The sequence below is a fragment of the Cajanus cajan genome, chromosome 10 (assembly GCF_000230855.2).
Source record: "Cajanus cajan strain Asha chromosome 10, NIPB_CcT2T_4, whole genome shotgun sequence".
NCBI classification, from domain to species: domain Eukaryota; kingdom Viridiplantae; phylum Streptophyta; class Magnoliopsida; order Fabales; family Fabaceae; genus Cajanus; species Cajanus cajan.
This window is the reverse complement of record NC_138526.1, coordinates 41779351-41851439: the sequence shown is the minus strand read 5'-3', so window position 1 is coordinate 41851439 and position 72089 is coordinate 41779351. Positions and strand designations below refer to the sequence as shown.

Genomic DNA, 72089 nt, shown 5'->3' with positions numbered 1-72089 from the left:
TCTGATAGGATGTGACATCGGGCATAGCTAGGCTTATTTTGGGATATTATTGTTTTAAAAGCTTTAATTTTCTCTTCTTTTGTAATTTTGAACGTTCTTGAGAAAAGACCAAAATGTATATCTTTGTTATATTATTTTTATTACATGAATTGAAAGTTATAAATTAATTCCTAACTAGGAGGCACTGCCACCTTTGTTGGAATTAATCTATATTTTCTTTTATATGATTTTCTTGAATCTTAATACTTACATGTCGACTTGTTATGATTTATGAGTTACGAATGTGAATCTTCTACCTTATGATATTTGAAACAATTGTTTTATCCATGAAAGATGTTAATTATGAAAGATTTTATTTACTTTAAAGGAAAAAGAAACAATATTTTGTTTACATTTATTGTGTATTAATGTTGGGGTAGAGGGTGTCACATATATGTAACTACAAGACATTCAGACCAAACAAAACATGTATTAGAAGATAATTACTGGTACTTATTGATTGTCATCCCAAACTTATTATCATTATTTGTTTCTTGGTAAGAAAATGTTATTATATTTTTTATTTAACAATATTTTAATATTTTATGTTTTTAATAGTTGTTCTTGATTTTATTAAAATTTGTGTTGTATCGATATGTTGTTAAGTTGTTGAGAAACTCTGAAATTAAGTGATTCCTTATGAATTTTAGGTGTTTAGAGGGTTCTCTAAATAAAAGTTTGATGTGATCTTAAGGGGAGAAATATATAAGATTTTTTTTAGAAATTGAGTCGCATAAACTCATTTATCAGAAAACCTTAAAGAGATTCTATAGAAATAAATTATAAAGTACTAATTCTTCTTTTTTTTTTTTTCTTTCTACAATCCTTGAAGGTGTAGAAGATCCCTATTGATTAGTTGAGTGGCAAATGACAATCCAAAGTTGTTGAAGCTAAGGATTAGTGCCGGTGCAAATCTCATATTTCCTCTTCTTCTACCTCGATTTGGTTCGACCTCAAGGTAATGAAAGCTAGAAATTGGTCAATTGTTGATTTATGAAGTTGTATGTTGTTTGATTTCATGGAATTCATGGTTGTGTGGATGATTGAGATGAATTTGTATGTTGTTGAGTTTTGTCTTTCTTAAACATATGGAAGTGAATTTGGTGAATCTGGTTCTATGATGGTTGTAAGTTGATTTTGAGGTTGGACTTTAGTTGTGTGAAGTGTTTATTTGTGTTATCTTGTGTTGCATGTTGGAAATTATTTGGATTTTAGGTGGATTGAGCAAAAAAAAATGTAAATCTGCTAAGTGTAAAATTCATATCACGTCGGGTGCAACTTCAAAGTGTCAAGTGTTACTCATGTTAGAGACTCTCTACCTCACTTACACCAGGTGTAGGGTCTGTGGCGTCGGGTGTGAATTAGGGAGAAGTCTTTGTCTTGGTCACAATAAGTGAGGTTTTTGGTTCGATAATGTCAAGTCACTTAAATTGCTCACTTGTATTATAAGAAATCTCTTATTTGAAATATGTGACGACACATATAGTTATTGTGTTGTGTATATGATGTATTGACTGAGTTGTATTGTTCATATGCTATATTGAATTGTGATGAAATGCATTAAGGCGTTGTATGTTGTTCAAGTTGGAAAAACATGTTACAATATGTTGAAAAGTTGTAAGTTAATATTGTGTTGAAGTAAGTTGAGTTGTTTATATTGATAGTATAATTGCTTTTACTTCTATATTGATTATGTTGATTCTTTAAAGCTTAATTTATCCTTACATGTTTCCATGTGGTTGGATTAGGATGATCGTATTTGGCATGATAACAAAACAGAAATAAGTTATTTAGATGGAGTTCCTTTTGAGGTTGTTTTGGTGTTGGCAGTGGTGATCTTTCGAAGTTACTCTTGTGTAGAGATATTAGTTATTTTTAGTAAGTTTGACCAATTATCAGGATTTTTATTTGTATCTGGATTGTTGTATATCTTTATATACTTGTATAAAATTTTATGTCTCTAGTTGTTGTCAAAGTTCTTATATGTATATATTAATATCTATTTTCCATGTAGTCCTTGAATAATAATTTTTGGTATCTAGTTATGTATGTATTTTTATTACTAGTTGTGAAGTGTGGAAATCTAGTAGGTTGTTACAATTTTTCTATGTATCAATTAATAATAAGTAAACACAATTTTAATTCTCACTTGAAAACATTTTAACACTTAATTTTTATAAAATTTTACGTTGTTTTGAAATATAAGAAAATATTTCTTTTAGTAGTAAAAATTTGATTAAATTATACATCCAATCTCTTATAATATTTAAATCACAATTTTAGTTACCAAACTTTATTATATCTTTGATTTTATTTCCCTAGTTAAATATTTCTATGCTGGCTTATAAATTTATAATATTAATTATGATCCAACATTAAATGATGATATAATGGTTAATATTTAACAATATTTAAACTAAATTATACTTTTAGTTTCTATTCTTATCTTATTTTACAAATATGATAAAAATAAAATTTGAAAATAAAATTTAATAATTATCATTAAAATTATAAAATTTACCATAATATAATATTAAATAAATAATATGATAATTAATATTAAATTAAATTTTATGTTTAAGTTCCATTTTTATATAATCTAACTTAAATATTATATAATTAATGTGATATCTGGATCAACTTACAAATTTTGGATGAAGAGATGAATCTTGGATGAGAAGATGAGGATTAAAAATTGAATAAAATTGAAAGAGTAAATTAGAGAAATAAATATAAGAAAATAAAAATACGAAAAGATAGTAATAAAGTAGAAATGGTCCAAGCATTTTGGCGAAGTAGTAAAAGAATGTGACAGATTGCATGAGCAGGGTGATGATGATGTTGAAGAAAAGGGGAGAGAGAGAGAGAGAATCTAGCCTCGAGAGAAAAAAAAAAAAAAGAAAAGAAAAGAAAAGAAGTAGAAAGTAGAAAGTAGAAACCTGGAATGGCTCACTCTTAACCATTTACAGTAATAATAAATGTGGGTAAACAAAAATCACTTTCTCACACTTCGCATGTCTTCCTTCCTCAAACCTCTTCTCTTCCAACACAGATTCGATTCCTCTCACGTAACAACCGCCATTCTCTTCGTTGCTTCCCAATCTCCTAAATAAACAACGTTAAAAAAACTAAGTAAAAAAAAAAAAGAAAACACAACACACCAATGTCCAACACAACGCAGCAACAGCAACAGCAACCACCCAGTTTCGAATCCAAACGACTCGATCCAGCCTCCAACGTCGCCGCCGCCGCCGCTTCCCGCCCCGGCCACCGGAGATCGGTCTCCGCCGGAGCTCCGTTAATCTACTCCGGCGGCGCCACCTTGCTCCCGAGCGGCAACATTTGCCCGTCCGGGAAGATCCTCAAACCGGTTCTGCCCTCGCGGGGACCGAACCGGACCGACGTGCTGGGCTCCGGCACCGTAAACTACGGCCGCGGCAGCATAATGCGCGGCGGAGGCGGCAATCCGGTGGCCGCGGGCGCATCGCCGCTTACGGTGAGGCGCGCGCTGAGCGGCTCCGATCCCGAGGAGGCGCGGAGATTGGGGAACGAGCTGTACAGAAGCGGCAGCTTCGCGGAGGCGCTGGCGCTGTACGATCGCGCCGTCGCCATCTCGCCGGGGAACGCCGCGTGCCGGAGCAACCGCGCGGCGGCGCTCACGGCTGTCGGGAGACTCGGCGAGGCCGCGAGGGAGTGCCTTGAGGCTGTGAAGTTGGAGCCTGCTTTTGCCAGAGCGCATAAGAGACTTGCTTCACTTTATCTTAGGTAACGCTGTCACATGAAAATTTGAATTTGGATTTGAGTTTGTTGACATTGGGATTTTGAATTTGGTGTAGGTTTGGACAGGTTGAAAATTCGCGGCGGCACTTGTGTCTCTCTGGGATTCAAGAGGATCAATCTGAGGAGCAGAAGCTGTTGTTGTTGGAGAAGCATTTGAACCGCTGTGCTGATGCAAGAAAATTTGGTGATTGGAAGAGGGCGCTTAGGGAATCAGAAGCAGCCATTGCTGTTGGAGCAGATTTTTCGCCTCAGGTACTTTTCGAATTTCTCGTTTTAACATTGTTTATGTTAGACATGTAATGTAGAATATAAAATTGTTCACGTGTCTTCAGTTGGTAGCCTAAAATTTTAGGATTTTTAGGATTGTTGAGGTGTGATTGATTTGTTTCCAAAAGCTGTTTGGAGTTTTCAAAATGCAACTAAACAAGGTTGCTGAGAAAGCTGGTGGAGGGTGTGGTGCAAGGGATAGAGCGGAGCGTGAAACTCAAGACAAAAACAGAGGAAGAAGATGAGAAGAATCGATATTTTTGGTTTTTGGTTTTTTAGTTGTTTTGGACGAGAAAATGATTGGTATGTAATGTGAAATTATTTTAGAATCAAAACGTGAGAAGAGAATCAAACAGGTTCTTAGTTTGTGGTATGGTATTAGAGCCTCTAAAATAATTCGTTGTCGCGTCTTTACTTGATAGTTTAAGCTTTTAGTGATGATTTCTGTTGGGCTAACTTGTTGGATTGCTACTTACAGATTGTTGCTTGCAAGGCCGAAGCTTATTTAAAACTGCATCAACTTGAGGATGCTGAATCCAGTCTCTTGAACATTCCGAAGTTGGAAGGCTGTCCTCCAGCATGTTCTCAAACCAAGTTCTTTGGTATGGTCGGTGAAGCCTATGTTCCTTTTGTGTCCGCGCAGGTTGAGATGGCCATGGGAAGGTAAGCAATAAACACTTTAGACCCAAAGTTCATAACTAAATAAAACTCGAGTGAGGAACAAGTGATGGATACTTGCAGGTTTGAGAATGCTGTTGCGGTGGCAGAAAAGGCTAGCCTGTTGGATTATAGTAACATTGAAATTAGTAGGATTGTAAATGTTGTGAAAATGGTGGCAAGAACTCGTTTGAGAGGCAATGATCTTTTCAGTTCTGGCAAGTTTTCTGAAGCTTGTTCTGCTTATGGAGAGGGCCTCAAGTATGACAACTCCAATTATATTCTATATTGCAATAGGGCTATTTGTTGGTCTAAACTTGGCCTGTGGGAACAATCTGTTCAAGACTGCAACCAAGCCCTTAGCATTCAACCAAATTACACCAAGGCCCTTTTCCGCAGGGCTGCGTCAAATGCAAAGGTAAATCCACTTGTACTGTGCATGTTGGGTTTGTGTGTGTGTTAATTGTTATTTTGTTCGCCGAAGTTGATTCATCGTAGTTTTTTAAGATGCATGATCTTGTTGCAGCTTGAAAGATGGGCAGAAGTTGTTAAAGATTACCAGGTCTTAAAGCACGAACTCCCTAATAACAATGAAGTTGCTGAGTCTCTTCGTCAGGCTCAACTTGCATTGGAAAAATCTCGGCTAGTGGTATATGGTACTAAGTTTGGAGTTGAAGTTGAAGAAATCTCTGCATTAGATAAATTTAAAGCCGCGATTGCTTCCGCTGGTAATGATCTAAAAGTTTTGACTGTTGACTCGCCATTTTTCTTCCTTCAGTCATGCATTTTTAATGAAAATCTGAAATTTCAGGTGTTTCGGTAGTTTATTTCAAAGAGGCATCAAACGAACTATGTGAGGAATTATCTCCATTCATAAATACGTTGTGTGTTAGATACCCCTCTGTTAAATTTATCAAGGTACACAAATAAGTGACTTGTTTGTACTTTCTAACATAATTGTTAATCCTACCTAACTTTCTCTGAAATTTAATTGCAGGTGGACGTGGAGGAGTGTCTAGTAATAGCAAAAGCTGAAAGCATAAGAAGTGTTCCAACTTTCAAAATTTATAAAAAAGGAGAGAAGGTGAAGGAGATGATCCGGCCAAACCATCAATTATTAGAGGACTCAGTAAGGAAAAGTAGTAGTGTCTAGATACTAGAATTCATCATACTCATTTATTTGCATTCACATGCAACTAAAAATCATAGCAATATTGAAGAAGGTGCTCCAAGAATGCACCAAGCCCTGTTTAGTTAAATTAGGAATTTCAGATTTGCCTGTGATACACACACATGGATACCAAATTTCCGCCGTGGTTTTAGGCAGGAAAACCTCAGAGATAGGTTTTAGATAGCATTTTGAAAGCATATATGTATATCTTTTGGCCCAGCATCTAATGTGCTTGCTATTTCCTTCTATATATCAAGCCCTAAAGTGTTGTACTTCTTCCCTCCATATCTTTCATTTTGTTGCACAAGGCTTAGTAACAATGCTGCAGTAACACATCATTGTATTAGATTTAGATCACCTTAAAAAAAAAAAAAAAAAAACTGTCCATGTTGATTTTGCCAGAGGAAAAATTTGATGCTGGCTTTAAACACTTGCACTTAAAAAACAAACTGTAGTCCTGAACAATGCATGAAAACTATATATACAAAAAGCAACTCACAGTGCAAAACGCTTACACACGCAAATTCAACAAAATTTGTTGAATTTTAGTGTGTGAAACACACATTAAATGGTGGTCCATGCAGACTTTAGAATATATAGTCGAAATAACTCGAATTTTCAGTTGGATCGACGCGACTATATTTAGGGTGTTTGGTTACGATTAAATAACGCACGTCTACTGCATTAATACCATATCCAACTCACGTTATTCTCTGTATGTAACTTCTCGATTTCACGAATTGTACTCACGTTTCAGATACTCATAAAAACATTCTCACCCAAAAAAAAAAGATACTCATAAACACGTACGAAATCAAAGACGCCCTGAATACTTGAGTACTATACTGTGCTTCAAATTATTGAACTGAACCCCGTAGTTCAGCAATAAAGGTTAATTCATGCTTAAGTAAGGTCAGGAGTTTGAATCCTGTCTTGTGTATGCAGTCGCGTTAAATCTTGGGGTCAGCTATCCCACTTTTTGAGGTGTTTCTAACTGGCGGTGGATACTTCAATGACAAAAAAAAAAATAAGATTATTGGACTGTCTTCTGTAAAAAATAATACTTGTATAAGATAAAAATAAAAATACTATTATGATCCATCTAACTATAAGGGACCATTTGATCTATAATAATTAAAATGTATTAGCACACCTCTGTTTTTTCTTGAATTTGTGAGACGTCAATAGTTCTCGAAATTAGAAAATATCAACTAAAATTTTCAAATTGAAATTGTTATTTATGTTAGTCCTTACGTACGATTCATTAATTCCGTTAGAAATCATAATGATTGTAATTATAGAATTTAAAGACTATAATAATAATAAGCTGTAGATTTCAGACTAAAAGTGTGTTTGTTTGTTTGTTGAGGGAGAACTTTTTGGAAGAATGCGTGTCTTGATAAATCAAAACCAGACATGTATTAACACGACAGTAATTTCAATTTTAGATATTTATTTGATGTTTTTTTTATAAATTCAGTAAATATATTTATTTTTTTTACAATTATTTTAATTTAAATTTTAAAATATTCTTAAAAATATTTAAATCTAACCAAACTTATTTTAAAATGTAATTCCTTCTGTTGGGGCAACTCGAAGACGAACGAGTCGAAATATTTGCAAGATTCCTCGAAAGAGATTATAAAGGCACGCGTCTACCAATGAACGAATGGGTAATTGTTTGAAATGGGACATTCGATGTGCTCGAAAAATAGTAACATGGTGCAAAGTACTTACGGTCATACAAGGAGAGTTAACGACTGGGTCGAGAAGTTAATTTACGTGAGATAAACGGTTATGATTAAAACCACGTGGTGAGCATAGTGGGCAGCGGTTATCCCCTAATGATGTACGTGCATGAAATTAACTGCCCCTAATTAATTCTATAAATACAAGTACTACGCACCTTAACAAAGGTCGGAAAACTCATACTTTAAACAAATTCTAAAGCATTCTCTGCCTGCACATATGGCTTCCATGCGAGGAATCATCTTTGGGTATGATCATTTCTTGGCCACTTTCCTTTTCTCTTTTTAGGAATAGAGTTAGAGTTAGTGTAATCTTTTCCTTTTTCTATTTTCTCCTTTTAATTCCGCATTTATAGACTGTAAACCTTGTAATGCTTGGACATTATCTGAAATGAATCATGATTTGCATTGCTGATGTTCGTATTGTTCATTCTGTACGTTTAAGTATTTACATGTACGAACATTATTGCTTGATAATACTTAACGAATATCTAGAGACAAGTAATCATTAAAGCTGTATATTGTCTTTCATAAAATCACAAGATATAAAGCACCTGAATTGAAACATTAACTGTTCTAGTCCGAGTAAAAAGAACCCATAAAACGAATTCCACCATAAACAAATTGGCACGCTCGGTGGGACACGTTTAATTCAGAACATAATTGGACTAGTTTAGGTGTGTGAATTGCATGAGATTAAGGAGTGGGAGAACTATGTCTACGTCTAATAATCCGAATGCAAGCCATGATAATGTAAATGTAGAACAGCCTAACCCCAATCCTGATAGTGCTACTAATGTGACCGGGGGGCAAGGTCTTCTCCTGTGTTACTCGAAAACACAGCAAGGCCAAATAATGCAACTCAGGAACTGGTAGATGTCACGAGGGAGTATCCTTGGGGTATGCCACCTAATTGGCGAAGTACCCAACCTATACATGCTGATATGCCAGTACCCTTGATAGGGCTTAATCCCCAAATGCATATATCCCCACAGGGATATAATCCTGGACCAAACGACATGGGGTTTGTTATGCAATACCCCTATCAGCATATAGGAACGAGTCAGGAATGTTCGTTAATTTGACAAGGCAGTTACGTACCCACTGGAATTAGTAATCAGGCTATGATGGCTCTTAGACAGCAAATGGACCATAGTAATCATGACATGATCAATTTGTTGTCGACCCAAATGCATAACATTATGACTCCCCTGTATGAATTGATAAACAAAATAAGGGATAAACTAGGTGAGGGAACACCTTCGAGAGCCATGAGTGCGAACTTGAATGACAGAGAAAACCTTGGGGGGCATGGAAATTTTCAGAATGTAATTCGACCTAATGGGAATCCCAATGATCATTTAGACCAGATGGTGGAAAGAATATTAAATAGGCATGGATTCGATGTAGGTCGAAACGAACGCCCATATTTCGTGTCAGCCTTTCCTGATTATATTACCCAAGCAGAACTACCCCGAGGAGTAAAAGTACCCAAGTTCTCAAAATTTGCAGGAGAATTGACTGAGTCAACAGTCGAACACATAGCTAGGTATGGGGTCGAATGTGGGGATTTAGCAAATAATGAATATTTAAAAATGAAATATTTCCCTAGTTCATTGACTAAACATGCTTTTACTTGGTTCACTACCTTACCTCCTAATTCGATACGCACCTGGGTACAGTTAGAGGGTAATTTCCATGAACACTTCTTTAGAGAAGAAACGAAAGTTAGTATAGTCGATCTGATGAATATTAAAAGACAAAATAACGAAACGTTGGATGACTATTTGAATAGATTCAGGCAATTAAAATCTCGATGCTATACCAATATACCTGAGCATGAATTAGTTAGGATTGCGGCGACAGGGTTAGATTTCTCGATACGCAAGAAATTAGTAAACGAACAATTGAGGGATATGGCTCAACTGGCCGAAAAAGTGAGGAGGATCGAACAGATTAAGATTGAGAAGGAAAGATTAAGAAAATTTGATAAGTTTGTTCGAAAAGAAAGGGTTGCTTATCTAGAAAATCCCGAATCGAGTGAAAATCCTAACGGTGAGGCTTCGAATGAAGATTTTGAGATTAACTTAGCAGAACTACGTCCTGGCCCTACTTATCAATGTCAAATGTTAAAACCAGGAGAGAATGTAGACGGAACCTCAACTAAGAAGTATAGTTTCGACGTAACTAAAGCAGAAAAGATATTTGATATCTTACTAAAAGATAAACAAATTATACTTCCAGAAAACCATAAAATTCCACCATTCGAGCAAAGGAAAGGGAAAATTTTTTGTAAGTATCATAACATGTATGGGCATTGGACTAACAGTTGTGTGCGTTTCAGGGATTTCATCGAGAAGGCGATTACTGATGGTCGCCTGGCTTTTGAAGAGAAGGAAATGAAAGTGGATATTGATCCATTCGCTGCCCATACTGGATATGTGGAACCTGTGACAATGGGGATCAATATGGTAGACGTTACTGTTGAAGAAGAGGAGAACATCGAGCCCATTTCTGATGAGAAGCTCGAAGAACTGATGAAGGATTTTGCCAAAGAGCAAGAACCCATCTATCCTAAAGAGGGGGACAGCTTGGTTGACTTTCTGTCGAAAAAGAAGGAGACTGATAGGGAGGTAATGTTGTGCCCCCGATGTAGTGCCGTCTTCGACAGAGCTGCCGCCAAAGCCTTCGAAGAATCAGATATGATGAGAAGTTATAAGGCAGGAAGTCTTCGAGAGAAACCTAAGTTTAATGCTGGATCAAACACTGGGGTGATGATGAGGCAGGTCCATATGCCTCAGTACAATGCTCCCGTAGGGAAAATGGAGATGTACAACTCTGCAAAGTTTGGCAATACTTTTGTGCCAAATGCAAATGTTCCGATTGGAAAGTGGAATGCACCTCCGAGGTCCATGGTTGGTGGAATGGGTCGAGGGAAACAGATAGTAACTCACCCTAAGAACCCAATGCAGGGAAATGCTGGGAGATTCTCAAATCTGTCCCCAGGACCTGGCAAAGTTTCGACTGGAGGATATGGACGGGGTTTTCGACAACCATTTAATAATTTAACTAAGACCCAGTGGAGGAGACAACAGAGGATGCGAAAGGCTACTTTCGAAGGTGTTGGGGGAAATCGTTTTTCAGTCCAAGTACCTCAAAGAGGAGAATCATCCCAAAAATATATCGAGGATGATGAGGACATGATTACTGATTGCTTTGAGAGCGGGTTCGAGGATTCTCTGGAAGACATTTGTGGGGTAGTTTCCATTTTGCCTTCCGAGTATGCTGGGGCTATGGAATCCGTCAATGAACAAGAGGACATTCATCGAGAAGATTATTTTGATGATCCTAACTATGAGTCGAAAGTTATATGGGTGAATCAAATCTCAAGGGTTCTCCCCAAGTTCAACTCGGCGGTGTTCGACTCTCCCACAGAAGAAATGAAGGGGCACCTTAAACCTCTCTTGCTGACCTTGATGATCGAAGGACAAGAGGTGAACAAGGTGCTGATCGACGGAGGCGCAGCTGTGAATATCTTGCCTAAGACAATGCTAAAAAGGTTTGGGAAATCCTTGGCTGATTTGAAACCCCACAACATCATGATCTCCGACTATGCAGGCAAGTCTTCACATCCTGAGGGTATGATTCTGCTCGATGTACAGATCGGAAGTGTGAAGAGGACTACCATGTTTATAGTGACGCCTTCCAAGGCAAACTTCAACGTGTTGCTAGGTCGAGAGTGGATCCATGGTGTAGGTGTTGTTCCTTCGACCGTACACCAGAAGGTTTTCTTCTGGAACAATGATGAAGGGTTAGAGGTCCTCGAAGCTGATCAGAAGACTTATGAAGTTGGCATGTATTTTGCTGATCAACAACTGACAGCATTTGCCAAGACCAAACCATTCGACGCCTACAATTCTGGGGTGATGGATGAAGAGGAAGGTGTCAAGAAAACCTTTTGTTGGGACGTAAAGAGAGGATTCGTGATTCGAGCCGAAAAGAATTCGGCTCCACTGGATGCATGAAGGACGAAGATCCTTACTCGAGCTTCTTAGCTCGAATATCGGCCTACGTGGCCGATCAAACGGCCAACTTGGCCGAGAAAGATCAATTTGACAATGAGGTTAGCACGGCCATTTTGGCCGAAGAAAAACAAAAAAAGAAAGAAGAGATGGATTTCGAGTCAATAAAGAAAAAAGAAAAACAAAAGAGAAAAGAAAAGGACTTAGAAATCGAAAAGAAGAATGAAGAAAAACAAAAAACAGAAAATCAAAGGGTCCAAGGAGTCTCAGATAAAAATGAAAAGCAAAAGGAAAAAACAGACCTAGAGATCGAAAGGACAAAAGAAGGTAAAGAGCAAGAGCTAGAACTCAAACTGGACTGCATTTTCGATGATTCACCTTTGGGGTTCGAGAGGGCCACTAATGAAGAATATTAGTTAGAATCCCAAGATCCGCTCAAAGAGGTTAATCTGGGAACTATCGAAAATAAGCGAATCACTTACATTAGCAAGTTCTTGCAAGGGGAGCTGAAAGAGGAGATAATTCAAGTTTTGCATGAATACAAAGATTGCTTCGCATGGGATTATGATGAAATGCCAGGTCTAGATCGAGAATTGGTGGAACATAGGCTACCAATGATCCCATGAAGGAAACCCGTGAAACAAAGTCCTCGAAGATTTGCTCCTGAAGTGATCGAGAAAATCAAGGGGGAAATTGAGAGATTGCTGAAGGCAAAGTTCATCAGGACTTCGAGATACCCTGACTGGATCTCGAATATAGTGCCGGTTATAAAGAAAAATGGGAAACTCAGAGTTTGCATTGACTTTCGAGATCTCAACATGACAACTCCCAATGATGAGTACCCTATGCCCATTGCTGAAAATATGATAGATGTCGCTGCAGGTAATGAAATTATGAGTTTGTTGGATGGTTATTCTGGATATAATCAAATTTATATTGCAGCTAATGACGTGTCAAAAACTGCCTTTCGATGCCCAGGTGCCTTAGGCGTCTACGAATGGGTGATGATGCCATTTGGACTTAAAAACGCTGGTGCGACTTATCAAAGAGAAATGAACTTAATCTTTCATGATTTGATTGGTAAGTTCGTGCAAGTTTATATTGATGACATAATTGTTGGCTCAAAACAAAAGAAAGACCATTTATATCATTTGAAACTAGCCTTCGAGAGAATGAGGAAATATGGTTTGAAAATGAATCCACTGAAATGTGCTTTTGGTGTCATAGCAGGTGAATTTCTGGGATTTATTATACACCAGAAGGGGATCGAGGTGGATAAGAACAAAACCAAGGCTATCATGGAGACCAGGCCTCCATCGAACAAGAAAGAGTTTCAATCTCTCTTAGGTAAGGTAAACTTTCTGAGGAGATTTATTTCGAATTTGTCTGGTAAAACTAAAGTGTTCTCTCCTTTGTTGCGTTTAAGAAAGGAGCAAGAATTTCGATGGAATGAAGAGCACCAGAGAGCATTCGAGGAAATTAAAGCTTACTTGGCTCATCCTCCAGTACTTGCACCAATCTCTAAAGAGAAGCAACTCAAGTTGTATATCTCAGCTAGCGATTCGACTATTGCGGGCATGCTGGCGCAAGATGATGATAATGGCATTGAGAGGGTCATCTATTATCTAAGTCGAATGTTAGTAGGAGCAGAAATCCGATATTCTTCTTTAGAGAAATTATGCTTAAGTTTATATGCTGCTTGTACAGAGTTGAAGTACTATATTAGGACTCGTGATGTTGTAATATTTTGTCAAAGTAATGTGATTAAGTATATGTTGTGTAAACCTGTTTTACATTCTCGAGTTGGTAAATGGGCACTTGCATTAACTGAATATTCGCTCACTTTCGAACCACTAAAAGCAATTAAAGGTCAGATACTTGCGGATTTTCTTGCTGATCACTCGAAAGAAACAAAAGATAATTTATACTTAACCATAAAACCTTGGCAGCTATATTTTGATGGGTCCAAGCATGAGTCAGGTGCTGGAATAGGTCTTCTAATCATAAACCCCCAAGGATTCCCAACTAAGGTGTCACTTGAAATGGACAAAAGGTACTCGAACAATGAAACTGAGTATCAAGCGTTGATAACTGGACTCGAAATATTAATGGATTTGGGCGCTCGAAATATATTGATCCGAGGTGATTCACAATTAGTCATCAAACAATTAACACAGGAATATAAGTGCCTAAATGAAAGGTTAATTGAATTAAAAAATCGAGTTGAACGATTACTTAACACTTTTGACGAAGTCGAATTACAACATATTTCTCGAGACTCGAATACTATTGCCAACAAGTTAGCTCAAATCGCTTCAGGATATAGGGTAAGTAAGAAGTGTTTGGAGAAACTATCACACGTACAAAGTGTATGGGCAGATCATCGAGAAACATTGAATGTGGGTTCTTCGTCTTCGAGTCAACCAGATTGGAGGAACAAGTTGATTGAGTATTTACAGAATCCCAATATAAAAGTTGAAAGAAAAATTAAATTCCAAGCCCTCAATTATGTGCTGCTAGATAACAAATTATATAGAAGAGGTTTTGATGGAATTCTGTTTAAGTGTCTTGGAAGTCATGAGAGTTATATAGCTATGGCAGAGATACATGAAGGTATATGTGGAGCACATTAGGCTGGGAAGAAAATGAAATGGGTTTTATCGAGAAAAGGTTTATATTGGCCAACCATGATTAAGGATTGTATCGAATTCGCAAAAAGCTGTGAAGAATGCCAGAAACATGGACCCATACAAAAAGCACCAGCGAGTGAGTTGCATTCGATCATCAAACCTTGGCCATTTCGAGGATGGGCAATAGATTTAATTGGACAAATACACCCACCTTCTTCAAAAAATCACAAATATATATTGGTGGCCATAGATTACTTTACAAAATGGGTTGAAGCTATTCCTTTAAAAGAAGTCGAGCAAAAAGACATAATTGATTTTATCGAGGATCATATTATTACAAGGTTTGGGATTCCTCAAATAATCACTACTGATCAAGGCATAGTTTTTACGGGTCGAAACATTGCTCGATATGCAAAGTCGAGGGGGATTAAGTTAATAACTTCAACACCATATTATGCTCAAGCAAACGGTCAAGTCGAGGCTGCTAATAAAGTTGTGATTAATTTAATCAAAAGACATATATCAAACAGACCTCGAAGTTGGCACGAGACTCTTGTTCAAGTACTATGGGCTTATAGGAATTCACCTCGAGATGCCACGAAAACTACTCCATATAAATTAGTATATGGCCATGAAGCTATTCTTCCTATTGATATTAACTTACAATCAATTCACATACAGAAACAAAATGAATTACCTGTTGAGGATTATTGGGATTTAATGTATGATGAGTTGATTTCTTTAGAGGAAGAAAGGTTAATTGCGTTGCAAAATCTTGTGCAACAAAAAGAAAAAGTCGAGAAAACATATAATAAGAAGGTTAAAGCCCAACGTTTCCAAGTTGGAGATCTGGTATTAAAAGTCATCCTTCCTATAGATCAAAAATCTCGATACTTGGGAAAATGGTCATATAATTGGGAAGGCCCCTTTGTAGTCAAGCAAGCATATTCAAAGAATGCATACGTAATTAAAGGGATAAATGATTCGAGTACAAGCAAAGTCATAAATGGGAAATACTTAAAACATTTTCATAAGAGGGTAGAATGATAATTATTCAATGCAGGACGAACATAAATTAAAGAGTGAAAAAAAAATGCTAATTATTACAAAATTGTTTTTTGAAGTTCTCGAAAGCTTTGTAAGTTTCGTCCAAATTCTTCTTGCGAGACGCACATTGAGCTTCTAAATACTTCTTCTGCTCCAAAGTCTTTGCTAGCCGAGAAGAAATGGCTTTGCCCTCTTCCTTAAGCCCTGTTTGATGTTGCTTGATCTCTTGACTCTTAACCTTCACCCCATCCTTCTTCGAGCGAGTTCTATCAAGCTCGTGTTTTAAAGCTTCGATAGCATGTTCGATATCAGCCTCCTCCTTTTACAATGCCTGCAAAGCAGAAATCATTTCTTCCGTTGATTTCTTGATAGAAACCAACTCGTCTCGGAGTTTCTCGAGCTTAGCACGGTCTCCTTCAGTTTCGACTTCAATTTGGGTCACCTCTTGATATGCAGTAGACCACTGAGTTCGAAGTTCCCAGGCGCGGCTAAAGGGCTTGATAAATGCTTGAAGCTCTAAAGAAATATCAGAAGGAAGGTCGGAATAACTGAGCAAGTCATCAATCATTTGTTGCACTTCCGTTTTGAACTCAGGAACGAGGAAGGCCTGATCAAGATCTTCAACGTATGCCTTCGAGCGAAAATAGTCGAGCAGGGGTTGGTAAGAAGGTGTTTCAGAAGCTGGCTCAACAACCTTCAATTTTTCTTTCTCTGACCCAGAGGGACCACTCGTCCAGTTGTCCAAAACCTCAAAGATAGTATTGATGTCTTCGTCCTCATCATTAAAGAAACTCATCAAATCCAAATCTGGAGAAGGAATTGAGGAGAGGCCTTGGACAGAAGAAGTAGCACCGCCCTGGGTTGAAGGAGAAGTGGTAAAAGGTCTAGGGGATTCAGTTGAACCTGCACAAAAGTAGATACATAAGAAACTTCCATTAACAAGTTATCATATCAAAGAGTAAAGTCGAAAGAAATATACCCTTGTTCGGACTCAAGGGAGGTTGTAACTCGAAAGAGGGTTCACCTTGAGCGGAGTCTTGCCGCATCTCCGTATTAGCCAAAGGTTCGGGTTGGAGAATCTTACCCTCTTCGACAGGAAGGGGAACTTCTATCGAAGCCATAGCAGAGGCAAGCGTCGCAACATCCACTTGAGGGGTAGACAACTGATGAAATGAAGAAGTCAGGCTAAACATCAAGAGAAAATTTGAGTTACAAGGTATGATAAGATGGAACATGTTGGGTTACCTCAGTGGCAAAGGGTACGCTTTTTTGCACCTCTCGAGACATCTCTTGAGAAGAATCCAGTGGGATAATCTCAATATCCTATTAATAGGATGTTAGAACGGTTAAAGGCATAAGAGAAATATAAATGAAGAAAGAAGTCGAAATTGAAATACCTTTGGGGCGGACTTCATGGCGTCTTTGAGCAACTTCTCGCCAGAGAGTTGTTGAGGTTTCTTGGGAAGAGGCAAGACCATCTTCTCTTTCCCTTTGTCTTGCTTCTTTGTGGTCGAGACCTGAATTGGAGGATAATTGATTAGTTATGAAACACGAGAAAGAAAATAACGTTGATATTTGAGTTAATTTACTTACAGTTTTGGTACTGTCTGAACCCACTCTTTGTTTCTTCGAGGTTCCAATACTCTGTAGAGTAGAAGCTCGAAAAGGTAAGATAAAATATTAGTTTTGAGAAAGACTGCAATCAAAACGAGCTATACCTTAGAACGTAAAGAAACTTTGTCAGCAGCGGTCTTTCTCTTTCGACCTTTCTTAGATATCTCTTTACCCTCGTCATCGTCACTCTCCCAATCAGGAGTTGGATCAACATGTCGAGGAACACGCTGAGGGATGGCAGCTACAAGGTTCGAGCAAAGAAGTGAGACAAGTTTAAGGTATACTCGAAAAAGAAGTAAGTGAAAAATATTTACCAGGAGGAGGGTTAATGTTATTGACCCAACATAATGGCCACCATTTGTTTCGAGGAAAATCGTACACGGAACATCTCGCGTAGGTAACTTTATTCTTTACAGGAACTTCTTTGCGCTCAAGGTAAAACGGGTCGAGTGTTTTCACCCAAGGAGGATGAGATACATGTTTAACTAGACCAAAAAGGGCATTTGGAAGAGGAGATATATGCTTTGGACAAAATTTTTCGAAATCAGTTTTACCTTGAGGGTTTATTACCTTTTTTGAGCGAATGTTCCATTGTACCATTTTCGATAATGAGACCGAAGCGTCAAAGATGGTTCGGTGCACATTGTTAGGTCGATAACAAACCTTAAAAAATTGTTCGAATTGATAAATTATAAGTTGATTCTTGAAAGTACCTGGTTGCTTAGGTCCCTGCGAACAAGAAAGAGGAGAATTAATCAGCTTTTTCAGAAAGCCATCAAAATCGATGAGTTTATCTACAATATAGTAACACCACCATCGAAGGTAGCATTTTGAGACTAAGAAGGAAGGAGAAAAGGTGGTCGGTGTAAGGTTAAGTTCTTTATCAGGGCGAAGGATGAAGTCAAGGACTTCTTCATAATTCCCTTTTTCGACACAAATATCCGCATCAATGCCTTCTTTACGTCGAAGGGGAAGAGGTTTCATTTGGCAAAGCCCAAACTGTCGAGCAAAAAGTTGGGGCTGATAAGGATAAAGTCTGACATCTTTTTGCCTCATACCCGACATGATCACATCCCAGGACAAGAATCCAAACCACAGGTCAGTTGAGGCTGGACTTATGCTACCAACTTGATTATTTTGACGCAACCATGTAGGACCTATCAAATTTGGTCGAATGAAAGGGGCTAAATCTTCAGTGAATTCAGTGAAGCTAAGGATGGCTCTAATATATTTCTCGAAATTGTCTACCAGACGCTTTCGAGGGGTAAGGGTTGTTAAACGAGCCCCTTCAAGTTCACATATGGGAATGGGTTTCGAGGGCAAATGAAGTTTCTTCTCCAATAGTGCGTTGAGCCAGAGTTGAAGTAGCCATAACGGGCCGGAGAGATTTCGAGGCCCAGATTCTCGAGCAAGACTTTCGGAGGCTTCATCAAGACAAGTATAAAGAGAAGCCAGAAGAAGTTTGCTTAAGCAAATTTTTCTTTGCAAATGAAGAGCCTGAGCTAAATTGTAATAATATTTTGGGACTTGAAGCGAAGGAGTGCAAAAGACACAGGCGGACAACCAGTACATAAGAAAGGCAATATGCTCTGAAGTTGAGACAGGCGTGCCAGGCTGTCCCATATGTGCGTTAATAAAAGCCAAATAGGTCTTCTTATCCCAAGAAATTGAAGTATCCTTGATCGAGATTTCCTCTTCAAAGGCGTCAGGATAAAACCTTTCTCCAATAGGCATTAACCCCGTTATGGCAGCAACATCAAGCAACGTCGGGCACATGAAGCCGCAAGGAAACTCGAAAGCCCGAGTCTCTCTATTCCAGAAGAAGATAGCAGAAAGGAGCATTTGAGGGTCGAAAAGATGGAGGTCGAACTTAGCTAGTTGGATAAACTCAAAAATACCTGTTTCTTTCCACTCTGAGGACATAGAAGCCTCTACACGAGCTAACCAAGAGAGGTGCCTTTCTTTAACAGGGGGAAACGCTCTAAAAATTTTGGTAGTATCCCCAAAAAGGTTTAGGTCTATTTCTGAGGAATAAATGAAAGGTAGGGTGGTGGAGTCCTCAGGCAAAAGGGTATTACCATATCTCTTGGTATTTTGGCCAGCAAAAGGACCAAGGAAAGCATGAACAGAACCATTTGCTAGAGAAAAAGGAAGAAGTACCTGAGATTGGTATATTTTCAAACTAGCCTCCTCCATGCCTGGAATTGGAATGAAAGTGTCATCACCCTCTTTGACCTTTTGAACTTGAGCACCAGCCATTAGCAGAGGAGTGCCCTGGGTAGTAGTTGCGGTGGCCATAGTGGTTACAAGAGTGGTGGTCATGGCAGCAGAAGTAGTAGCAGTCAAAATAGGGGAAGAAGTGGTGGCAGTAGGAGACATTGAAGAGGCTACGGCAGCTGAGGTGGATGCAGCAGAAGAAGCCATCAAAACAAGAGCAAAGAATGGAAGAATGAAAAAACCGAGGAGTACAGAGTTCGCCGGAGAAGAAGATTCAGAAACTGGACAAAACGAAGTGGCAAAGAAAGACTTGGGCGCCAAGGAAAGAAGTGGTGAATACGAAGTTTACCTTAGGGTAAAAGGAGTTTGATGGGCTTGAGGTAAAATGGGCCTGTAAATCATAAGCGTCAAAAGTAAAAAATTATACATGGGCGCCAGGATATTTTAATAACAGAAAAAAAACGGACACACGCGCCGTATTTGCCATCAATGTTGCTTCAACGGTCAGGTACATTAAATGCAAACTCAAGTACAGGTCAGAATAGGGTATCATCGAAAGAGGCGTACTTCGATTGACAAGTAAGTAATCAAAGCAAGTCTTTATAGGAATTCGAATCTCTCCGATCAGCATACACTTCAAAATCGAATTCCTAGGGGGGCATTTGTTGGGGCAACTCGAAGAAGAACGAGTCGAAATATTTGCAAGATTCCTCGAAAGAGATTATAAAGGCACGCGTCTACCAATGAACGAATGGGTAATTGTTTGAAATGGGACATTCGATGTGCTCGAAAAATAGTAACATGGTGCAAAGTACTTACGGTCATACAAGGAGAGTTAACGACTGGGTCGAGAAGTTAATTTACGTGAGATAAGCGGTTATGAGAAGTTACAAGTTAAAACCACGTGGTGAGCATAGTGGGCAGCGATTATCCCCTAATGATGTACGTGCATGAAATTAACTGCCCCTAATTAATTCTATAAATACAAGTACTACGCACCTTAACAAAGGTCGGAAAACTCATACTTTAAACAAATTCTAAAGCATTCTCTGCCTGCACATATGGCTTCCATGCGAGGAATCATCTTTGGGTATGATCATTTCTTGGCCACTTTCCTTTTCTCTTTTTAGGAATAGAGTTAGAGTTAGTGTAATCTTTTCCTTTTTCTATTTTCTCCTTTTAATTCCGCATTTATAGACTGTAAACCTTGTAATGCTTGGACATTATCTGAAATGAATCATGATTTGCATTGTTGATGTTCGTATTGTTCATTCTGTACGTTTAAGTATTTACATGTACAAACATTATTGCTTGATAATATTTAACGAATATCTAGAGGCAAGTAATCATTAAAGCTGTATATTGTCTTTCATAAAATCACAAGATATAAAGCACCTGAATTGAAACATTAACTGTGCTAGTCCGAGTAAAAAGAACCCATAAAACGAATTCCACCATAAACACCTTCTTATAATAATCTCGAGAATATATTTTCAAAATATTTAGTTATTTTTAGAATATAATTCTAAAAATACAAATCTCGATAGTATAATTTTATTATGTGAAACAAACGACTTCTATATATGACTTCACAAATGCTGGAATAAAATGGGGCTTGGTTCTTAAATAAAACTTATGTTGTTTTCCCAGTTTCTTTTTTTTCTTCTTAATGATTATCTTAAAAAACAAATAAGCACCAAGGGAAAAGTAGAGTGATATAAGCCATATATCTTCCAATTGAATTTAGTTGTAAGACTTGGTAGTACGCAAGGGGCCAACTTACCATATCACTCAGTGGTGCAACATCTCGAGGCCTCCACATCAATATTATTTAAGAAAGAAGATAGATAAACAAACAAAACAAAAACATCAGATATCATTATGATCACAACCATGAACTAAACCCTAACACACGAAACACAGTATAGTAGAGAAAAGAAGCAACTATATATATATGTGTGTGTTTTATTGGACCCCATGTATGCATGCATGCATGCATGGACGTGGTTTCACTGTCCAGCAGCGAAGGCCTCAACAGGGAAGGTCTTGGTGATGCCAGCGAGGCTCTTGAAGTGGATCTTGCCAGTGGGAGAGTCATCGACAGTGATCTCACTCACAGGAGGCCACAGCATGAGCTCTTTGGCCTTCACGCCCTTCAGCTTCTTTATCTTCTTCTTCGAGATGTAGCCTGTGATGTCCGTGTCATAACTCACCAACTTGTTTATCCTCTTGAACTCGTGCTCCACCTTCTTCTTCTGCACGATCCACATGTACCCCGTGCCCTTCACGTGACCAACTTCGATCACATCTGCTAGAGGGAGAAGCCCCGCTGGAAGCTCGAACTCTTGCAGCAGTGACACCGCCAGCTTTAGACCCTCCTCGTGACCCTTCTTCACGATACCTCCTTCCTTTTCGGCCATGTTGGTTCTGTTCAAGAGAAATAGAGAGTGATTCTTTTTTTTTTTTGGTTCGGTTTGGAGGTTTTCTTTGTGTGTGTGTGTATTTATAGATTGTGCTTGTGAGGGACAAGGTCTGTGCTTTGTGGAGATCGAAGTGAATCTCTTTGTATTTGCCGTATGATGTTTACTTTGGTTTTGTTTTGGTTCACCCTTGTCCACATGGGACGGGACGTGGGTGGGTGTGATTTTCGAGAAATAGTGAGATGTGAATGGCGACATAAAACCAATCTGAACAACCAATGCAAATCAAGGAATACTTGGTGTGAGTATTGGGGCGCCGGGGGTTTATGAAAAAGTACTATGTTTTTTGTGTGTGCATGTATTTAGAAAAGAAGGAGGTGACAATTTTGAAATAATTAATGTCCGACCTTTTTACATTGATTATTGTTCAATTCAATGTAGAATAGTAAATTCTATGCTGGTTCTTAATTTAATCGATGTAAAAACTGATGTAAATTAAAATATACTATTTTACACCATTAAACAATGTTTCATGTAGAAAAGTGTGTTGATATATCACAGTTTTAGGATAGAGAAAAACAAATAGAGTAAAAATAATGTAGTAATTCTGTTTTTTAATATAAAATATATTTTTATCAAATTATTTAAATTAAAAATCAAAATTATTTTTACAACATCTGAAGATACATTTTTAACATTTCTTCTTGTTTTGGAGGATGCAAACTTTTATTTTTATTCTTCAAAATTTAACCTGTTGTTTTAAAATGACTTAATAAAATTATAAACACTCCAATCTTCTATTATAGAAGACTCTTATCTTACTAAAATAATATTGCTTCCCTCTCATATGACTGGGCCTTAGAACTTTTAACTTTTAATTTTTTAGTCAACTCCTTAATTTCAATCCTTATGGACAATATTTTTGTATCATAACTTTATATCTTTAATTCAATGACCTTCAACTCTAAATTAATAATTTCTAAACAACACTCTTACAAAGCTCAATTTTTGTAATTTTTTCTTTATTTCATCTTCTTTTCTATCTAAAGTTTCAGAAAATTAAATTATTTGGATATACATTGGTCATTGGGCTATAATAATATCCAAGTTAGTTACAATTGTCTACCAACAAAAGGCTATAATTAATAAACTTAATGAATAATGACATCTTAACTTGGACATGGTTGAAACATGTACTCACACACAATTCACTAATCACTGTCTTTTACATAAAACTAGGAATGAAATAAAAAAAACAAACATATATTATGTATTATTAAGTGTCACAAATATGTTGTGACATGTTTGAAATTAATTCTAATTTTGGTTTTTTTTTATGAAAATATATTATTTTTGTTTTTTTAGGATGCACATCAAATGTTTAAGAAGATTCTCCTGAGGAATCGTAGTGTTAAAAAATGTAATTTTACTAATTTAGAATAATTTAGAGTGATTTACAACAATATTAGAGACTATCATACTTTAGACACCTATTTATGACATTTTACGAGACTTAGATGAATTTTAAAAACTTGGAAACAATTTAGGTCAAGTTAGGTGTATGATAAAATTCCTCAACGGATAAATTAGTTTGGTTAACCTAAGGATGAAAAATAAATTTGTACTTGTGGATAATATCCAAACCTATCTCAACTTTGATGGAAAATAGTCAGTTTGACCAAATACAAATACAAGTATTGGTATGTGTAAATCGAATTTATTAAATCTTGAGCAGTTTGATGGGTATACATGATACCTGATAGGGATGAGACACAAATTCAATTATGAGGACGATGATAAATATAGAGTATAAACTCGAGGACGAGAACTGAGATATTGAAACTTGCACCTATCTCACCCTATTATCATCCATAGGTTAGTTTAATGAATTTGTTAGATGATTTAACCAAGTGATTTAGTTAAGTAATTTTTTTTAGTCAGACAAATAAGTTAGCAAAATATATATATATATATATAATAACTCAAGTTTAATAATCACATATAATTAGAATGATAACTAGTATAATAGGTATTAACTAATTTAAAACTTTGCCTAGCAGTTAAATTAAGCTATATTAAAACAAAGCATAAATTAAAACTATATTTAAACTTAGCCTAAAACTTAAGAGCTAAATCGGGCTAAATTAGGCTACATTAATAATTAGCCTAAATATTAAGTTTTATTAACACTTAGGAACCAAATTATTAAAAATTTAGACTATATTAAAATTTAGCCTAAATTAAAGCTTATAAAAAATATTTAAAAATTATCCTATATTAACTTTAAAATTTAAAGTAACCTTGTCAAAACATGGTGAAAAATAAAATGTGCAGGAGTACTGTGGCTGCAAACTGCAGTATACCTTGGAGACAGGCTTCCTATTATTATCAAGCTTCTCCTTCTTATTGGGTCTCAGCAAGCTGAGTCGCCCTCTTAACAATCTTGGCATAAGGAAACTTGAGCCTCTAAGGGAACATGGACTTATAAAAAAGGGAACATGTGACCTACTACGTCTACATGAGTACGTAAGTCACAACAATAAAGTGGGGTGTTGGAGAATTATAAAGTTTCGCATCAAACACAAACAAAAGTATATATAAGCTCAGAGGAATTAATATAATCAAATTGGATATTTTGAACAATTCAATTCTCAATTTCTCATGCTTAGTATAAATCTAATCCAGTTCACACTCTCCTACAGAGCCTGCACTACAAATTCCAAATCACAATACCATTTTTGTGCACGAGCAATCGCAATTTAAAACCAAACTAAACAACCAAAAATGGATAAATATAGTTTTATCGGGCACTTGAAAAAATTATAAAAAAGAAATCTTATTACCCTTATAACATCACAAAAGGTTCATTCGAAAACTTGCCGGAATATCTATTCGGACTGATTACGGTTACGGTTACGGTTAAATGAGTTAAATTTGATATGATAGAGAACATCAATTGATTGCTATATTATTATTTGTTATTTTCTGAAATGCACTATTTATCAATTATTACAAGCATTTCCTAATAAATCATTTCATATCTCATTATGATTAAAAAAAAATGAAAACACAGTTAATTTCATTGTTATTATTTATAGTTGTGAAAGCTGCAACAAGTTGCATAATTATTACTCCCATCTCCAAATATAAGGTCACTTGTCAGTCTCCTCCGTGCGAGTCTTTTTCTATAAACAAGTGAATGATGGCAAATCCAGTGAAGCTCTGGCAATAGACTTATATTCTTCAAGTTTTTCTAAATCCTTTGACGTGAGTTCCTGTCCGTGCATGTAAATTTTGACATCAAATATAGGCACACAAATAAGATATTATAAAGAAAAGTCTTTTGGAGCGAAAACTATGATTTTCAAATGACCATAAGCCTTCCCTAATAATTATATAACACGAATACTTTTGTTTTATGCACCTATAGTTCTCATCACGAGCCCTTGGTTGCAAAAAAAAATAAAAAAATAGCCAACTAAGAGGGACTATTTCATTAAAAGGTCATCATTAGTTACCTTATTATCCCACGCTCTTATGTAGCCCACAAGATTGATTTGCATCTTCTGCTTATCATCAAGGTCACTGTTCGCATCAATTAGGCAAACATGCTGCAAAATGAGTCCCAAGTAATCTCCATTGTTAACAACCATTCGCAGGACCAAATATATAATGTATAATCACAGAATCAAAGAAAGGATCAAACCAAGACACTGAATTATTAGGCCTATAAATGTCTCTGATTGCAGAAAAACAATATGATTGTCCAAACCATGAACTTCCATTCAAGTATAAAAAAAATCCAGGATGACTGTGTAATGTGCTCTTGCACTAAAACTCATAAGAATTTTGTAAACTCGATAAACATGAATACTAAAAGGTGGATCAAAAGTTCCTGATGTGAACCGAAAACAGAAATTGTATAGTATTATAATTGATTACTCACTATTTTTTTGTAGGAAACACAGGAGAAGTCCAAATTAATGCTAACCAATATCTTGAAGTTCCTATCTGTATCGACCTTGGCCCAACCGATGTAAAGCCCAACAGCTTGATCAGGAAGAGCAAGAATTGCATTATCTGGATTAAGGAATTAAAATTTATCAGATTAATGGAAAGATGTTAAACTTACTAAAAGGCTAAATTTGATCAGAAAGTGCATGTCAGCTGCTTTGAATGTACCAATATTAACACAGTCCTACACTGTTTGAAGAGTATGTTCTTGGAAGATTACTAGTTAATTCAATGTCATAGCATCATCTAACTAGGAACATGGAAGCTCAAGCTCGATAGAGGCCTAAAATTTGTGGTTCATGTTACCATTTTCATGAAATGAGAAAGACCGAGTTTTACAAACCTGTGGCTTCCTGTAGACATCCACTAACATACAAACCACTCAGATGAATTGGCTCAATAGGTAATGTGTTATCTAACCCTGCCAACATTAGTTTGAAAAACTACTCTGATCAGAGACAAAGTATTTACAGAAACCAATCAACATTCAGAGGAACTAATAAGTGCATTACAGTCATCAAAAGGTGGAAGAGCCCATAGCTCAGGCTGAAACTCTAGAAGTGAATGAAGAACAACATTTGCTAGCCCGTGACAATCAGCTTCCCTTCGAGATGGGATAGCCACTACCTTCATTTTTGCAGCATTGGCTGCCTTGACACCAACTCTGTCAAAGTACACTGGAGAACATAAATTATGTGTAGCAAGTATGAATATTACTTACATGACAGAAATCTGTGGCTGCACAAAAAAGAGCATAACAAACTTGGCAGGAGATGCTGCGACATATCATGATGGTGAATCAAAGCAGTGAAAGTGATATGCTCAATATCTTGAGATGAATACATAGTAGTTGACTACTTGAGATAATCTCTTCTCAACATATACAGATACCTCAATACCACCTATATTGTTTCTAGATCCACCAAACTGTCTGGGAGCATTATTTTGAGAGTAGTTAACTTGAAAACTTAATTGACTTGCAGAAGCAAGTAATGGATAGTTATGCATTATGAGATTTTTAAGAGTTTAATTTCTCTGCAATGTTAGTGAAAAAATCTTTACACCGTCAATTAATCAGAAATTATGATAGGAATGACTTTGAAGGTAGTTATTATATCAGTCAATAAACTTATTACACATGACAATTTGTAATTGAATCACTGTGTAAAATCTGTTTACATTGTTGGTTCATAGACTATTCTCATTTTTTAAAATAATAGAGTTTAGAATTAACAGGCAATGTCTCCTGTAAGACCGTGGATGTGATCTCAATAAACTAACATATTAACTCTTAATAAGAGGGATTGAAAAAAGTAAAAGATCGACTTCTTATATAATGTTCATTTCAGCCAGAAGAGATTCATCTAATTGCATATATCTTACTCATATAATGTTCATCACGGTATAATTTTTCACACCTTTTGCACTCAACAGCCTCCCACACTTGTTTTAGGCTTCTAGATTTGGATATGGCCAAAGGATTGGTTGATGTTATACTTCCATTATAGGCTTCATCACTGGTGGTACAGTGGCCTCTTCATCAATGATCACTCTCTGGTTTGAATTATCTTGCCAATTTTAGACAGTGCAAAAGCAATCTGACCCGAAAAATACTAGACCATCCTTGGTCAAGATTAGAATTTGCTGTCAGTTTGTCATGCGATCAAGAGCTTGTGAAGCCATGAAATTACTTCAAGCCAACTGGTTGTAAGTTTAATAAAAAGCACAATAGAAAATAAACTCTAGTAGACTTACAAGGAATCCTCAATCACCAGGCAGTTAACTGCATCTACACCCATTTTCTTGGCAGCTTCTTCGAATCTGCAACAAATAGTTTTTTTTTACTACTGTGACAAAATTGGAATAGTATACTTGATTGAAAAAATGAACATTCCGACTAAACAAAGATGTAAAAAATGAGAATGTTGAGAGATCACGATTCTGAAGGAAAAATTATATAATTGCATGGCTTTGAGATAATAGTACTTGATTATTTAGTGCTAATGTTGAGAAAATCTGCTAAAACTTGGGATGGTGGATACTTATTTGCTACCAAAAAATGTTACAGTTGTTAATTGGCAATGGATCCATATCTTTTCGAAGTTTTGTGTTTCCTGTATGAGAAGACAAAGTGCAGAAGTAGAATATTACAAATATGGAGAGGGCTTCCCAGATATAACTTGATCACTTCCTAGAATTGCAGAAAAGCTTTCTTTCCAACCTAAAAAAACCATAATAAGTATCAAGGGAAAAAATTTAAGCAGGAAACTAAATGTCAATGAGGAAAAGCAAGTGTTTATAACCCAAAAGAAAGTATAAAAGAAGAAATACAAAAAAGGTGGGTATTACTTCCAAGTAATTGGCATTGTCAGATACTACTCAGCTATGCTGACAAGTCAAAAACCTTTAAATTTTCCCTACAAGTAAATTTGGTCAAATTTTGGACATTTATTTCTATTTAAAAAGCATGGATAAAGATTAAATGTTTATATTTGTAGATCATGTTTTCTAAATTCTATGTCAGATATTCTTCCAAATTCCATCATACCTCATTTATATGGATTATTGCTGATTAATTTTAAAGACATTAGGCTAGTCTGCCTAGTCATTCAATTGATTTCAAAACCTTAAGCCAAAAATATGAAAAGAAAAGAAGAACTAAAACTATGTTGTTATCTTTGGCAGAAGATACTTAAGAAACTAGTACCTGTGTTTCTACATACTACTTAACTTTCTCAGTAATCAATTCAGAAGTAATAGCAAGAATGGAAAGCTGTTATGTAATACTCCTAGAAATTGAAAGACTTTAAAATGAAAGTCAGTAATAAACAACAAGAAGCTAGTCCAGAGAAACAACCTTTGTGATAAGAAATTTTTGCATCTATGTATTCTCGCAAGGAATTTGAAGCAAGAGCTATCGGCACTCCATTTTTCTGGAGATGTTTGATAATGCGATTAGCACCAGGTAATGCTTTGGCCTTTGCCCACCTAAACCAATTAATGATTTGAAAACAAGAACCAGTAATGTGTAAGCAATTCAAATATCAGAGTTTCCAACAGGTTTGACTTAAGTTATTAAAAAAGAAATGCATTATTTTGAAAATAGGTTCAGAAGATATAATTAATAGTATTTCTTACGGATTACAAATGCATTAATAGTATTTCTTACTGATTACAAATTATTTTGAAATGCATTATTTTGAACCATATTCAACCTTCCATACTAGATATCTTCATTTTAGTCTGACCTCATAGCTTTTGGTTGCATTTAGGGTGGGGGGGGGGGGCGTCACAGGAAGTAGGATGAGAATGTTATTGACTTAGGGTATGTTTGATTTCTATTTTCAAAAACAGTTTCTAGTTTTCAAATTGGAACTAAACAAGGTTACTCGGGCAGCTGGTGGAGAATGGAGGAAGGCACAAAGCGGATAGTGGAATTGAGAAAGGAGATGAAGAAGATGAAAATAGAAGATAATGAGAAAAAATCTATCGCTTTCTGTTCTTAAGCTCTTCAAAAACACTTCTTTTGGAAACAATATTCAAAACTTAATACTAAATTTTAGATGAGAAATTGATTGGTGAGTAGTGTGACATTGTTTTAGAAAACAGTTTCTAAAACAAAAAAAAAAAAGAGTGAGAAAAGAATCAAACAAGCCCTTATTGATACCTTTCCCTGTAGAGAGGAGTGATTTCTTTGATAAATTGGTCAGCTGTGAATGGAAGTTCATAGTCCTTAACTAATATAGCTGCTGATTCCTTTTGTGTCATCCCCAGCCTCTTCTTCTCCTCCTTCTCCATGTCCAGTTCTTTCCCATACCTCGCCAAAAACTCATTCAACACACCCCTTGTTGCCCTTTCTGCACACCAATCACCAACACACATGCATGCTTTAGAAACAACCCTAAAGGAACAAAATTGCACCAACACTATAGTTGAAGTGAACAAAAGAGATCAGAGAGAATACCAGAATCCAGAAGGGTGCCATCCAAGTCAAAAATGACAGCCAAAACCTTGGCCCCTTCATTGCAGCCATTGAACTCACAGCAGCAACTCATGTCAGCACCAAATTTAAGGCTATAAATACTACAATGAATAAAAGATCTGTGCGTTTATGGATACCAATTCCAACTTTTAAGGAATTTCACTCTATAAAATGAGTAGTTCCCAAATTGTATGATTATGGGGCCTTTGAAGAAGCTAGCAAACAATGAATGCAAACAAAAGAATCATTATCTAACGCAATCTGAATGGCATAATAAAACCTAAATTGCAGATAGATTAAAAGCAAAGTATGCTGAGTGATATTATCATAAATTCTGGGTTATGTGAAGCATAAATAATCGGCGGTAGTTGATTATGGCGTCACCAGCATGATCCTTTGGATATTCCATCAAATGACGTTACTTAACAAAATTAATTGCCACATCATGTAACCGTTTATGTTACTTAACAAAATTCTCAGTTTTTAAATTATATAAAAATGTTTTTTTTATTGGTTGGAGGATAAAACATTTTTCAATGAGACTATATGTTATGTGCAATTAAACTCAAATCATTTTAACAACTAGTATTTTAGCAAATAATTATAATTTTAAATGAATTATACATATGAATAAATAAATATTATATTTGAATTTATAATTTATATTTTTAATTAATGATAAATAATTTATATTGTAACAAAAAAATTATTTTTATTTATTGATAATTTTTAAAATTTATTAATGTTAAATTTATAAATAATTATCATGAATAAAAACTAAATTATATAAAAAATTGAAAAAAAAAACTTTCACAAACTCTTTCATTAAAAAAAATTCTAAAAATACTATCATCTTCTAATATGATAATTCGTATTTAATATATAAGAATTAATTAAATTTTTATAAATTTGATTAGAATATAATTTTTTTATACTGTAATCCAATTATAATTTTTTTTATTAACTATTATTTTAGCTTATGTATTTAAAAAGTTAAATGTTTAAAATTGGATAAATAAATAAATAATTGATTATATAAAAGAATCCTTATGAATGCATGACATTTAAAAACACTCTAGTGTAATATAGAGTTTACATTTAATATATAAAAATTAAAATTAATTAATCACCTAAAAATTACCTAAAACTATAACCCTGCACTTTGCATGACACAAGATTGTTTATCCTAACAAATGAAATGACTTTGGTCAGAAAAAAAAAAAACAAACAAACAAACAAATGAACAAAAATGACCTAATTAAGAACTACACCTGCCTTTACATAAATATAGCCCCCCACTTTACATGGCACAAGATTGTTTATCCTAACAAACGAAACCACTTTAGTAAAAACAAACAAACAAACAAACAAATGAAACAAAAATGACCTCATAAAAAATTACACCTACCTTTACATAAACTATAACCCTGCACTTTACATGATACAAGATTGTTTATTCTAACAAACGAAATGACTTATATAAAAAAACAAACAAACAAACAACCAAATGAAACAAAAATGATCTTGTAAAAAATTACACCCATCATTAAATAGCCTATAATCTTATTAATGCTTGCATCACAAACGAGAGAATGGAATTATCAAAACTTTGAGTTTGGGAAACTGAATTGGAATGGACATATATGTATCCTTTCATTTTTATTTTCAGTTTTCGCATGATCATATTATGTAAAATTTGTGTCTATCTTTCTCATTCTCCTCATATACAAATTTTAATATGGTTCCACTTTTTTTTTTTATTATTATTATTTTTAACGAGAGACAGACAAAAATAAAATTCGCATGATACTATCGTGTCAAAAGTAAACAAACATTTATGAATTGGAGTAGTTCATTCGTGCAAAACCTTTTACACAAGTAAGAAGAAATAGCAAACCAATATTTGGGATAGTTTATTAATGCAAAGCTAAAACCTTTTACGCAAGCAATAAGGATCTGTAAACCGTTATCATTAACTAGTTATGTAGCTTTCAAGTTCAACCATTTTCTGTCCATCACTTTCAGTGGAATTCATCCTATGATCACTTGGTCATCGTACAACACCAGATAACCTCTTGCATAATTAGTTTTACAGACAATGGCTACATATCACCGAAATATTATCAATAAATAAATAACATCTGTTAAAATACTTTTTTAATCTATATAATTTTACTTATTTTATCTTTCAATCTCTATAATTAAAAATAGACTCTTTTAATCCTTATACTTATCTTTTTCAATCACTTTTGTCCCTATATATTAATATAAATTTTTTTAATCTCTATACTTACAATTTATTAATAATTTTAGTCTTTATTATTAATTTTTTTATTTATAATATTATCCATATTATGTTGATATGATTAAAGTTTAGGATTTAAACAATAAACTTTGTAAGACTAAAAAAAACCAAATTTAAAGTAATTTTATCTAAATAAGAAGATTTATAAATTATATAGATTAAAAAAGAAAAATATTGAGACTAAAAGAATTCATTTTAAACTAAAGACTAAAAAGTAAAATAAATGAAACTATACAAATTAATAAAAAAAATTTAACCTATAAAATGAAGTGAAACTAAATGACTAAAAAATTTTAACCTAAAAAAATAAAGATATAGTCTTTCTATATACACTTAAATATTTTGACCTTTTTATTTAAATTTTCTTTAAGTTGATGTTCAAAATAAAATAAACTAATTGTTTATTTAAATTTCCTTATAACAAAAAAAAAGTGACTTGAAAATATAGGATTAAAGAGAAACGAGCCAAAGAAAAAGAGAGGCGATAGAAAAGAGGGGGGAAAAAGAGTAGAGAATGGAGCCCAAAGCCATGGGGAAAAAAGACAAGGCAAAATAAAGAAGAAAAACACCTTTTCTTTCAAAGATCTTTATTTAGCTTTTTTTTTTTTTAAAAATTATTTCTTTACTTTTAATTAAATTTCTCATTTCTTAAGAACATTTAAAAATGTATTTAACCCAGCTTACTTTAAAAAAATAAAATAAAAAAAAGCTCAAATAACTGAAGATGAACACTACTTGATAATCTTTTGATAAAAACCTATATTATGATTAAAGGCTATTTTCCTGACTTGTGAAACAAATGCTTATTTTCCTGATTGCCAAGTGTTGAGATCAGAAGCAATTAGCAGGAATAGAATTGATAAAGAATGGAAGGCAAGGTTAAACAATCATGGAAGAATCAACCTCCAACATTGCAGTAAAAGTTGTAGCATTTCATTGGAAAAGGAAATACACCATAAGCAATCCTCATCAATCAAATCCCCCACAGACAGGAGGAAAAGGCTTAGGAATGAAATAGGCCATTTCCTGACACCACACAAATAAAAACATACCATAAATATAGCACAAATGGAGTTTCTTTTTCCCCTATCGGGAAGTATGGCCGATCAACAAGAAACAAAGACGAAACAATGGAACCCTATCTCTAGCTAATACACAGATAAGTAACCGGCCCTCATGTTTCATTCCCAAACACATGCATCAAATCCCAAGGAAGTCGCCACCAGCCATCGGACTCACTGCAAAACAAGTAATGAGCTGAGAAAATTGTAGCGATCAAATGGAAGTAAAATTCCAGCTATCACGTAGGAAACAATTACTCACCTCTGCATCATCTGCTCCACCAAGCTTGGCAGTGCCATTCACTTTCTGGGCATCTTCTGTAATAGCAAGTGAGAAAATTGTAGTTAACACGTTAGAAAAGAAGCACTAAAGAGGACTTAATTATCATAATTAAAATAATGCCCAAACAAATAATAGTAGCTACAGTTTTAGAAAAATCATTTTGTTTAGCATCAGAGATCACTATCTCGACGACTTTCTGTGTAGATTAGCATCCTTCAATATCAGTTTCAGGAGAAATTCTTAGCTAGACAGTCTGCCATGTCATCTTAGGCACACAAATCATTACTTGATGTGTAAAAGCACATTTAAAGAAGATGCATTTTTATCATGGACTCCACAACCTTACACATCAAATAATGATTTAATGGTAAACCATGCCTAGCTATCCTCGCTGTACACAACAGATGTTGCCTTTGTCGTATTAACACACCTTAATAGAACTATATAAATAGTAAACCAAAGTCTTCTAGCTATAATTACCTCCATCTTCTGGGATGTCAGAAGTCCACAAAGTCAGGTTGTCCCTGAGAAGTTGCATGATTAAGGTGCTATCTTTGTATGACTCCTCATTCAAGGTGTCAAGCTCAGAAATAGCTTCATCAAAAGCCTGCTTTGCAAGATGACAAGCTCTGAAAATAGAAAATTACAATCACCCACATAAACACAACACAAATCAACAATCATAATTCAGGATAGGAATCAAACTCACAAACCTTTCGGGTGAATTCAAGATCTCATAATAGAAAACTGAGAAATTTAAGGCTAGACCCAATCGAATGGGATGTGTGGGTGGTAATTCAGCCTCTGCTGCAGTGGTAGCAGACTGCAATAAACAAAACATACTAGTTTTAGGTAGGGGATAAAAAGAAGGGGAAACTCCTTTTGACTTTTGAGTAACAGCTGTTCCAAAAGGTACATCGCAAAATATATGTAAGAAAAATAATCATAAATCATATGATAAAAACAGACAGAACCAAGTAAAATGAGAACACTGATTCATTGCTAGAAGGAACCAATTACAAGTTATTTTTTCGAAGCACTACAAACTTGATCGCATCAAAAGAAAAATTGGCAGTACCATCAATAGATGTTAGAGAAAAATAATAGTAGAAAAGCAATCTAAATGAAACAAAAGTTTCTCCAGTTCCAGCAATCAATCCTGCCCCAAAAACTAGAGATTATAATAATTTAAGGAACGCAAATGACAGGTGAGGAAGAGGGTAAATCAATGCAGCCTAATCGGGCATGAATGGTTTAATTACAAACATCATGTGCATTGACAAGAAAGAATACCCACAATCACCAAATACTCATGGACAGCATGTTGCAAACAACAGTTGTTTTGGTTCAATACAAGACCATAACAAAACCATGAGACTATTATATCAACCAAAACCAAAAATGAAGAGCAAAAGAATCCTCTTGAATCCATTGCTAACAGGCAGCACATAATTTCAATAAACCCAGCAAATAACCATCCATAGGATAGAAAACATCATATAAACTGCAAAAACAATATAAATTGTACCTCATATGCTTTCATAGACTGATCAGCAGCTTCCTTCTTCTCATTGCCTGACTTAAATTCAGCAAGATAACGATAATAATCTCCTTTCCTGCAAACAGAACATTTCAACATCCCTCAATCCAGTTGCGCAAAGAAAAAAATCATCAAAACAAAACCTGTGTGACAAAGAACAAGACACGAACGCTCACATCTTATAGTAAAACACAGTGGATTCCCCAGCTGTAGCTGAAGGTATAAGGTGTTCGTCAATCACTCTCATAACATCATTACAGATGTTCGAAAGCTCCAATTCAACCTTCTGCCTATACTCCTTAATCCGTTTCGCATTCAATTCATTCCCTTTTGTCTCTTCCTTTTGCTCTATGGAAGACAAGATCCTCCACGACGCTCTGCGAGCACCAATCACATTCTTGTACCCCACAGAAAGCAAATTCCGCTCCTCCACGGTCAGTTCAACGTCGAGATTCGCAACATTCTTCATTGAATCCACCATCTCTGTCAAAACAGACGCAAGAGCAAAACATCACAAATCAAGCCTCGCATCCGACAAGATCACACTAAATACGATAAAAATTAACAACACTTTCAAGTACGATGCTACAAATTGAACATGCAGTAGCAAAAAATTGAAGCAGCACACACGCAATCCGAACGCAGCTTCCAAAATCAGAAAACGGAAGTTAAAATAAAACTTGATAAAATGGAAAACAAAATTCCTTTCGAAACCCTAACCGATTCCTTTTTCTCTACTCCTCTCGCAACCGAACTGACAGTAAAGAGTAAACCAAATTGACTAATAAAAAATATGTTCCTCACTGAAAACGATACAAAAACGAAAAAAGAGGACACAAATTTACTCAAATTAGTAGAAAGACACAATCGCAGAAAAAGGTATCACAAAAAAAAACATGCGCGTGATTCGGACCTTCGTATCGCTCAGCCTGTTCGGCGAGCTTGGCGATGTAGACGAAATTCTCGCGATCCTTGGAGGAAGCCATCGCCGATCTTTCCGAAACTAGGGTTTGCGAATTTCTCTCTCTTTTTTCTCTCAGTCTGTGATTCTTCTTGGTCGAGGCTCCGTAGAAAAGAGCGCGGTCGTGAAATGTCAAATCTGTCCCTTCCTTTTCTTTTATTTTCCCTTCTCGCTCTTCCTTGACTCCAACGGATATGATTAGGTGCGCGAGGGTGGAGACTAGCCTGGATTTTCAACCAGTGAATGGGCTCCACGTGTCCCACTAAACCTTCGGCAGCATGTTCTCTCCAATGGTAACGTGCCGCGTTGTACTCAAGGGCCAATCATGGTGTTGCGTTTTTGCATATTTTTTCAAGTTTTCTGGTTATTTTTTTTAATTGATTTGTGTTTTTGTCTTTCGGTGAGATGATGTGGACTTGAAACATGTATTTTGTCTTTGTGTGTCGTCCGTATACAGATACGGCGATATACGATGCCATCGTAACATAAATTCTCGTATTTTTATCTCTCCATTAATCAACTAGTCCACACAAATAATAAAAAAAATATTATTTGTAAGTTAATAAATATCAAAACATAACTTTATCATATTCTTCAATTGAACTTTTTTCTAATTCATAAGATACTATGATGCTTATATGGTCACAATGGTCAATTTAATACGAAGAGAATTTAGGTTACTGTGTGCGGAATTCGCGACCTGCACGATTAACCAACATATTTTTTAAAAAATTTAGATAATTATAAGGGAAATAAAGTTCTCTATAAAGTCTAAAAATTTCTCAAACTTAATCTGTAAATTTTATGGACCATTCCGTTTAAGAGAATTTTTTTTATTATTTTATGAGAGATTTTAAAATATGAGTGATTTTAATTTTCTGTTAATAAGTAAAAATAAGTAACGAGTATTGAATTTAGTGTATTTCTTATTTCAAAAATATATTAGACTTTTGCAATATTAATGTTTTAGATTCTTTTTTATGCATAAATATGTTTTAAATTAAATATACAAACTTGATATGTAAATATTCTAATGCTTTAGTTTAAATGTATAAATTTTTATATATTAAAACTTTCATATTTTTTTATTTTATATTGTTTGATGTTTATGTTTTTATATAATATTTTTTTATGTATTTCTTTATAATATTTTCTTGACATAAAAAATTAAAAAACTATTATTTTAATTTTTTATTGGATTCGTTGAATTATCCGTTTAAACGTAGGTTCCATGAAGTGGATATAAACTTAGATAAAAAGATCATTTATTTCATGGGTTAGACATCTCTAACATGTTAAAAATGTGAGTTTTGCATGTTAAAGTGATTTATCCTAATTAACTTATATAGTATCTATTTAATTTGGTCCGAAAAAATAAAAATGTTAATGTATTTATGTGTATGTATTTTTAATTGTGCTAAAATTAATATTTTATATTAGACTATGGTATTTTTATTATGCTAATTTAATATATTGTAACAACATTTTTTTATGCATAAACATTTTTAGTTCTTTAAGGCTAATCAAATAACAGCCAATAGAAACTCCTGTACATATTTTTTTTAAAGACTTTTATAGGGAAGTATTCTATTTTCTGTTTCTGCGTGTATAATCAAAATTTTTCCTAAATATAATGCAATGTTATGTGTTTGTTTTGTCATTTGTCGGTCTAGATTTTTAAAAAAAAATTATAAGAAATTAAGTATATTGTGATTTATGTCAATCTAATAAATGTCAAAATTGATAATATTTCAATTGTAATAATATTGACAATGTCAATTGACTTATGATTGAAATATTAGCCTTAGAAGAAGGGTTTAGATTACTTTTATCTCTTAGTCTTGATTTGGAGGATTTGTTCTGTTATGTATAAATGTCTCACATTCTTAATAATTGAGACTGAGGGCATTTTATAAATACTATTTTTCTTTAACCCATTTAGATACCTTTTCAAAGATAAAATCGTGATGACCTGACAATACTTTCATAAGTGGTGACTCCAATAATGTCAACAGACTTACAATTAAAACATATTATAGTAACAATTTCTCCTATTAAGTTATTATATATAAGAAATATATATTAATTTTACTTTTTTTTTCTTAATGCAAGTTATTAATATTAAATATATTTTTGTTCTATTCTCTTTTTGTTATTTTACTTTTATTTTAATAATTTTCTTTTATATTGATACATGTCTATCTACATGTATTTTTTTTACATGATCAGACTGGACTAGATTAGATTAGACCGAATTGAACTATGTTAAACCAAAACAAATCTACTAACCATAATAGACTTAATATGACAAAATCAAACTAAATTGGGTCAAATTGAATCAGGTCGAACCTAACCAGACCAGATTGAGGCGTACCAAACTAAACTAGAACAAACCATACTAGATCAAATAAGACTAAACTGGAACTAAACAAGACCAACCTAAACCAAACTAGGTTGGATTAGAGTGAAACAAACTAGATCAAGCCAAATTGGACTAAATCAAACCATACTAGACCCAATCACACCAAACTAGATGGGACTAGACCAGGGCTTACTAAAGATTCAAGTCCTTAGGATCAAATTAAATAATATCAAATTGAATATCATAGTTGTTGTACATCGAAGTTCATACACGTATATTTACATCAGTATGATAATATTCACTTTGGACTAAAATTCTTGTGGATTTGTTTTTGATCATTACTAAAAGACAATATATCAATGAAGACATTTGTGTTTATAAATCCATATTTCTCCTTTTGTTTTAACAATATGAGATTTTGCTTGTACCTCTAACAATCATTCCTTCAAACATAGGACTATAATTTAACCCCCTTTATTGAAAACCATTTTTTTATCCACAAGTATCTAATGGTAACCCTTAGAACTTAGTCATACTCTAAATACTTGCATCATTAAGTTATAACGAGACACACCATTTGAACTCTGTGTTACTTAAAAAACTCTCAATCTCCATACATGAACCAATTGTTAGAAATACTTTGATATAAGGGATCCTATGTTTAGATCCACAATTAATTCCACTCCTACCACTCATTTGAGTCGGTCACTTAGTCAAATCATTGACTTTAATATCACTTGTTATGCATTGGAGATTCACACACATGTTTCCACTAGCATGTGATATTATCCACTTTGAAATATATTTTTTATTTTCATATATGGACTAATTGTCAGGAAGACTTCTAATATAAAGTATCATATGCTTGAATTCATCGCTAATTACACTCCTAATTCTCATTTGATCTAGTCACCTAGTTGAACCATTAGTTCTGATATCTCTCTTTACACACCGGGAGTTCTCACGCGCATCTCAACATAATATTATTCACTTTATATTTAAACTCTTATAATTTTAGTTTTAATCTTTTCCCCAAAGGATCTCCTTTTATTATAATAATGTGAGATTTTCTTTATACTTCTAACAGTAGTCCTTCTAATTTGTACAATGATCTATGACCCAACATTTACATTTGAACATATGAACAAATGATTTGTTAAAAGAAAACAAGAAAAAAAAATTATATTCACACTCACATCAACAAAAAAATATATATACAACTTTATTATGCATTACATAAATTCTACTAGGTCTCTAGTTTTTTTTTTCTTTCAATTTTTTAGAACATTTTTATCTATTGGGCATTCTTTATAAAATAATGAAATTTTCTAGTCTTACGCAACATAATAATTATATCATGTGGAACATCCAATTACATAGCATGCTCACTAGGTAAAATAATCCTTAATCATCTGTTGATATGTATATTATTATATGTAGCAATTTCGTTAATAACAACAACTTAAATGTAAGTGTCATTACACATATCTGATTAGTTATTAACGACATTCTTATTTTAATTTTAGGAATAGGTTATTCAAGATTATTACGCAGTGAACGAGCATGCTATATAACTAGACCCAAATAATAACATATTGACATTGTTCACAAAATTCTTGTGATTACACTTTCACGTTGTGAGGGAAAACAAAAAGAAAAACAAGTCACAGATTTCAAACGTATAATGTGATCTTTGAAAGAAAAAAAAATCAGTTATATATATTTTTTTAAGGAAAAGCTAGAAGTAATTAAAATCCAAAAATTTCAATGAGACGAAAAATTGGTCCATTGACTAATCCTCAGCTTTCATCATAATGCAAGGTCATGAAAGAATTACAGTATTTTCTTCTTTCCTTTGACAAAACGATGTTCATTGAATGAACGATGAAACTTTCGATTTTCGAAAAGCTAGCCAAGTTTGAAATTTTTAGAAAAGAGAAATACGACAGGAATATAGGACCATAGGAGCATGAGCAAGTCAACAATCAGTGTGTGTGCTTGTAGAAATTATAATATGAAGAATATTACAAGAGTGATCATAACAAGGTCCAGGGTGGTACCACAATTAGGGATGACAAATATACCCGTACACGCGGGTAATACCCGAACCCGTCCCGACTTTGACGGGGAATACCCGGTTTGACCAGATACGGGTACGGGTAAAACTCGATATATTAAATCGGGTACGGGTACGGGTACGGGTATGTACTTACCCGCCCCGTACCCGTACCCGTATCCGTCCCCGTTTCCATTTTTAATTTAATACTCACTTTTAATTTAATTATATTAAAAAAAATTTAATATTTTTTATGTGTGATTATTTATTATAATATGAGATAGAAAAATAATTTAATTATAATTAATATAATAAAAAAATAATTTAAAAATATTATTTTTTTTACAAAAAATAAAAAATAAAAAAATTGACAGGTACGGGTACGGGTACGGGTATACCCGATACCCGACAGGGACGGGGATGGGGATGAAAACCATATACCCGGCGAGTACGGGGACGGGAACGAGGATGAATTTGACTCGCAAGGACGGGGACGGGTATCATAAAACCCGTACCCGCCCCGTTGCCACAATGACACATGTTATACCATTACAATTAGATGTAGACAAGGTTCAGGCGTAGATAAAGAGGAGTATAATTGATGGAAGGAAAGTGAAGCTTTGAAAGAACAAAAAATCATTAAAATACATATGAACCAATCATGTAACAACGGCATGAAAAAACCTCTTGACATAAATAAAAGAACAAAAAAATTAATTCCACGACAAATTAAATTTCGAGATATTGGTTTCAACTTGTTTTGGGCTTTTTAAGTGAACCAATTAAAACATGATGGGCTGAATTGGGCTTTCTTATCAAAATATTATGACATGTTAATTTCCTCACAAGTATTGTATGAATCCCAATCCCATGCCCATTTTGACATTTTTCCTCTTTCCATCCTCCTTTTCCTAACTACTAAAAAAAATTATAACGAAGAAATATATAATAGTTTAATTACAACAACAATAAAGCATTAACAATATAGAATGCAAACATAAAAAGGTAAATGATAAAATATCCACAAAAAGTTTATGAAAAAAAGTTAATGAATAGTTGAATACATCTCATGACATCATCAACTCTCATTATTTTATTAAAAATCATCATTATTTCTAGAGTTAAATAGTTATGCTCAAACTAGTTGACTTTAATTTATGTTATGTTATTGTTGGATTCCATCACCACTAGCTCTAATAGATCCACTTCCACGCAATTGAATTGCAAAAGAAGCAAAGGTACATACATGAATAGCACTCAAGAAAATAAAAGGTACATACTTGAGTCACTAAAAAGATAATTAGAGTAAAAAGACCACTAACAACATAAAATAGTTTTACACTCTCATTTCATCATAAATTAGTTAACTTTTATAATATTTTAAAAGTTATACGAATGACAGTGTGAAGTTTTTATACTGATAATGCATAACTGTTAATTAATACTTGATATACTTTATATTTAAAAAGAATACAAATATGTTTTGAGTGGTGTTACCATGATATGGTTACATAATAGCACAAGCGTGAGGATTGTCATCACTAAAGGTAGCACCAGTTTGGTGGCCAAAGATGGAGGATTGTGAGGGGTAGTTATAAAAGCGAGGATCACTGCTATCATAACCATGCTTGTAATAGTTATAAGATGAAGAAGGTTGTGAAGCATGAAAGTTGATAGGACCATTGCAATGGTGCTGTTGAAAATATTGGTTCTGAGACTCTGTTGTGTAAGGAAGTTGCCAAAGCTCAGCCCTGCGCCCAGTTTTTCGAACCGTTTTCAGAACCTTCTTCTGGTCAGCATAGCCATTCACAGTCACTTTTTGCAAGGTCATGTCTATTTCAATGCCATCCACCCCTTAACATAAAAAACACACAATAAAGGGTAAAAAAGTTACTAAGTTATAAAGATCCATGAATTGAGTCATTAATCCATTGGTCTAGAAATTGTGTGAATGACATTCACATTGTGACAATTTTTTTTGCACCACTAGCTAAATTTTTTATTGTAACATGCAAAATATGTTTTTATATGTATGGTATACCTTTAAGTTTTTGTAGTGCACTTTTCACTTTGTTTTCACATCCGGGGCAATCCATATGTACTCTCATCTCTATGATCTGAAAGAAACACAGATTTGAATAATCATGTATATATAATAATCCTTATAAGGTTGTACCCGAGGAAAGGGTAAAGAAAGTGATGATAGCTTACCGTCATGTTGAGATAGAATTTCTTGGATGATATATTGATGTATCTCTTTGTGAAAGTTTAGGAATTGAAATTCAATAATATTGAGTTTGCCTCTAGCTAGAAAAGTGTATGTATATATACAGGAGAGATAATTCTATGGCATGGTGCCTCATATTTGCTCGTCCTGGGATGGTTCATTTTTTTAATTGTTGTATCAAATAAAATATAATTTGTGTGCAAGCCTAAGCCTTGTTGCACCGACCTTCATAATTTGTTATTAGTTTTGATTTGGAGATTTGAGATTAGAAGTTGAAGCAAAGGGTAAATGTTGCTTAATTCATGGAGCAGCAACCGCAATATCACATGCATCATAATGCCGTTGAAATTATATATGCAAATGATTTCAAGTCTAATTCAATTTGGTGTTTGACTTTCTGGTTTGTATAGCTAGCCTGTCTCCCTTTCCCTTATTAACATGAAGACAATTCGTAGTGATGAGGTTTTTTAGTTTTTCTTTTTTCCGGGCAAGCCAGTATAATTATTTCTTTTATATGATATGTATTCAACCATTAATTTTTAAATATGAGAATCACGAGTGACTTTATTTTGGAGGCGGGGGGTTGAGGGAATTGAATTCAAGTCTTTAGTACGAGTGAAAAAGTCAACTAGATAAGCCAAACACCGTTGATTCATGAGTATCTAGTTAGTATAACATGGATGTTACATTACATTTCATCATAAAACGTATTTGTTGGGATGCAAGCAAAGTTCTACATCGTTCAAACAAGAGGATGGACATGAGTTTATATATACACAATTGTCTCCATTGGTAGAAATGTCTTTTGGGTAATATCCAAAAGCAAAATCGTGAGGATTAGGCCCAAAGTGGACAATATCTTACTAATGTGAAGACATGTGTGTGTGTGGTAACCCCCGGTGCACAACAGTTTCATTATATTAGCTGATTAATGTCATATACTCCAAAACCATGTCAAAGCAAGGGACAGTTTCAAACAAACCCCACTTACAAAACGAACTATAGTCCAAAACCATGTCAAAGAAAATGGAAGAGATCAAGAGGAAGAAAGGAGTCCACTAATTAAAGAACTTGACCAAAACCTTGTTTTATTGTATAACAAGAATAACAGCAACAGAGTAACAGATTATTATTATTTTTGGATAACTACAGTAACAGTTATTTGATATTGGTGCAGATCCCTAGTAGACATAATAAGTTATATTACTTATATATCCCTGCCACAACATCCACCATATATGGAAAACAGCCTGCTATGGCAGCTTAACCGGTATTTTGCATGCCAGCAGCAATACCCTTCATTGTCAAAATAAGGGTGTCCTCAAGACCAGGAGCATACTCGCTTTTGGGGTTAAGTTTAACAAGTTCTGCTGCTGGCTTGCTTGATTCCATGCAGTCCTTTGACAAGTGTGGCCTCAACTTCACATGGTAATCAGGATCACGAATTCTCTTCAGTGTGTAGGCTTGCAACACGTTCAGGGTTGTGATGTATGAGTCACGAAGACGAAGTCTTTGCTTTAAGTAGGGGTCTCCTTCAAGAAGATCCTTGTGCGCAGCAACCTATAAACAAGATTATTAGGCCTGAACTAGGTAGGGAATAAAATGAAGCATAAATATGAAAACAAGTGACTCTCATTAGATAAACTTATTTATAAGCACTCGTAGATAAGAAATTAAGAAGGTATAGTATTTTGACCTTTTTCATAAGCTTGAATCAACTTATGTACCTTTTGCTTTTGGAGAAGTGAAATGAAAAGAGCTTCTATAAAAGTTAAGTGTATAAGTTAATTTTAGTTTATAAAGGAAACTATTCATTTTACCTATTTATTTTCTTCTTTATAAATACTTAAAGAAGTTTATTCAAATAGAGTCTTATTCTGTTCTCAAAAATCAAAGCCAGTGCAAAAAAGAACATATCATAATAGGTTTTATTGAAATTTATAACAGCTTCATGGTGCTTTCTACATATAGTCATCAAGATATTATGACAATTAGTAAATGCTAATTAAAGTTACCTGGAGGAGAAAGCTCTTGGTTTCTTCATATTTAGCTCTTAAACACTCTCCAAATGGCCACAGCTCTCCTGATACCAGGAGCTTGTCATAAAGGGCTGCAATCCCTGGATCTCCCTTGGCAAACACCATTTCAACCAAGTCAAGGGTGACCCTGAAGAAAGGCCATTGATTGTACATATCCTGAAGCACTTGGAGATTCTTTGGATCCTTCTCAACTACATGCTTAAATGCCTCCCCAAAGCCAAGCCACACTGGCAAATGGAACCTTGTTTGTGTCCATGCAAAAATCCAAGGAATAGCACGTAGTGACTCAATTCCTCCACTTGGCTTTCGCTTTGATGGACGACTGCCAATGTTCATTCTTCCATACTCCAACTCAGGAGTTGCCTGCAGTGCATAATATTCATAAATACAAAAAGAGCCTATACCATGAATGTTATAAAGAACACTGAATTCACACTGTCATCCAATCATACATTAACATATATGATAAGGTTGTTGAATTTTGTCATAACTAGTTTAAAAGTCGTGCATAAGATGATTTCTTATTGATTGATAGAGTAAAAATCATTTAACTCAACTATTAATCAAATTGTGACTAACTTAACCAGATTATTACTTGTTTGAAAAACAAACCATTTAAACTGCTACATTTTTTCAAAGGGTATCTTCTAAACAAAGGTTAACAACAAAAGACTGAGTACAAGAAACACTTACACATCTGAAATACTCAACAAAACGAGGTTCTTTGAAAACAACAGAGCGATACTCCTTAGTTGCAATGGCAGCCATCTGATCCATGAGGGCACGCCATTCCGGTTTTGGCGATACAGGAGGATGCATGCCATGCTCAAGTGTAGCAGCAGTGAACCGCTGAAGTGTCCTAAAGCACAAGTGCTCCTCTCCAAAAGACTGTTCAATGACTTCTCCCTGAACCGTTACTCTAAGTGAGCCATGAATGGTGTCTGGTGGCTGAGACAATATAGCAAGATGAGTTGGTCCTCCTCCTCTTCCAACAGTGCCTCCTCTTCCATGGAACATTGTGAGCTTCACACCATACTCCTTAGCAACCTTCACAAGCTCTTCTTGAGCCTTATAAAGCGCCCAAGCTGCTGAGAGACGACCTGCATCTTTTCCTGAGTCCGAGTACCCTATCATAACCTCTTGCTTCCCATTGATGCGGTCCCTATACCAATCTATGGAGAAAAGCCGCGCCACCGCTGCCGGCGCAGCCTCAAGATCAGCAAGCTTTTCAAACAGTGGCACCACCCTCAGTGGCTGCTTCACACGGCATTCGCGTTGTAAGAGCTCAACTGCAAGCACATCAGATGGTGCTGTGGCCATTGATATGATGTAGGCACCAAAGTTGTCTGGGGGAAGCTCTGAGATCACATGGAAAGTTTCCAAAACATCATTAATTTCTTCTGTTTTGGGAAGGTCATGGCCAAAGAGAGGGCGCTTTCCTCTGAGTTCTGATAAGAGCCACTCTTGCCTCTTTTCCTCAGACCATTCTCTGTATGATCCAATATCCAAGTGTTTTGTGATTGCATCCATGACATCAGTGTGCCTATCTGACTCTTGACGGATGTCAAGCCTCACAAGTGAGAGTCCAAATGTGGAAACTTGCCTCAGGAAATCAAGGAGGCTTCCATCTGCTATTGGTCGGTCACCACATGCGCAGAGTGACCTATAACACAGTTCAAGAGGCTCCAGGAACTGCAAGAGAAAGTTTGGAGGTTGTAGAGTTTTAGTGTGTTAAAATTTGCATGAGAAATTAATCATCTGTCTGCAAGTTCCAACTTGAACAACTATTTACCATAATGATTAGCAATATAATGATATATTCTCTAATTAGTTTGATAACCATCCTCTTTTCATAATTTAGTTGAAAGGAAATCTATCAATTAACTCAATAATAAACTAAAACCATATTCAAACAACTAAACCTAATGTATAGGTTAGAGTTCTGTTAGGATCCAATTGCAAAGCATGAGACTAGTCTCGTGTCAGAAGTATGGGATTCTAGTGTGGAGTTTATAAGATCCCATAATAAAAAAGGCAGAAGCAAAATGCTCTAAATATAGCACTGTTGCTAATATAAGCATTCAGGAATTAAGTCTATAGCTACAAGTATTAATGCTCCTATATTCCCATTTGATATAAAACCAAAAATTAGAGCATACTATAAATAAGAAAGCAATTAAGCATGTCAATTTAAGGCAATTTTCTTTTAAGAGTAAGGTTTCCATTAACCTTGTGTTACAACACTTTATAGGACTGTGGTAAGGATAATACCTGCTCAACATTAGTGAAGGTTGTCTCCTCAGGGATATCAGACGTTCCATTGGCTAATAACTGGCGAGCACGTTCACGTGTGTTATACAGTTTGTCTCTGACATCACCAAGAATAACACGATATGGCTCGTTTGGAGGAATCTGTTTCCAAAACTCTGCAGCAATTAAGAATTCATTACAAGGACATTCAAGACCAATTGAAATTTACTCATCAAATTCAACGCTAAACATATCGAAATGTATGAATAATAATGAATAGTTCAGCAGTGCTGATCTGTGATTCTGTTTAGCATTATATATTCCGATAAAGAATTCACATGCAAAAGTGCAGTTCAAAACAAAATCATACATACCAATATAATGTTTAGCATCTCTCTTTAAGGACCTATGGAGTTCATGAGCACGAACACGGAGCTCGTCATTGCAACGCCACATAGACAACTGCAAAAGCAAACAAAAGTGATAAGTTAAGAGACATGTCCTAAATTCTTAATGAAAATAAATAATCAAGACATTGATAAGCATATTTGATACCTCAAACATGAGATCCTCTATCTGAGAGAAGTACAAATTAGCAGCCATCATTCTAGCCAGCAAGCACACATCCCTTGTAACTTCAGGGGTTACTCTGGGATTGCCTATAATGAAAATTAGGAATTTGTTAGACAGAAAATAATAATTATATTAAATGCCACATCCCTAAGGCAATGTCCAAGACTGAAGGTGAAAGTCAAAAGTAGATAGTGAAAATATGAGTCTGAGACAAAAATATATTATATCTATACTATATGAATATTTGTGGCAACTAGTTAGGAATAATAGTAACCAAAGAGAAAACTGGTTTAGAAAAAATGTTTGTTCACTAATTTCTAAGGAGAAAGTAAGATACCATCACGATCTCCTCCCATCCAAGAAGAGAACTGAATAACAGGAGCATTGTATGGGACACGTTCATGTATTCCAATGTTCTTCAGAGCTGTATCAACCCGGCGCAGAAACTGTGGTACACCTTTCCAAATTGTCTCATGAAAGTAGCTCATTCCTGCCCTCATCTCATCTTGTGGTGTCGGAGGAGTCCTTCGAATTTCATCTGTGCGAAATGCAGCTTGAATCTGCACATGACACAAACATCATTACTCATCAGTGTCATATTTTTCATGTCACAAGAGCATGTCATCACACAATTAATTCAATGCCAACCATATGCATAAGCACACAACATGTATAATTCAGATTATTTTAGCATAAGCAAAGAAATAATGTTATCAATTATCAAATAAATTGGATACTTGTGAATGTTACAGGAAATATCATCCTCAATCACAATGCATATAAATAACTACAAACTATAAGTATCAATCAATTCTGAATTATCAGGATGTGAAGTTTGAGATTGACATCATCATGTATTGTATATGGAATCAAGAATGAACCTCTCTTTGCAAAGCCTCATCAAGTTCCAGCTTGTCATCTGGTGTTATGTCTTTAGCATATAATTGTGTCAAACAATTCCTTATCCTGAAAAGAAGACAATGATCACCAACAGAAATATTTAGCCTGAATGTAAAAATTGCCGCAATGCCAGAAAATGTATACTCTATATCATGTCCTGTCATTACAGGTCAATGATTTCCATTTCAGTGTATCAAAATGATAAATGCAACAATTAATGAACTACCATAACACCTAAGTTAAAACAACTAAATATCAATTAATGTAAGGAGATAAACCTTCCATGCTTTTGCAGCAACGATCTGCGAACAGACTGAGTAGGATGAGCAGTTAGGACCAAATCCACAGTTTGGTTCTTCAAAGCATCAAAGATTTCCTGGGGGGTCTTTTTCAGTTGAGTCACAAGCCTCTTGAAAGTCTCTTCAATGTCTGACTCAGTCATGGCAGAGTTCTCATCAGCAAAATCACCCTTCTTCAATAGCTTGATCCTTCTTCGGTACGCAATTTGAACTTCTTCTGCCAAGTTGGCCAAATTGAGCATGTGAGAAAATGACTTGGCAATAACAATTGAATCCCCAGCATCTAGACCAGTCAGCATATTCCCAAGTTCCTCCAACTTTTCAGGACGATGCTCTCCTTCGTACTCGGCTGACAGCTCATAACAATCTTGGACCTAACAACCATCAAAACACAAAAACTCTTAGCCACAAGTTCAAATACACACACACATATCACCAAGAAATAGAACTGTTAGCACAGAGAGAACCAACATAAAAAAAGAAACAGAACACACATTCAGGACCCCATTACCCATGTGAAATAGTATGAAAATTATACTGCTGCAACTTTGCTAAAATTTTGAAGTTTGTACAAGAAAGCTAATATGCTAGTGAAATTATTAACTTAAGCATAAGGTCATATATCACAAGAATCAACATGAGAAGAGACACCCATATGAAACAACAAATTAAAATGAGTAGTAAGAAATCGTAATATCAAGTAACTTTACAAAAATTGTAAATTTGTAACATGCTTCCCACTTTGTGAGACCAAAAGTGTTCCTTCTCACAAAGATTGAATGATGGACAAAAACACTCCTTATTTTCATAAGCATGAGAGAAAAAGTAGGAAGAGATATGACAGTACCGTTTGTCTGATATCTTCACCATGCAAATCCTGAAGAATGTCAAGGAAACGGTCCAACAACAAAGCATCATACTCAACGAGTTTGTCATCATCAGACACCTTGCGTGGCGCCAGCAACCTCAACTGAGCATCAATTGAGGCCATCTTCTCAATGTTGCGAGTAGCCATCATCTCAGTGTCTTAGTTCCTCCCTCTTAACTGAACCACAAAGTTGGTAACACTAACACTAGCAGTTGTGTTATGACCTCACTCTCACTGGACCAAGACTTGAATTATGAAGCAAGAAAGGTTGGAAAGAAACGAGAGGGTGTGAGGAAAATCCCGTGAGAAGAGAGATGGAAGATGTTGTAGGTTGGAAGGTAATAGGGTGCTTATGATCTTTGCACGGGAAAGTACAAAGAAAAGTGAAGAGTGAAGAAGGTTCAACCACAAACTATAACTATAAACTAGCGCCTGAGATCACGGAGAATTGCAAAAACGAGAAACGTCATGTGAAGGAAAAAAGACTCGGTAGACATCAGATTTATAGAGTGAAGAGCGTAAAAACAGAGGTTCATGTAAGATAAGATAAAATTTATTTATCTTTTGAATATAATCTAATCGTTGTAAGATAAATTTAAGTGACCTTTCTAGAGTCATAACATTTGATAGGATTTATATTATCAACAGGAGTTTCAAAATGAATTTGAATAGATGAGAGATACGAGAATATATCAAGTGATTTGTTTGAAATTTATGATGTGACAATGTTACGTGTGACATGATACAAGTAAATTTAATAAAGGATGAATCATACTTTTCTCATTTATCTTATTTTATAATTTATTTTAATCTCTTATTTTTTAAATGTTTAGTTTTTATTTTTAAGTTGTATTGATTTGACCTTTTTAAGATAATAATTATTTTTAATTGAGATACAATTTTTTTTATAATTCAAGACTTGATACTTGTCTGATTCATTTGTATAAAAATTATTAAACATAACTAAAATTTAAGTCAAAAAATTTATAAACATAATAAAAATTATACAAACATAAGTTTAAAAAGCAATTGAAGAATTAAAAAATATATAAATTTATATTATTTTTTAATAATTTATAAAATATATTTTTCACATACTTTGATTTTAGACATAATTCTTTTGAATTCGAATGTAAATTAAATTTTATAATTTTCAGACAAGCAAATATAATACAATAAGTTTCATATATTCAATCAATAAAAAATTATTTCAAAATCATATCATAAGATTGAAAATGATTAAATTAATTCAAATACAAAAGATAAAGATTAAAATAAATATTTAAAGATAAAGAATCAAAATAAATTTAAAAAATAACATTAAAAATATATATATTTTTTAGTCTAAAGAAATAAATAAAAGATACTGAAAGAGATAGTTGAGATAACTTAGCTAAAAATTTATGTACACTAAAAAGGATATTTTTTTTTTATTAATAGTAAGTCTAAATAAATAAATAAAAATTAATTATAAAAATTAGTTTAAAGATAATTATTAGAATAAATTAGTCTAAGATTTTATCTCCTTTATCAATTGTATAGATAAATTTGTTTAAGAAAATATTTTATACTATATTATTTAGTTATAGTGTTATATATAATAAATTTATCAACTGTTGTAATACTTACTTTAAAAATTATATATAAAAATTGCTTAATTTTATTAAAAAAAATTATAATGACGATGCAATAATAACATTATATTCTTTATTTATAGTTACTTTGTAATCTAAAAATAATTGGTCTAAAACAGGTGAAAAAGAAACGGTCTGATTTCTATTTTTCAGAATTTTCTATTCTTGAAATTTAATTTAAAACATTTTAAAGATAAATAAAAACACAATGAATAAAGGATTATACACATGTATAAATTTTTCTAATAATTGTTATTACTTTTTTATCTCACAAAATATAATTTATTCATTTGTTTTTTTTTTGATATCTTGATTTCTTATAATTTCACATTATATTATTATTTTCTTTTTTTCTTTTTTTTATTCTATATATAAATGTGTTATTGTCAACGTACATCATTGTATATTATTAAAACTTTATTTTAATTTTTAGAGTTAAGAAAATAAACACATCTTAAATTAAAAGGATACTTTACTTTTATTTAATATTTCTCTGAAATTAACACATCTTAAATTAAAATATGTAAAGAAAATAAATAGAATAAAAGCTTTTACAATATCGTGGTCTGAGTCAAAGAAAAAGAGCAAATGTCAATGTAAGGAGTATCTATTCTAAATTTTGTTAATTGGCACGTTACGGGAATGTCGGTTGTTTTTATCCTTCTTGTTATATGCTTTAAGAGAATTGATTAATAAATTAATAATACAATTTTTTTATTCGAAATTATATTAAACATTTTAAAATTTATGATAAAATGCATTAATAACATTTTTAACATTGTAACGAATATTGTTATTTTTTTTAATTTTCAAAATTTCAGTATCTATATGCAACTATTAAAGGCGAAATTATACCAAAATAAATAAATAAATAAATATACCGACTCAAAAGAAAAAAAAAAATATGAATCATAGAAAAAAGAAAAACAAAAGTGAAGATTGAAACCTCAGGCAGAAGCCAAATTGGAACAATATTGTCCTTTTTGTGGTACTCACAAATCGGAATATTGTTTTATTTTTTAATTTTTGAAGGAATAAAATTATCTTTTTTAATTTATTCATATTATTTGGTGCTCTTCGATACTTTTCCCTTGATTGCGCCGTCTCGTCGTCTATCATTGTCATTCAGCATTTTGATGAACAAAAAAAAATGTAGAAACATGACTCTTTTATAGTTTTGAACAAAAAGAAAAGTATTAAAAAAAATTAATAGTTTTAGTTGACTAGATAAAGGAAATTGAAATATTTCCATAGAAATAAGAGATACTTTAGTAAAAACTTCATGTTTAAGTAAAAAATTAAAATTTAATTTTTAAGTAAATAAAAGTGTCAAGTTATTTGAATTATCAGTTTCATAAAGTAGCTTACCTTTATTTTATTTTTAATTTTACTCAAAACAACCGAATAATAAAATTTGTGTTGGGGAAGGTAGAAACGTGCGTGTAGTTTGTCTCAAGATATACCTATTTATACAACCATTACTTTTCAATATAGTTAATAAATTCGAACTATAAAATGTATTTTTTTGCCTAGAAAAGTAAATAAATGATGGTTAAGATGAAAGTGGTAGACACTTGTGTTGTTTTGAAACGAAGGTAAAAACATATTAATTGCTTCTATTTCTTTTGTAATCTTCAAGTCAAACCACCATCAATGCTACTTGTTCCACAAAAGCAATTCAAATTAATATGTTGTTTGTTGTGTATAGAACAAGTTAAACATCAATAATGTTAAATTTACATGTACTATAATGTGTATGCTTATCATATTTTCAATGTAAAACTCATCATTGGGAAATTCTGTTCAACCAAATTACTACAATTTTAGTACAAAAATATAGGATATGCTGAATTAACAAGCAAAATTCGTGAGTAAGAAAATTTTCAATGTTATAGCTCATTTTAGGTTCTTAATCTATTTTTTGTGGGTTCTTCAATGTCATTTAGGATTAAGAATTTTTTTTTTATTTTTGTTTTCATAGGAAGAATGTAACTTAAATTCTTAATTCACTCTATGAACCCCATAATTTTTATTTTTATTTAAGTGAGAATAAAAAAAATGTTTTTTTTATCAAATATTGTTTTGTATAGTTAATTTGTGCTCTAATTTAGTTTCGGAAAATGGAATGGAATCGTTACATAAATAATTAAATTAGTTATAAAAAAACAACTAAAGATAGTTGTGAAATGTCAAGGAACTTGTAACTATGCAAGACTTGAACATGATGATATACTATATTTTCCACATTTCACGCAATTAGGTCTTCATTTTCCACATGCATATACTCATTCAAGGATTCAACACTCTTTTTTAGAATGATGCACGTTCTCTTAAGCTTGAGAAAATAAGTTTGGTTATTTTTGTTCCCTTCTATTGTATGTATTAACTAGCTTTTAAATTTTCCAAGAGGCATATTAGATGAACAGGAGGAGGGTAGTTGCATTTGGTGTTGCCAATTGAATAAAGACAACCAACATTCACTCATGTACGTATTTTCATGAAATTAATTATATTAATGAGAAGCTTAATTTAATAATTTACTATATATGTAATGCTTGATGCCTTCAATAATTTACTTGTGCTCTTAATTTCTTACTAAACCCGATTTCAAAGGTAAATTTGATATCTTTTAGTCCATATGTTTTTATTTAATGACGGTTTTGCATTATAAAAAAAATCAACATAACTAAAAATAAATTATATATGTATTAAAATTAAAACATAGAGTTTATTAGGTGTAAAATAAAAATAAAAAGTTAATACAAATAAAAGGACCAAATATGAATTAAAGCAGTCTTTCCTTGATAGTGATGGTAATATTCTATATAATTAAATCAATTCCAGATAAGAAAAATATGTTGAAAAGAATAATTATTTCTCTTTGTTGAACAAACATAAACCACATGTTTATCTATTCCACACTTTTCCGTATTAAAGGGTATGTAAGGAATTAAGGAAAGTTGTTATACGTCCACCAACTTATATGATACGCATTATGATGTATACTTGAAGTTTAAAATGCTCCTTCATTAGAAAAATGTTTTATATATGTTAAATATATACTACTTAAATGGAGTCATTCTAATCCTCTCAAGTTTAATTTTTATTTGTATTTAAATAATTTTAATTAATAAAAATTATATTTTATGAGCATAAATTAATTTTTAATTTTTAATTTTTAATTATTTAAATAATGAAAAAAAAAACTAAAAATGGATTTAGAAAATATCCTGAGGATATGCCAGTATGACTTATGAGTGGAAGCCCCTATTTCGAATCAAATCTATTTATTATGTCAACACAAAAAGATAATATTATAAAAAATATTAAAAATTATAAGTATAAAAACTAAAAGAAATATATATATATATATTAAATCATAGGACTAATTTTTTTAAAAATAAGTATAAAATTAAAAAATTATTTTAAATTATAAAACTAAAAAAACTAAAATAAATAAAGTATAAAAATGAAAAGAAATATTTTAAGCTTATTTTTATTTTTTATTTTTCTGGTATAATAATAAAGTTTGGTGCAGAATTAGGGTGAAGAGGAGATGTCAAATCAAAAGAAAAGAGAGAGAGAAGAACGTGATTCGTCCACCGCACCGTCCACACTCCACACCACTTTACTTTTCATCTCCCCAATTTCACTTTTTTCAACCTTTTTTTTTAATGTAATAAAATCAAAATATTAAAATGTAATATTTATTTAAGAAATAAAAATGAAATGAGTTTTTGTAAATTTCATATGTTAACAATTTGATTCTTAAAGTAGGAGCAAAAGTTTTCATGCTTAATTTCTTTTGTTTCACTTTTTCTAAAATTATTTTTTATAAATAAATAATAAAAATTAATTTATCTTAAATCATAAAGTAAAAAAATTAACTAATGTTAACTAATACATATATTTAATATATTTATTTACTTTTACTCACTCTTATATTTATTTAAATAAGTAAAAATATGTTTATATCTTTATTTTATTTTTATTTCAATCTCTATAAGCAGTACATTTTTCATTTTTTTAAAATAATTTTCTCATATTTTTATTTATTTCACTTCTATGTTTTTTTTTAAATTACAAATATTTCTTTTACTATATATATATATATATATATATATGAAAATATTGAAATTTGAAAAAGAATATACCAATATTCCAACGAGTTGATACGGTTGTACGGGCTGTCATCCAGGAAATGGTACACGTGGCATTTTCTTATAGAAAATAAAAAAAAAAGAAAAATATATTTTTGTCACTTACCAGCTAAGCCTATTGTATCACTATCACATCCTAACGTTTTTTTTTTAATATAATACGATTTTTTTTAAGGGACAATACGATAATCTTGAAAAAAAAAATATTCACCACCACTGTGCAACAAAATAAATTTTTTGGACTAAGATAATCTCTTATTATGAAATTAATTTCTATTAAAATTATTTATATATATATGAAATTAGAGTTTGATAATAATATATTATTAATATTAAAAAATTACATAATCAACCAATAAAAATTAAATTTTATATAATTTTTAAGATAATAATTTAAAAAATTAGCAAATTTATCATTATAGTAAATTTTGATAAGATAATTATATAAAATTATTCTATACTATTAATATATACCATTAAAAACATGAAATGAATGCATGTACTTTTAGAAAATGACTTTCTTTATATATACAAAGAGTAGGGTAAACCTAACCACAAAAGTGATGCGATAGATACATCCAATAATGGTAGGTTTGGAATGATGGAAAGAGAATAGGTAGGGGAGAAAACATTAAAATTTAAACGAAAGGAATAATGAAAGAAAGAAAGAAAAATTAATTTCATCTCTATAAAAGTCAATTTTTGTTTTTCCTTTTCTTTTTCTCTTCAATCAAACAAAAAAAAATATTATTACTCATATTTTCTTTTCTTTTTGTCTTTTTCCCAACCAAACATAAGAGTCTGATCACATTGAAATATAATGATAATATATTAATTAAAATTAAATTATTTTTTAATATCAATGCCTTTTCTTCTTCTCCTTAACCATCTATTTCCCTCATTTTCTAAGGCATGAAGATTTTTTATCTTCCTCCGAGCATGGCATCTCTCTTTTCATCCACCGTGAACTAGTGTGTGTTTAATGTGAAGTAGAAATGAAAAAAAATATATAATAGAAAACTTTAAAATTATTTTACAAGAAATAAAAAATTATTAATTTTTTGATTTGTGTAAAGAAAAAACTTAAATGCCGCTTTAAAATAAACTATGGTAATAATATATTTTAAAATTGTATATGAATTGACTTTTTCTTTCATAATCTTGAATATTTTAATTTTTATATTTAAATATGACCACAAAAATACTTTTAATCAATTGATGCAAAATTATTCAAATTTAATTAGAGGTTTTGAGTTTTAGTCCTAATATGTTGTATTAAACATTTTAAAGGAAAATTTTGTTGTACATAAAAGTTCTATCATACATGATTCGAACAAGATTATCTTCGATAAAAGATAAATGTGAATTTTAAAAAATTAATACTATTTTTATGTCAATAAACAATGAGAGCTAGGTTTAATAGAAGAAGTTAGTGTTACATGATATAATAAATCATGATTTGAATCTTAGCTATAAATATATTCACATTTAATATATTTGATATTAGGTCGTGTTTCAATAAGATTACCTCCGAAGTATGTGTGGAGGAGGGAATAGTCAACTTAAATGAATTAACAATATACTCAAATGAAGGGTATGCTATGGTGGTAAGATAAGGTTTTGAATTGATAAGTGGATGGGAGAAGAATATTGGCAAAAACCTATTCAAGATCATTCCTTATTTTAAAAGGAAAAAAAACAAAAGGCATAAAAAACATACGATAAAAAGTGATGATAGGGGAGTATGAGATTTTAGATGGAGAAGAAGTTGGTTTGTATGAAAAAGTAACTTGGTTAACATTCTTAATGAGGTGGTCCCAAATGTGAATTCCTAGAAAAAGGTGTCGATGAGTAGTGGTGAAACGATAAGGTGGATTTCCTCTACTTATAGTATCTCCTCTACTTATAGTGATTTGCATGCTTTAACATCTCTAAACAACAAACTCTTTGGTTGTTTATTTCAAATATACAAATAAAAAAATATTGTAATCTTTGAAACCCATGAATCAAAAAATCTTCCAATCATTTGAAAGTTCAATTTTGTTAATTGATTTAATATAAAAATAATAATTTAATTAAATATTAACGATTTTTTTATATATATTATTAGATGATAATTTAGTACATGTCATTTGGAGGTTGTAGCATATTTTATATATATAACTTATTTATATTTATCTTATAATAATTATATTATATTATAAGTGTTTTATAAAAGTATTTAAGAATACTGATAAAATATTTTATAAATAATTCATATATATTTGATGCTTGTATTAAAATCCTAACACCAATATAAATAGTTTTTACTTTTATTTTTTTATCCCTCAATTTTGTATATTTTTTTTCATTCTTTTCATTAAAAATTTTTGTTTTTCTTTATTTTTTCTCTTTCCTTCCAAAAGTTTTAACACTATAAGAAAATATCGTATAGTAACACACATCTTATAGTGACACTATACATATCACTAAAAATTACTTTTACCCGCACAATAACTACAATATATGTTGGTATATTATTAAAAAGTGTGGGTATAGACTATAGTGACACACAAAATATATTGTTAAATCTTATTCAAAATCAACACTAAAATTGTGTGTAACTATATGTTAAATAGACATATACCTATATATATTGTACCTATAGTGACACTTTTTGTATGTCACTATATGTATTATTTCTTGTAGTGTAATGATGTCATTGATATTTATATATATATATTTTTTTAATTTTTAATCGTGGCTTTATAGTATATATGAAATTTCTTTTTAATCTTTAACTCCTTCTCGGTTCCCACCTAGCTAACCCTTATAGAATACGGCATCTAGTCACTTTTTCATACTCTTAATTTTTAGTTAAAGAGTAGAAACCACTTGTACCAACAAAAAACATAAATTTAGGAGGTAAAATATGTGGTGTGGTGTGGTGGCGATTGAAGTAAAGGGTTAAATTATTTGGTCCATGAACTCAGAGACATGTCTCCTACATGGGATCAAGGAGTGCATGGGTGCATGGCTCAGGATGAGTACAAACAAAACACATTAATGCTTTGATTTCCTTGAATTGGGTGCAGGGGTTAGTCATAGTGGGGGACACTTTTTTCTTAACTTGTTAGTGTACAAAAGAGTAATTTGGAAACTTATTTCTATTGCACATAATTTCTCCCTTTTCAATAAAAAATTATTAATCTACAAACTAGATGCCATTCACAATGTGTTTCAGCAAGTACAAATTTCAGAGGCCCAACCCAATTTTCATAGACATAACTGAATTTTGGATTTAGATATTTGATGGGCTTTTAATGATAGATAGACGAAGCCCACCTAGAAAAAAGAGCACCCGAAAATTACAAATTAGGGACAATACAAAAAGTTGTTGGTTCATGATATATACACCTCATTTTTTCCTATAAGAACACCTCCTTTTAAAAAAAATAATTAAAATTTTAAAACATTCTTAAATTTTTGTTTTAAATTTTTTAATTTTACATTTACAACATTTAATTCAGTACTTTTTTTTCACACATCTTTCCTCATTTTTTCAATTTTTACATGTACCCCCTTATTTTTCCTTCACTCCACCTATATTGGTAACATGTAAAAAATTGAAAGAGAAAAAAAAGGTGTGTGAATAAAAAGAAGAAAGTAGCAAATTGAAAGTTAAAAGTATAAAATTAATTTTTTTTTAAATTATAATATTTTATATTTTTTTTTTAAAAGGAGGTGTACTTATAAAAAAAAGGAGATGTATATATCATGAGCCAAAGTTGTTCTGTATACGGGTTGGCCCATAAAGCCTGCCTTTTTAATGTTGGATCGAGTCTTAAAATTTTGGACAATACAAAAAAAAAAAAAATCAAACTGAATTTTATGAAAATCGAATTAAATTAAATCGAATCATATATCAATGGGATCGACATAGTAATAGGAAGTTGAACTACATAATCCTACATTCAAATCTTGGTTCTGTCATTGTAAATATGGTGAATAAAAAAATCAAATAAAAAATGAACAATTTTATGAAGGGATAAAAAATATTCTATTTTCAATCTTTCTTTTATGTATCAATGTAAAAAAAAATGGTTAGTTCAAGTTCATATTTTGTTTAATACCCTTATCTAAAATAATTAACCAAGTTGAATCACATGAACCATGGGTTAAATAGATTTGACTTGCAAATTTGCAGGTCGGTGAAGTATTTTTTCCCTTAATATTAATTAAAATGAGTTAATCACCTATATACTTTCAGTGTAAAGTTTTTTTTACATTAGTAACTAATCAAATTTTTTAATAGTATTATGTCAGTTACTTATTTAATAAAATAAAAATAAAAATAAAATAATTTAAATGATCTAATTGATTGTCGGTGTAAAAAAAACTTTACACTGTCAGTATATTAATGATTAAGTCAATTAAAATTGAATCCTGTGATAAACATTCTTTTATTTCCTCAAAAACAAAAGTGAAAAAGCCCATGGGTTAGTTCATAAAGTCCGTGTTGAACGTGTATGTAAAAAGTTTTCTTTTTAGCACAAGACTACGAGATACCAGAGTTTTTGTTGCACAAGTTTGTTTTTCGTACAATAAACGATGTAAAAGGTTTTTGTGAAAACGATGTTTTAATAATAGTGCCTATGGTGTCCATCATTTATGATCTAGGATGGTGGAGTCATAGTGTAAATGTGCAGAAAATAAAATGAAAGTATTTATATTCAAATACTAACAATTATTTTACATAAAAATCTAGGAATGACTAAAAGTTAATCCCTAAGTAGATGATAAGTTAAAGTGCACCTTTCTTTGGACTTAGCCTGGTGATATAATTAACTTCGAGTTGCCCCATTATAAGTCTAAACTAAAACATTAGTACGTTTTGATATTTACACATCTCTAATTATCAAGTACACATTCAATTAAAAAATATTTATTATTATTAAATATACCCTTTTAAACTTTATTTATGCACCAATATATAATCACTATTTTTTCCACCATGAGTTTAATCAATTAAACTGCACTGCAGTTCAATTCTTGGTGTGCAAAAGTTTATTAATCGATTAAATATGATTAAAAGTAACCATGTCTTCCCTTCTCTTTTTTCAAATTATTTTTTTTCTTCTAAATATTTGAGAAAATATTTCTCCAAATACTATTAAATAGGAATATAAATATATTTTTAAAATTCATATTAGAAAATAACCAATAAGCTTTTTTAACCCGTAAACAACATAATAGTACTTTGTTTTATTTTTTTTATTAAAATTTGAAAAACTTAAATAAAAGTAATGGACGAGTTATATATTTTTAGCTTATACATATATTTTTTAAATAATATATATTTTTGTAATAAAAATGGTATTTTTGTAATACATATATTTTTTAAATAATATATATTATTTTTTAACGACAAAGAAAATATTTTTTATATCGATAATAAAAACAACTACGATAGAAATAGTGACATTTTTATAAAATAGTGCAAGACTTTTTATGTTAATTGAACAACTGTTTACTTTTTAAGATGGTTTGAAAAAACAATTGTCATAAAAAAGTGTTTTAAAAATTGTAGAAAATGTAATTTGCATTTTTTAACTTTAAACTTTAACTTTGTGTTTTGTCTCTTCTCCCAATGATGAGATATTGTTCGTTTTAGGCTTAAGTTCTTAAGGTTTTGCTTTTGGTCAAAATAAAAAAGGAATCTATCTTTGTGTATATATATATATATATATATATATATATATCATATAATGAGTTATGAGAGGTTATGAGAGTTGCTACTGAATCCAACATTGTCCACTTTGAGTCTAAGTCCTCACAGTTTTACTTTTGGTCATCACCCAAAAGATTTTTCAAGCATTAAAATATGTTTGTGCTTTATAAGTTATTATTTCTTCTTTTATTTTATCGATGTGAGACTTGTTTATATCCCAACATTAGGTAAATTAATTTTCTCTTTTACTTTCATTTTTGTTGTGTTTTTTTTTGTTGATATTGGTTGAATGTTGTTAGTGTCGTGTTGTGAAAGCAAACATGGTTGAGAAAGTGATAAATGTGATGGTGGAAGTGACATATATGGTAGTAGCGAACATGACAAGAGAAAATAATGTGAAAATGATGTCATGGTGGTGTAAGTGGTAGTGGCAAAATAAAAAGAAATGCAACAATAAAAGAAAAAGAATGTAAAAATGAAATGCGAAAAAAATGCAACTGTAAACACCAATTTTTTTTTTTTAAATAAAAAACTCAGAAAATGCCAAATAGATGAAGCCAAAGTCTTGGTACTAGTAAGAAAGTCTTGGTTTTGGGACCCCATGCGGTAAAACAATTCTTAGAATTTCAAACTTAGCAAGCTGGTAGCAAAAAAAAAGAGACAGATCAAAGGGAGCAGTTGGAGACTTCACGGAAGCTTTGAAAAAATTTTCGGTGCTTATAAACAATTGATAAAAGAGAGGAAAAAAATGAAAAAAACAAAAGGGCAGTTGCCAAAAGCGGGGGGCGGGAGAGCCATAAAAAGAGAACAAAATGTCTAAACAAGGGGGGATTCGTTCCAGAAGGGGGAGGACGGAGAAAAGGGAGCGAAGGGAAGCACGGAGGACTCAAGCGGAAGATCAAGCAAGAGACTAAAATAGTGTAGGTATCAATTACTTTCTCCAATTTTCTTTGATTAAAACAAAATTTATTTATGGAATCGGAACCCTTCCCCTCAAACTTCAGCAAATCATTTTATGAATAAAACCTGGCCATAATGAAAGAGATACATAAAATGGGTTAACAAACACTACCAGGGAAATACAATTGAATAAGTTATCCCGAGAACCTTCATGCACTGCCGCATGCCAACACCGGAGGCAATTTCCAGCAGCAGCGATACTGAAGGCGATTTCCTTTTCATTTTTCTCTGTTTTTGCCCTGCTGCTACGAATTAATGCTTGACCCATTTGTTTTTCGTTTTCCCCTTTTGTTTCTTTCTTTCTTTTCCTATTCTTTTGTCCTATCTTGTTTTCATGTTCCATGGTGGGCTCAAAGTGGGTCAATGCCATCTTTTTTTTCTCACCCACTCACGTTGCATCAAGCCATGTAGGCTTATCATACCTCCTTTGTTCTTAGCCCATTTTTATTTTATTTTATTCCATTCTTTTCAATGTTCTCCTTTTTACATCACATTTTTTAAGGTATGCATTATATTAATATTTTATGATAATGGGTTTTTAACCATAGAAAACAATGTAGTATATCGTGGTAGATTAAATTATTTTGTTATTTATGTACATTAGTTTTTTTCTTTGGATAATAGTAATAGTTACTTTAATAATAATAATAATAATAATAATAATTTATTTTTAAAAATTAATAATATCTATTTTCTCTAAAAAATTATTTTTATGTGGTATCCCTTTAATCTTAGATGATAATATCTATTTCTTGTTTTAACAAAATTAGTTTACTTGATTTTATTGATTAAGTTAGTTTTTTTTAAGGTGCTAGATATTTATAACAACCAACAACAATAATAATATTTACAGTAATATTTTATTAATATATAATATAAATTATATCTATAAAAAAGAGATTATTTGAATGTGATATTCATTTAATCCTAGAACTTAAGGATATAAGTTGTGACAACTTATTATCATAAAAAATAACTAAATTTAAAATATGATTAAAAATCAAATATAATATTACAATATTCAATATAAATATTTGAAGTTATTATATCAAAATTTTATTAAAGGAATGGTTAATTAGATGTGACATCTTTTTTAACCTTTGGAATTCAAAGTAAGTTGTGACAGCTTATCTTTAAATTTTTTTTTCCAAAAGTGAGAGTAAAAATAAAAAATGTTCTACCAAGAAATTTTAAGATCATAACATCTATAACAATAATTTTAATTATAATTCTATTGAATTGATTTTGGTGTACACTTTAGTCAATTCTATATTTTTAGGATGAATGAGCTGTGACGGTTCAAGAATCCTATATTTCACTAAAATAATATTTAATTAAAAAACGTCAACACTCAAATATTTTCCACAAAGAACTACGTGACTCTGATTCTTCATTACACATGAAGATACGTAGGAGCAAGAATTAAATCTTGTCGAGCCGAAAAAAAAAAAATATTTGATTATTTTAGTGAGATAAATATTTTTATAAATTATAAATAATTAGTTTAATTAATTAAAGGTAATCGTCTTAGGACGAACGTTGTGAGGTGCTAATACCTTCCTCACACGTAATTGACTCCCGAACTCAAAATTTGGTTTTCGTAGACTGTTTTCTACTTTATGGTTTTTCCAATGTTTTTCCATATAAAAATAACATTGGTGGCGACTCCTCTTTTCAATTTATTTTTCGCCGTCCCGTCGCGACCGAGGTTGCTACAGATGGCGACTCCACTGGGGACTGTTTGAGAGTCGAGCCTATAATAATTAGTTAAACTAATTAATAATTTTTAAAAATGCTTTTCTCACTTTTGTTTTATTTTTATTATTGTTGTTATCTTTGGTTTATGTCTCTTATTTGTTGTTTATTTTATTTGCATTAATTTTAAATATGTGTTGTGTAATTTGAACTTTAGGGTAGAAGAATTTTATTTTCTATATCATTTGTGTTGTGTTTTGTAGATTGGATAGTGTAGGACTGCTCCTTTCACACACTTCACTTACACAATTTCACACACGTTTATGAGTGGGGTCCTATGCCCGGACTTGAGTGCAACTTATGATAAGTAAGAGGTTGAGTAGTAGTAACCTTCTTGATGAACATCTTGTTTGGTTATTATGAAGGCCTCACCTAGAGTTTGATCCTTTCTAGGGTATTATCATCTCTAATAGTTTACCTATTATTGTGATTAATATCCTGAGAAGGGTTATTGGCTCTAGGAACCTGTTTTAGAACCATAGTCCCACCCTTTTGAGAGGAACACATATTAGGGGTCTATAGAGCTTTCAACTTAGGAATGCCCTTGTTAAGTATCACAGGAGCAATATTCTACTTCTATTTTCAAATTACATAAAACATAAAAAAAAAAGATTTTTTTTTTCACTTCATAACAAGTATCATGCATTTCATTTCGTGAAAATTTTAAAAAATAAACTCTTACATCCTATCATGCATTTCAAAAAGAATCCCATAAAATAAAATAGATAACTTCATTGATAGCATGCTGCATTCATTTCTAGGTTGTTGGAGAGTCATAAAGACTTAAGTCGCTGTGAACACCTTTCGAGAAGTCATGGAATCAGGTTTAAGGAAAACTTTAAAGTTAAAGGTCAGACAAACTAACTTGAGCAGTTTGAGAACTCTCAATAACATGTTAAAAGGCGGTCAGCGACGAACTTTTGTTGTTCGATATGGAAAAATCCTTAACCTATTGGAAGTAGACGTACAAGAGGGAGCTGTCACTGCCCTAGCCCAATTTTATGATCCTCCCTTGAGATCCTTCCTTTTTCAAGATTTTCAACTGGCACCATTACTTGAGGAATTCGAACAAATACTAGGTATTGGCTTAGGAAATAAAAAGCCGTATATGTACATGGGACATTATCCTTCATTAGCCAAAGTTGCCATCTCCTTAGGGACTAATGTCAGAGAACTAGCAAGCAAGAAAGAGACGAAAGGGGGAATTGAAGGTTTCTCGCGAACTAACCTTGAGCGATATGCGCTAAGCTTAGCAGAGAATGAGAGATGGGGTGCTTTCATGGATGTGCTCGCCCTCATTATTTATGGGATTGTCTTATTCCCAAACATTGAAAACTTTATTGACTTTGCTGCAATTGATGTCTTCTTAGCTTTCAAACATGAGAAAAAAAGTCCTGTACCAGCCATTCTTGCAGATACATATCATTCTCTTACCTTGCGTCATGAAAAAAAAGGGTGGGACAATTTTGTGTTGTATACCAATACTATACTCGTGGTTCACATCCTACATGTTCAAGAGAGGAAGTCAGATTGAGATTAAAAATAAGAGTGAATGGGCTTACAGCATAGCTAATCTTAGCGAAAAGACCATTTCTTGGTACTTGCGAGAACAAAACATCGATAAAGTGATTTGCCAATGTGGAGATTTCCCAAACGTACCACTCATGGGTACAAAAGGATGTGTAAACTACAATCCCTCTCTTGCGTTGAGACAACTCGGTTATCCGATTAGGAGCCCACCGGTTGAAGATTCGATCACTCCTTTCATGGTCTATGATATGACTAAGGAGTTGGATTTGCTTAACAAGATTAGACAGTCTTGGGATAAAGTGATTAAAAAAGGGAGGGAATTGGGAAAAAGAAATTGTAATGTGGAGTTGAGTTATCAGCAGTGGCTCAATGAGAGAGTCCAACATGTTAAATTACCATTCCAAGGTCCTATTCCAGTTATTAAAGAAATGCCAATTCAAGAACCCATGAGTCAAGAAGAGGTAGAAAAACTTAAAAAAGAGTTGGCTAAATCTGAGAAAGAAAAAGAAGATATGAAGAGGGAGTTAATACAGGCCCGCCAAGAGTATCAAGCAATGCAAAGAGAAATTTCCCAAGTAAGACAATGTGTTGAACTAGCCAATAAGCGAGCGAGAATTGAAGAAGAAAGTAAGTTGAATACCCGCAGTTGTTTAGAGGCCGCTTCCACAGAATTAAAGATGCGAAGAAATGAACGTGATCAAGCTAGGGTTGATGGTGAACGATGGAGAGAGGCTTGGGAAACATCCAAAAAAGCTGAAAAAGAAGCACAAAAACAACTGGAGGATTTGAAAGAACAACTCAAAAGGGTAGTGGCTGAGTATGAAAGTAGAGTTCAAGATGAAAAAAGACTAAATTTCAATTTGAATATGGACTATCAAGCCACATTGGGAGAGAAAAATCATCAGGTTATGGGCCTACAGGAAGAAATAAGGCAATTAAGGGACGTCATCGGAATACATGAAGAAAATCAAAGAATTTGGGCATATAATCTTGTGGATCGAGTTCAGCAAGTTAAAAACATGCTCCATGACACTTCTCACCTACTACAACGAGCTGAGGGAATGGCAATCCCACATTCCACTCCCAAAGAAATTTATGACTTCCTTGAATACTGTAGAGATATGATAGCAAAAATGAGAGAGATGGTTGTTAGCGGTGAATAATTTAAGTTATCATGATGTATTATACTATTGTTATTAATAAAATTTGCCAGCTAAGAGAGGATGTTCATGCAAAAGCTACTCGTTTCATATTACGCTTAGTACTTAGAATGTGACATTCTAAAGGAAAAGTTTAATTGATAATGATCACAAAGATCCACTGATTCCATGACCTAGTATCTAGAACGTGACGATCTAAGAAACAATTAAAGAAAGATGATCCACGTGATTCATGTGATTTATGTCTCTCCAACAATTTAACATTTTCACATACATGATGCATAGTCACATTTTCATATCATTACATACTCATTAAATTTTCTTATACAGTTTTATAAAAGAAATCAATTATTGAGGCAAAGAAAGCATCCCTTCGACACCTTTACGGGACACGTACAAAGACCAAAATCATGGAAGGGATGGTAGATGACTTGGAGCAACAGCATGAGGAGCTGAGAGGAGATGTAAATCAGTTGAAAGAACAAATGGGAAAAATTTTGGACTTGTTGCAGTCAATGGAATCCAAAAAAGGGGCAAATGGAGAGTCGTCTAAACAGCCTCATGAGTCACCTGATTACCCTCCTGGGTTTACTCCACGCACGCAACCCAACCCGAATGTTCAAAGGTACACACCACCTGTCATCCTAACGACCTCAGAAAATGACCATCATGTTTCCACTTCAAACCTTCAAGGCCAAGTTCCATTACCTCCATATGGTTTACCTCCGGGATACACGCCACCTATGGCTAATATTCCTGAGGGTAATCCATCTACCTCCACCTTAAACCCATCACATCAAACACAAACCCAAAACCTAACCCTTGAAGCTAATGACCCACAAATTCCAACCCACTCAATTGCTCATGCACCACCTAATGTAAGTCATGGCGAAAGGCCTCCTAATAACCAGGGATTAGTTCTTGCACCAACTGTTATTGTACACCATCGTCATTCGGAAGATATTTCCCATGATGATAAGCTTCAATCGTTGGAAGATAGATTAAAGGCCATAGAGGGATTCGACAATTATGGTTTCAATGCTGTGGACTTGTGTCTGGTTCCTGATGTTATAATTCCTCCCAAGTTTAAAGTTCCAGAACTTGATAAATACAAGGGAGATACATGCCCAAGGAATCATCTCACTATGTATTGTCGAAAGATGGCCTCCTGTGCTCATGATGACAAATTGTTGATTCACTTCTTCCAAGAAAGCCTTATTGGAGCAGCATTAAGTTGGTACATGAGCCTGGAGCGAGGAAGAGTACGCACATGGAAAGACTTGGCAGAGGCTTGTCGCCACCGGCCCAAACGGGCCTCGGCGGTCGCGAAGACGGTCGAGCTCGCTTTTATTTTAGTTTTTTGAAAATGTATTGGATTATTAGAACGACTTGTTCTCAAACTGAGACCTTGTCGATCTTATCCAATTTATTTATTAAATGTCTCACCAATCCATATTAATCCCAAGCGGGACCCTCCATGGATTAGTGGTTTTCGCAAAAGGAGGGTTCGTGGAGTCGCCACCAATGTTTTACTCAAAACATTGGAAAAAGGGATAAGGCAATTGATTTTATAAATCAACTTTGGCCATTACAACCAGAGTTAGGTAAGGGAGTCGGTTACGCGTGGGGAAGGTGTTAGCACCCCACAGCGCCCCTTTCGGGTTCCCTATGACAGATTATTTCTAAAATAACAGTGTAAAATTACTAAATTACCCCTATTTATTATAAGCGATTATAAATTAACTATCTACATGATGACAGTTTAAATATGCACACAGAAAGCAGTAAAAGGAAGGATTTAAGAAGAAACCTCTTGAAGCGTGCTTTTATATATTGAGTAAAACTGGGAAGCTTTTTGGCGTTCCCTCGCTCTACAAGCTCGCTCGCTCCTTCCTAAAAACTTTTAACTATGGAAATCCGGAGGATTTCCCTTCGACTAGGTTCGATCCTCAAGCAAAATGGCTCGGGGCTCAAGAACTTCGTCGGATCAACTCTCCGAGTGATTTCTAGGGCAGAACACTGCTCAAAAACCCCAGAATACTCAAGGAGAGGGTTAAAACTATGTGAAAAAGTGTCGAATGACGTCCAATTGACGTCATATTTATAGGGAATAGGCGCAATACGGCCTACAGAAGCAATACGGCCGTATTGAAATTTTTGAACTTCAATACGGTCGTATTGAGTTCAATACGGCCGTATTGAAATTTAGAAATTTCAATGCGCCCGTATTGAGTTCACTGCGGCTGTATTGAAGCTTCAATACGGCCGTATTGATTTCAGTACGGCCGTATTGAAGTTTCAGAAACTTCAATACGCCGTATTGAGTTCACTGCGGCCGTATTGAAGCTTCAATACGGCCGTATTAAGTTCAGTACGGCCGTATTGGGCTTCATTCCCTCCACTTCCTTATTTTGAGCTATTCTAAGACCTCTAGACCTACAGAGAACCCTCCTAGGGCCTTCCAGGAGTCCTTCTGGCTGATCTTCCTTCAGTCTTCGAGAGTCTTCAAGCTTTATTTCCGACCCGGACAATTTTAGGGGTCTACAGCTGCCCCCCCTTTACTTAGTCGGACGGCCTTTTGGTGTACCGGCTGACAAGTAAAGGAGTTGACCCAATTGTCCGGGTGATGCGCCGACCTTCTGACTTGTAGCGTCTTCCGGTGGAAAATTGTTGAGTAACCTCTCCAGGTTGTTGCATACCTCGGCGCTCCTGACAACCTCGGTAGCTAAGTTTACCCTCTCCAGGTCCTGCCTCTTAATATTCAACAGTGTGAGTTTACCCTCTCCAGGTCCTGCCTCTTAACATTCAGCAGTGTGAGTTTACCCTCTCCAGGTCCTGCCTCTTAACATTCAGCAGTGTGAGTTTACCCTCTCTAGGTCCTGCCTCTTAACATTCAGCAGTGTGAGTTTACCCTCTCCAGGTCCTGCCTCTTAACATTCAGCAGTTGAGTTTACCCTCTCCAGGTCCTGCCTCTTAACATTCAGCAGTTGAGTATTGCCTCTCCAGGCCTGTGCATACCTCGGTGCTCTCGACAACTGGGCAGCTGGGTATTGCCTCTCAGGCTTGTGCATACCTCGGTGCTCTCGACAACTGGGCAGCTGAGTATTGCCTCTCCAGGCTTGTGCATACCTCGGTGCTCTCGACAACTGGGTAGCTGAGTATTGCCTCTCCAGGCTTGTGCATACCTCGGTGCTCTCGACAACTGGGCAGCTGAGTATTGCCTCTCCAGGCTTGTGCATACCTCGGTGCTCTCGACAACTGGGTAGCTGAGTTTACCCTCTCCAGGTCCTGCCTCTTAACATTCAGCAGTGTGAGTTTACCCTCTCCAGGTCCTGCCTCTTAACATTCAGCAGTGTGAGTTTACCCTCTCCAGGTCCTGCCTCTTAACATTCAGCAGTGTGAGTTTACCCTCTCCAGGTCCTGCCTCTTAACATTCAGCAGTGTGAGTTTACCCTCTCCAGGTCCTGCCTCTTAACATTCAGCAGTTGAGTATTACCTCTCCAGGCCTGCTTCCGTGTCTTCTGATCACTTCGGCAATGATTTGATATGATTTTTGTCTCCACAGTCCACGATGCTGCTTCGACGGTTTTTCTGATTTTGTGCCGCTGAGGGCTGGATAACGCAGGGATCCGTCTAGGGGATGTGCAGTCATTCATAGGTTCTTGTGCCCCAACTTGCATTGCATTGTTGGTACCCATGGGGAATTTTTGACTCCTTGGGGTGTAGACACAGATGCTCTCTCTCTGAGTTGAGCGATGCCTTATGTTTGGCTGACGTCCTTTTGACGTGAGTGGAGTATCCCGGTTGTCCTTATTCGGGTATCTCTTTTGAGTTTTCTGATTTCGTTGCCTCTGTGTAGGCTGTTATCCGCTAGGGGATTTTGTCATTAGTTGTGATTGGCCTCTTCTGTTAGGCGTATCAGCTTGACGTTCAATGATTGGCTGAAAAGCCGAATTCCGCCTGGGGAATTGTTGTTGATTTTTCCGATTTTTCTCTTCTTTGAAGGAATGCCTCTGTGTAGGCTGTTACCCGCTGGGGGATTTTGTCGTTGATTTTGATTAGCCTCTTCTGTTAGGCATATCATCTTGATGTTCAATGATTGGCTGAAAAGCCAAATTCAGCTTGGGGAATGATTATTGATTTCTTTTTTGGGTTTTTCCTTTTTGAAGGAGTGCCTCTTGAGTAGGCGACTGGGGATTTAGGGATCTTATGTATCCCAGAGTATTATTTAGGAAGCCTCTGCAGGCTTAGCCTCACTCAGCGCTTGAGTCGGAGAGCTATCTTCACTGAGGAAGTTTAAGTCCTTTGACTTGGATATTCTGCTTGGGAGATCGTACTTCCATTGGGGATTGCGTCGATCTTGCTTTGATAGCTCTCGCTGGGGATTTTCCCGTGAGCTTGAGCTGAGGTTCCCTCTGGGGAGTATTATTTCTGCGAGCCTCTCCAGGCTTAGTTATTCTGCATACTGTGGAGGATGTGGAGTATTATTTTGGTAAGCCTCTCCAGGCTTAGTTATTCTGTACAAACTGTTTGTTGGATTTTCTATATCCTTGCCTTTTTTCATTTTCGGCTTTTTCTGTATTTTGCCTTTTCTTCTGATTTGGCTTTTTCTGTATTTTGCCTTTTTTTATGTTTTTGGCTTTTGCTGTACAGAAATTAAAAGTGCTAAAGAAATTAAATTCAGTTATTATGAGAGAGTATTATTTCGGCGAGCCTCTCCAGGCTCAGTTATTTTGTAGGAGTATTATTTCGGCAAGCCTCTCCAGGCTCAATTATTCTGAAGGAGTATTATTTCGACAAGCCTCTCCAGGCTCAATTATTCTGTATGACGAGGGAGTATTATTTCGGCGAGCCTCTCCAGGCTCAGTTATTCTGAGAGTATTCTTTCGGCAAGCCTCTCCAGGCTCAGTTATTCTGAGAGTATTCTTTCGGCAAGCCTCTCCAGGCTCAGTTATTCTGAGAGTATTTTTTCGGCAAGCCTCTCCAGGCTCAGTTATTCTGTATGACGCTGTTGATTTTCTGAATCTTTGCATTTTGTTTGCTGCTGTCATACACAAGCAATTTTTCTATTTTTTCTATTTTATGCAATTGCCTCATGATGAGGTCTTTGAATGTGCAATTAATTGTGCGCGATGCACAAAATGCAAGTTTAATTATTTTATTTTTGGAAAAAATGAATGGCTTCCCCTATCCTCTTCTTCTTGGAGGAATTTTGTCATTGATGTGAGGGAGGATTTCTGTTATTGCCAATACGGCCGTTATTCATTTCAGTATGCCCGTATTGAATTGAAAATTTGTTCATAACCCTAATTTTGGTACGGGCATACTGAACACGATACGGGCGTATTGTTTTTCTGAAGTTTATATATATATATATTTTTTGTTTTTTTCAATAAACAGAGAATAAGCGGTCTTCCATTACACCTATCATCTGTATGCATGTATGCAGTATGATGCACCTAATTCTATTTGATTCTTTTTTCAAAAGAATTAACCGATGCGTTTTTCTGTTTGGATTTTGCCATTCCTCCAGACGGACTGTGCTCTGCCGATTTCTGTTACCGAGGAATGATGCGTATTTTGATTTTGGTGTCATCAACCAAATGATTCTTCCCTTTCTTTAAGAGATGTGTCAACCCTCCTATTGACCACTATATCTCCATGTTTCCACTAGATTATTCAAAAATCGTTGGGACAAGAGAGAAAAGAAGGAAAGGATATATTTTCAAAAGTTTGTGTTTTAGAGGGGATTATTTTATTTTTGAAAAATTGTTTTTGTAAGCATGGATGGCCAAGGTAGGCTTATTGTGTTTAGGTTTGTTTGTTTAAACACTTATGAGGTTAAGCA

The 72089-nt window shown here is 33.7% G+C and overlaps 6 protein-coding genes across 6 annotated transcripts; 1 reads left to right on the top strand and 5 right to left on the bottom strand.

Annotated features, from left to right (window-relative positions):
* Window positions 1-2922: 2922 nt before the first annotated feature.
* Window positions 2923-6199, top strand: LOC109810398 (inactive TPR repeat-containing thioredoxin TTL3). The gene is made up of 7 exons (XM_020373854.3): window positions 2923-3804; window positions 3876-4071; window positions 4565-4749; window positions 4828-5161; window positions 5270-5471; window positions 5555-5661; window positions 5741-6199. The coding sequence occupies exons 1-7, from the start codon at window positions 3203-3205 to the stop codon at window positions 5894-5896; spliced, it is 1782 nt and encodes a 593-aa protein (XP_020229443.2). The 5' UTR covers window positions 2923-3202; the 3' UTR covers window positions 5897-6199.
* A 14778-nt stretch (window positions 6200-20977) lies between these two features.
* Window positions 20978-21676, bottom strand: LOC109810374 (uncharacterized protein At5g01610). The gene has a single exon (XM_020373829.3). The coding sequence runs from the start codon at window positions 21610-21612 to the stop codon at window positions 21202-21204; it is 411 nt and encodes a 136-aa protein (XP_020229418.1). The 5' UTR covers window positions 21613-21676; the 3' UTR covers window positions 20978-21201.
* A 2879-nt stretch (window positions 21677-24555) lies between these two features.
* Window positions 24556-29998, bottom strand: LOC109810341 (bifunctional riboflavin kinase/FMN phosphatase). Its single transcript, XM_020373778.3, has 10 exons — window positions 29591-29998; window positions 29294-29483; window positions 28484-28614; window positions 27778-27847; window positions 27382-27447; window positions 26139-26290; window positions 25970-26047; window positions 25559-25692; window positions 25131-25223; window positions 24556-24887 (listed from the first exon to the last, which is right to left on the bottom strand). Exons 1-10 carry the CDS (start codon window positions 29679-29681, stop codon window positions 24798-24800), a joined length of 1095 nt encoding a protein of 364 aa, XP_020229367.1. The 5' UTR covers window positions 29682-29998; the 3' UTR covers window positions 24556-24797.
* A 2826-nt stretch (window positions 29999-32824) lies between these two features.
* On the bottom strand, window positions 32825-35890 carry GRF9 (general regulatory factor 9). The gene is made up of 7 exons (XM_020373795.3): window positions 35711-35890; window positions 34974-35280; window positions 34786-34873; window positions 33971-34080; window positions 33738-33886; window positions 33237-33292; window positions 32825-33151 (listed from the first exon to the last, which is right to left on the bottom strand). Exons 1-7 carry the CDS (start codon window positions 35781-35783, stop codon window positions 33149-33151), a joined length of 786 nt encoding a protein of 261 aa, XP_020229384.1. The 5' UTR covers window positions 35784-35890; the 3' UTR covers window positions 32825-33148.
* A 5055-nt stretch (window positions 35891-40945) lies between these two features.
* On the bottom strand, window positions 40946-42540 carry LOC109810342 (Heavy metal transport/detoxification superfamily protein). The gene is made up of 3 exons (XM_020373780.3): window positions 42388-42540; window positions 42218-42293; window positions 40946-42030 (listed from the first exon to the last, which is right to left on the bottom strand). Exons 1-3 carry the CDS (start codon window positions 42391-42393, stop codon window positions 41684-41686), a joined length of 429 nt encoding a protein of 142 aa, XP_020229369.2. The 5' UTR covers window positions 42394-42540; the 3' UTR covers window positions 40946-41683.
* A 925-nt stretch (window positions 42541-43465) lies between these two features.
* Window positions 43466-49830, bottom strand: LOC109810364 (phosphoenolpyruvate carboxylase 2). Its single transcript, XM_020373808.3, has 10 exons — window positions 49312-49830; window positions 48444-48838; window positions 48147-48231; window positions 47603-47825; window positions 47248-47351; window positions 47067-47154; window positions 46714-46868; window positions 45136-46134; window positions 44419-44805; window positions 43466-43963 (listed from the first exon to the last, which is right to left on the bottom strand). Exons 1-10 carry the CDS (start codon window positions 49480-49482, stop codon window positions 43667-43669), a joined length of 2904 nt encoding a protein of 967 aa, XP_020229397.1. The 5' UTR covers window positions 49483-49830; the 3' UTR covers window positions 43466-43666.
* Window positions 49831-72089: the final 22259 nt, after the last annotated feature.

Coding starts and splice junctions, on each gene's coding strand:
- LOC109810374 (XM_020373829.3), bottom strand. CDS start 21,612: ATGGCCGAAAAGGAAGGAGGTATCGTGAAGAAGGGTCACGAGGAGGGT.
- LOC109810342 (XM_020373780.3), bottom strand. Junction 42,031..42,217: donor TGCACTACAAAAACTTAAAG/GTATACCATACA, acceptor TTTTATGTTAAG/GGGTGGATGGCATTGAAATA.
- LOC109810398 (XM_020373854.3), top strand. CDS start 3,203: ATGTCCAACACAACGCAGCAACAGCAACAGCAACCACCCAGTTTCGAA. Junction 3,805..3,875: donor CTTGCTTCACTTTATCTTAG/GTAACGCTGTCA, acceptor AATTTGGTGTAG/GTTTGGACAGGTTGAAAATT. Junction 5,162..5,269: donor GGGCTGCGTCAAATGCAAAG/GTAAATCCACTT, acceptor ATCTTGTTGCAG/CTTGAAAGATGGGCAGAAGT.
- LOC109810364 (XM_020373808.3), bottom strand. CDS start 49,482: ATGATGGCTACTCGCAACATTGAGAAGATGGCCTCAATTGATGCTCAG. Junction 48,839..49,311: donor GTGAAGATATCAGACAAACG/GTACTGTCATAT, acceptor GATGGTTGTTAG/GTCCAAGATTGTTATGAGCT. Junction 46,135..46,713: donor CCTTCACTAATGTTGAGCAG/GTATTATCCTTA, acceptor TTTCTCTTGCAG/TTCCTGGAGCCTCTTGAACT.
- GRF9 (XM_020373795.3), bottom strand. CDS start 35,783: ATGGCTTCCTCCAAGGATCGCGAGAATTTCGTCTACATCGCCAAGCTC. Junction 35,281..35,710: donor ACAGGCTGAGCGATACGAAG/GTCCGAATCACG, acceptor CTGTTTTGACAG/AGATGGTGGATTCAATGAAG. Junction 33,887..33,970: donor ATCTTGAATTCACCCGAAAG/GTTTGTGAGTTT, acceptor TTCTATTTTCAG/AGCTTGTCATCTTGCAAAGC.
- LOC109810341 (XM_020373778.3), bottom strand. CDS start 29,681: ATGAGTTGCTGCTGTGAGTTCAATGGCTGCAATGAAGGGGCCAAGGTT. Junction 26,291..27,381: donor CTGGTGATTGAGGATTCCTT/GTAAGTCTACTA, acceptor GTACTTTGACAG/AGTTGGTGTCAAGGCAGCCA. Junction 25,224..25,558: donor GTGTTTCCTACAAAAAAATA/GTGAGTAATCAA, acceptor CTCATTTTGCAG/CATGTTTGCCTAATTGATGC.